This window comes from Candoia aspera, chromosome 1 (assembly GCF_035149785.1).
Source record: "Candoia aspera isolate rCanAsp1 chromosome 1, rCanAsp1.hap2, whole genome shotgun sequence".
Classification (NCBI taxonomy): domain Eukaryota; kingdom Metazoa; phylum Chordata; class Lepidosauria; order Squamata; family Boidae; genus Candoia; species Candoia aspera.
The window spans coordinates 342617615-342688795 of NC_086153.1; the positions used below are offsets into that span (position 1 = coordinate 342617615).

The following is a 71181-nucleotide window of genomic DNA, read 5'->3' on the forward strand; positions in this document are numbered from 1 at the left end:
TGCCAGAAAACAGGTACTGGAGCTGAGCACAGGTGGCCAGAACATGGTACTGGTTTTAAACACCAGGGCCACCTTCCCTGAGAGCGGTCCACCCCTGGTCTCCCACCATACCTCCCCATGCCCATCACCACCATAATGCCCTCTCCTCTCCCCCTCCTGATCCAGCTCACCCCCCCACACCCCTTTTCCCAAGGCAGAGGGATCCATCAGATCCCTCACAAACCAGTCCAAACAGGCTCTGATCAGCTTCCAGCACATCTGTAGCACATTCAGCAGCTCCACCCAAGCAGGCCCTTCATCTCCAACCTTTCACCCAAACCTTTTTACATACAATTCTCCAACCCACAACCAAAACTTCCTCTTCCACCTCCCTGTTCCCACCCAGGCAGTGGGGAAACCGTACAGACAAAGGGGCTATGTGGCAGCACCTCCAGCCCACCCCCATCTCTTCCTTGAGGAGAGCAGGCGGGCCCCACTCCAACCACCAGCCCACATGAAAGATCCCAGTCCATACAGACATTTTAATCCAGGTGCCAGCTGCCCAGATGACCAACAACATGGATCCCAGGCAGCTTCAGTCCAGACACGCAAGAGAAACTGCCAAAATGGCCGCTGTCCCATGTGGCTGGTCAAGCAAGAGCTGCAGGACACAAGGCAGCCCCACCCCCACAGATCTGCTGTCCTGCTCCAGCTCCCACCACCACAGACCACCTGGCCATCTGAGCCCTCCATCCCACTGAGGACTCCAATGCCAGGGCTCCACAGCCACTGCCACTCCTTTGTTCTCTGCCTGTCCAGCCTGTCTCCGTCTTCTCTGCAGTGGCAGATTCACAGTGGAAAACGGAGGGCAAGCCACTAACTCCACTGTACTGCTGCATCCTCTGGAGCCTGTTCCGTGCCCCCCATCAGCTAAGGGAAAACAGATGATCCACGGCACTGCTGAGCTCTGCTGATTGCCAACTACAGAGGAACCTCCACAATGGAGGAACTGCTGCCTGACACAGTCCTACCTGGCTACTGCTCCGGGGGGTGCCAACGGGGCTCTGCTAGTCCTTTCCAGCCACTTGGTCTGCTGCGGCCACACCAGCCACCTGCGCCACTGCTGTGTCTCCCACCAACTCAGGTAACCAGCACTATCCTTGCTCGCCACCCACCGATCTGACCACAACCACAAACCATGCTATGAACCACCTGCAACACCCTAAAATCACCAACAAAGGTGAGCCTGTCAGTCGAGCATCCACCTCAGCACCTTCGTTCATAGATTCATTCATTCATTCATTCATTCATTCATTCATTCATTCATAGGACGTACATGGCCGCCTGTCTCATATGACAACTGACAAGCTCAGGCACCCTGAGTTTGGTGTGGAGCTGCTAAAAACCTGGTCCCTGAATTTGGGAGAGAGATTCACTTTGCAAAGTGGCTTTTTGCCTACCCAAAAACACGAATCACACAGCAATTCAGGCAAAAGCATTTATTGGGGGGGGGGTCAAGTCCACCTTTTAAAAAAGATAATAACGAAGCCTAAAAATTCCAGGTAACCATTGGAGAAAATAAAAAATGTCCAGAAGCTGAAACAGACTTTCCCTTTTTGCCCATCACAGGCCATTTTATACCCCTCCGTTACGTCTTCCTCTCCCGTGGCCGTAATTCCTCCAATCCCTCCTCTGCCTCGGCCTGTCTCCCCCTCTGAGCAGTGCCTTTGGCCTGGTCGCCATTGCTGGGCACAAGAGGCCAATGGGGGACAGCCCGGATGCCCTCCAGGCCAGGACGAAAGAGCCCTGTGGGAGTGGGAGCACCGGCCCTTTAAGCAGCAAGTCAGCCTTCCCTGAGGGCCAAGCAAGGAAAGGGGCTCCATCAGGAGGGGCGCTTGCTCCCTTGGGGGGCTGGCAGGAGTCCCAGGTAAGGGGTTACCTCAGGAAAGTGAGGTGTTGCTTTGTGGGAGCCTAGAATAGTTTTTCTCCTTCTGGGGTATGGTCAGAAGCTCTGGCTAAGTGGGTCCTCTTGCTAAGTGGGTGCAATTATCAGAAAAACAGTCATTGTTATCATATCCCCCGTGGGATGCCTGTAAAAGGCATCTAATATGATACATGTTAAATAAGCTCTGAGCTCTCCCAAGGGTGCCTGGACATGTCAACTTAGCTTGTCGCGGAAGGAAGTAACTGGCCTCAACATTCTCTTTGGTGACAGCTCAAACACAGGTAGGAGAAAGCACCCTTGAGGTATAGGTATAAGTATAGGTATAGGTATAGGTATAGGTATAGGTATAGGTATAGGTATAGGTATAGGTATATGCCCTGAGGCCATCTAGGTGGCTCAGCCTGCTTCTTTTGTGCACAGCCCTGGAGAGCTTTCGTGGGGGCCACCTGCAGTTCAGGTTCTGGAGAAACATTGATTTTTGATCCAGGAGGGAAGGCAAGAAAAATGATTGGGCTGCCTCACCTGCTGCTGCTCCTCTTCTGTCTCCCACCTTCAATGAGGAGATGGAAACCATATGTGTACTGAGGAACCCTCTGCAGACTCTGGAGGAGTATTACAGGCCTGGGGATCTCATTATTGGGAGGAATTTGCCCCTGGGAACATTTTTTGAAGCTACAGTGATAAAATTTGACCAGGAGCCATCACTGATCCAAATTGTAACTGCGTAAGTTTCACCCGGAGGGACTAAAAATTCTCAAGGAAAAAAAAATACAAGCCTGTTCTTTATGTCAATTAATACTGGGACTTACAAAATGGCACAAAACGTTATAACATCAGAAACATTAAAGGAGATCTTTGACAAATGGAGTGATTTGGAAAAGGATGCTTTACTGAATATACAAAAAAAAAAGCGGAAGTTTTAAAAATTAGAAAGAAATACAAATGATAAACCAAGAGAATAAGCTGGAAAATATTTTCTCATTGGATCCACAAGAGAAGCTTGTTAAACCCTTGAAGAAGTCTGTGCAATGGGATAAATAACTTTTTTAATAAGACTTTTATTAATTTTAGAGCAAAGATAGTAAAGGTAAAGGTTTCCCGTGACATTAAGTCCAGTTATGTCCGACTCTAGGGGGCGGTGCTCATCTCTGTTTCAAAGCCGAAGAGCCAGCGTTTGTCCGTAGACACTTCCATGGTCATGTGGCCAGCATGACTATGCGGAATGCCGTTACCTGCCCGCTGAAGCGGTACCTATTAATCTACTCACATTTGCATGTTTTCAAACTGCTAGGTTGGCAGGAGCTGGGACTAGCAACGGGAGCTCACCCCGTCACGCGGATTTGAACCACCAACCTTCCGATCGGCAAGCTCAGCAGCTCAGCAGTTTAACCTGCAGCGCCACCGCATCCCTAGAGCAAAGATAGAAACTACAAAAAAGCAAAAATCTACAAAAAGAAAAAGAACTAAAAAATGTAAAGAAAAAACAAAATGAAAAAAAAAATTAAAGATTACATAAAGAGGTGATTTCCAACTTTTAACAGCAAGAATATACAACAGTTTCCCATGATCAATGAATCCCTTAAACCAAAATCACATTATTATGAATCCCTTAAACCAAAATCACATTATTTCTATAAATCGTTCCTGTGGAGTCCTTGGTGCTCTCTGAGCCTTGTTGTTTTCTTGCAGATGTTTCATTGCCAGACTAGGCAACATCTTCAGTGCAAAGAGGGAGTGGGCCTTGCTCTCAGTTTATATACCGTGGCTTGCCCTGCTTGTGTTGGTGGGGGTGTTGTTCTCTCCCTGGGAGTTCCTTGACTGGGCTGTTGTTCGCAGCTTGGTTGATTGGCTGAGTTAATAGTTCCTTGATTAAGGTATAATGTACTGTTTGATGGTTCCTCTGGTGTTAATCCTAGTGTTAATCTTTGCATATCTGGGTGTTGATTGCTGGCCAGGAGGTGTTCTGGTCTTTTGGCTTTTCTACTGTTGCTTTTGAATGGTATGTAAATGTTGTTCATCTCTATGTGTCTGTTGATGGCTGCTTGGTCTGAATGCCAGGCTTCCAGGAATTCCCTTGCATTTTTGGATTTGGCTTGGTTTAGGATGCACACAATTTCCCAGTTGAAACTATGGTTGAGTCTGTCCATGTGTTGTGAGATTAAGGAGTTTTCGTCATGTCTTCTGACTGACAGTTGGTGTTTGTGGATGCACTCATTCCATTAGCACATTATAAAGATCACTAAATGCAATCGCTCCCTCCCCTTATATTAAAAAGATATATATAAACCACCTAAAACAACCTCCCCCCCAAAAACAACACTTACTTAATTATTTCCTTCCTACCTCTATTCTATTTCTGTCTACTATAATAAAGATCACACTAAAAATGCATATACGTTTCTGCTCTTATAATTAATAATACTACAGTTATTACAATCTTAATCATATTAAACTGAAAACCAAACATTTATTATTTACCTTATTAATCTCAATCCTAATTTAAAGAATAACATCAAACAAGCCTTAAAAGCAATCAAAATAAACATTCTCAAACCAGTTTAAAATAAACCAAACCATTCACACATTTCCAGAATACACACAGGGCATTTTTCACAAAAAGATCAAACAGCCCAGCTGCCCCCCTTAAATGCTCCAACTTCTCAGCAAAAAGCCTCCCATAGATAACAACCCCTTCCTTTCCATAACATTCCATCAGAACAGCAACTTCACTGATTGTTTGCAATTTGATCTGTCCCTTTAAATTCTTAAGGTCAAACATCCAACGGACATCTGGCATTTCAACAAAAGCTTCGATCTCACTGTTTGACATTGTATCGTTAAAATATTCAACTCCTTCCACAACATCCCCAGCCAGATGCCGCATTTCAAAGCTGATATTTTCTGTAACGTTGCAAACATTTTGCATAATAGCTTGACAAGAATTGGAAAGAATCTGAGGTCTCAATGGAGCTCTCAGAAATTCTGGCTGTAGTCTTCCATGTCTCACGGAGTAGGTTATGGTGCCCCTTAAGTACTTAACAAGGGAAAGTAAAAGTGCAATGGAAAACTTCCAAAACTGTTTACATACAGTAAGTAAAAGGCTCATAAGAGACAGTTCCCCAGAGAAAAATAGCAGCAGAAAACTGAAGATTCAAAACAGCAGATTCAACATCTAGGAGAATATTAAAATCTTCAAATTCAGCACAGAAATAATAACAGGGAGATGACATTTACTTTCAATCCTCCTCAATATTTGGATGGAAACAAGCCAAAACTTGAAAAGGTGTTGTTTTTTTTAATTAATCCCAGAAATAACGATAAGCACCAAGACAGCTTGTTTCTTCTTGCCATGAAAAGCCTCTTTGAGTACATAAACTTAAAAAGATAAAAATTGGGTGATTTAGAAATGGGGTGGCTGATCTTAGTGTCCCTTTAAGGCTACAGAGCAGCTTGGAAATGGTGGTGTCCCTGTCTCCCAGGGGTTCTTACCAGATTAGCACGAATGCTGTTTACAATCCTCAGGCTGTGCGTCACCATGCTGGAGAGCAGATGGGGGGATTCCGAGCATTTTCTAGTCTGTGAAAACACTCCTGGGCTTCAGGAAATGCCTGCCTGAGCCTGAAAAAACTGCCACGCTCTCAGTTCTGTCCATGGAGCCAGCGAACACAGCTGTTCAGTGCGCCATGCCCCCCACCAGAAGCCCAGGATAAAGAAGAATTGAAGAGAAATCAAATCCTAAAATAATCTTTGATTGAATTAAAAATTAAGACTGTTAGAAATAAAAGGAAAGGATATAAAGTTGGTTTATTTGATCAAGGTTAAAATAAGACTTTTTTTTATGTTTTATGGATTTGTTTATAGACAGGATATGGGATATGGGATTAAGAGATATCTGTTTTAACCTTACAGGGGGTGAAGAGTTACTAAATTAGTTTATACTTGTTGTGATGAAGGTTGGAGGTCACTTCTTTATATATTTCTTTTCTTTTTCTTTATTACATTCTTTTCCTTCTTTCTTTTTCTTTTTGCTTGCACTTTTGCTTGTTTTTTTTCCTAGTCTCTTCTTTCTCTAAGTTTACTTTGTATTAGTTTTTACTATTGTAAACAAAATTCTTAATAAAAAATACATTTTTTAAAAAAAGAAAAGCTCCCAGAGAATTCAGACCAGTCGCCTTCCCAGCCAACCAGTGGATGCTGGAGATTGGATCTGGGAGCTGGGCATGCAAAGCAAGATCTGTGCCACTGAGCTGCAGCCATTCCAAAAGAAGGTATCATCATGCTCAAAATGAACAGGAATGGTTCCTGCACTTCACTCTTGCCTGTTCTAATGGCACACTGTGTTTCCAGCAGGGGTTTTTCCCAATCCCAACCCTTCTCAGACATGCCACATTGCAGACCCAAATGTGTTACATGGAAAGCACATCTTTCACCACACCGCTGTCATCTTTTCTGATTCAATGCACCTTTTTTTTCCAGTGAGAAGGACATTCTGTACCCTCAGGAGAGAATAAATCTCTCCCTGGATTCAGGACATTTCCTTCCAGCCTACCTTTGTGGCCCAGATGATTGCATCCGAGTTACTGGTGAAATCCTGGCCTGGGGGAGCCCCAGGATCTATTTGCTCAACTTTCACAGGGACAAAAGATTGACTGGGGGGGAAAACCCAGTTGAGTAGATCATAATGAGCAGATCCCAGTCCGTTTTCTGAGTATGAGACTTCACTTCCAGCACTTTTGTTGAACCAGACATTCCTCAAATAAGCAAGAAGTGAAAGAAAAGAGACCCTGAGGAAGTGAGGTAACTGCCTGAAAATCACAAATGAGACATCGTGGCTTCTTTCACTCTGGTGACCATCATCTTAGGAGATAATTGTATGTCTGTAAAGCTAGAGATGTTAGCTTGGTGAACATCTGAGTGACCGAGAGCAGCACGAAATTGTAAGAATTTATCACGGAGCAGAAGAAATTGACCCCAACCCTGCTAAAAGAGTCCCTCCACCTCTGGGCATTTGTGTCATGGCTTCTTCAACTCCAGGTGTACAAGAATGGGGCGAAGATAGAAAGATTTGAAAGCCACACTCCAAATGTCATGGTATGGTGATGCTCTTGAAATTTTAAATGCTAATCTTGGCCCAAGATCTTATCAACGGCAAATGCAATTTTAACAGTGAACAGCCTGGGGAATTTCAGACCAGGAGCCCATCAGGACCCCGTCTTGCCTGCAGTAGCCACTCATGCTGGTTTTCCCCCCGTTGCCACTTGGTTCCCGGTTCCAGGGTCGAACCTCCAGAGCAGGCATTCTACTGCCTCGGGTAGGGCCGACAGTCCTATTCCAGCCTTGCCACTCTGCTCTCCAATCCTGTGGGTAAGTCCCTCATTCTAGGGCCAGGGTTTTCGGCCTTTTCCCCCTCTCTGCTCACCTGCCATGGTGTTTCCAGGGTCTGCAGGTTGCTCAGGATCCACGCTTCACTCAGCACTGTGTGGGGCTTCTAGTTGCCTCAGGGGTTGCTCTGGGTAGGCCGCTGCAATTCTGTCAGCTGGCCTCCCCCGTTCTCCCCGCGGTTGTGATGGTCGGCCTTCCAGGGTGTCTGCAATGTCTCCCCATGTGGTTACCTCATGTGGGTTGTTGTTGGGGCATCCCGTCCCCTCCGGTAAGGTCTCCATATTGGCAGTCGTGGCTTTCTGTGAGGGTTTTGCTTTTAAGGCCTAAAACCCTCACTCGCCTTTTGCCAAGGGTCGGATACGACAATGGACAATTTGATTCAATATATATATATATGTGTCTCTCTGTGTGTGTATTTATACATGTTAACGAAATGAAAAAATAGATGAACAAAGCAGATTTAAAAATTAAAATACCAAAAAGTAAAAAAAAGGAAGAAGAAAAAGACAATAAAAAAGAAATTATAAAAAGAACTATTACATTTCTGGCTTCCCCCTTTTTATACATCTGCTAATTCGCAATATTTGTACACATTTAGGGCCCTTAGAAGCCAAACTATAGCTGATTAAATTTGATAATAATCCCCCTGTTGCTATGGTGGAAGGTTCCTCAAAAGAGGGTTAGAGTTCAGCTACAGAGAGGCTTGGAAGAATGAGGTTCCTGGACCCTTCCCAGCTGGGATTCAGGGCTGGGCATGGGACTAAGCGGTATCGGTCACCCTGATGAATTACCTTTGTTTTGAGCTGGGTGGGGGGAGTGCACTCGTGAGAGACTGTGGGAAAGTGGGAGATTATTTATTTGTTGGTTTGTTTATTTATTTTCTGTCTTGCCTTTATTATTTTTATAAATGAGGTGGGGAACATAGCTAATCCTCCTTCCTCCTCCTCTTTTCCCCACAGCAACCACCCTGTGAGGTGAGACCCTAGTTGTGGGCCTGTCTTGGCTCCCCCAGAATAGCAGTAAAGCCACTTTCCTGAAACTTGTGCTGTCCTTGCGTCCTTGGTCTTAACAGCTATGCAAGGCTTCACAGCCCTTTCTGGTCCTACTGGACCTCTCAGCAGCCTTTGACGCCATCAGTTACGGTATCCTTCTGGATCACCTTTATGGGTTTGAAGTTGGAGTCCCTTTCTGTGTTGTCTCTCCTTCCTCAGTGGACAAGTCCAGTTGGTGACTGTGGGGTGCCACAAGGCTAAGTCCTCTCTCCCCTCCTCTTTAATATCTATATGAAGCCATGGGAAGAAGTCATCTGACAGTTTGGGGTTCGGTATCATGAATATTTCAATAACACCACTTTTGTCACTTTTGAATGGGCGGCACTGCCCTGAAGGAGCAAGTTGGTGACTTGGGTGTCTTCCTGGCCAGATGAATACTTTTGGACAGGCAGATGGAGGCCATGATCAGGGTGCACCAGTTGCAGGCTTACCTCAGCTAGGAGGATCTTCCGAGAGTGACTCAAGCCCTCACTACCACTGGGTTGGAGTAATGAAAAGGGCAAGAATATGTTCTTAACTGTTTTTGATTTTTTTTTAAATCCTTACAACATACCATCAACTATGATTCTACAAAATTTCCAATTTTTTAAATTGTTCCACCATTTCCCCATCCTTATTACACACTGTACCAAGATATGGTAGATCTACCTGCTCTAAATTTTACCATTTATGCAAAATTTACAATTGTTGAGATCAGGTTGGCCCCATATTTTTGGCCTTCCTCTCTGCCAAATATTGCAGTTTGCTAACTAATCCATTTATTCACACCCATCCATCCATCCATCCATCCATCCATCCATCGATCCTCATAACAATCTGACAGGATGAATCATAGTAGGGGCAGGAGAAGATCCCTTAATATTCACATCACATGATCTTTTTTTACCCATTCAGTATGTTTAATAATAATGAAGAGAACACTGTGCATAATTTAAAATTTGCATTAAAAATAAACAATGAGAAATAATTGAGGGAGAGAATAGTAGAGAATTCTGCAAAGTACCAGGAGCCCATGTGCACAATGCACTTTGAAGATTGATCCATATCCAAATCTTCAAGGTCAATCTTCATTTCCACATTGGACAATGGGCCTCACTAGGAAGAGCTGGCATTCATGAAAAATAAAGGGTGGGTGTCTCTTGCAGACTAACAAGGATATTGTGACCAGTCACACCACTTCATCACCCATTACTAAATGGAGAAGCCTCTCCCTCCTTTCATTATTTTTTAGAAATCTCATGAAATACTAAAATGCCCCAAAGTCTAAATAACAGTTCTCAATCCTTGTATTAATCACACATACTTGTTCCTTATCAAATTTTCTCTACAATTCAGATCGGGCCTCAGTAGGATAATGTAGCATTTGGGGGAAAAGATACAAGCCAAGAGACCAGCTCCAGAGGCCAAGATGGAGAAGATCTCCACAGCCACCATGGATTTCCCTTTGGTGCTGAGATAGCTAGGGACGAAGGTGATCCAAACACTGCAAAAGACCAGCATGCTAAAAGTAATGAACTTGGCTTCGTTAAAGCTGTCGGGCAATTTCCTAGCCAAAAAGGCTACTGTGAAACTGAGGAGGGCCAGAAAACCCAGGTAGGCGAGGACAGCATAAAACATTGAAGCTGAGCCTTCCTTACATTCTACGATGGCCTCTCCTACCAAGGAGTGGTAGTTGAAGTGGGGAACCGGGGGAGAGGTTACGAGCCAGGTGGCACAAAGAACTGCTTGGACCAGGGGGCAGGCTAAGACAATGGAGTTGGTCAGTGGCTTTCCTAAGAATTTCCTTGTCCTGTTCCCTGGCTTGGTGGCCATGAAAGCCAGGACTACCATGACAGTTTTTGCTAACACAGATGAAATGGCAATGGAGAAGATGATGCCAAAAGCAGTTTGTTGGAGGAGACAAGTGAGCTTCCCAGGTTGACCAATGAAGAGGAAGGAGCAGAGGAAGCAGAGCAGGAGGGAGACCAGGAGGATATAGGTGAGATCTCTGTTGTTGGCCTTGACGATCGGTGTGTTGCGATGCTTAAGGAATATGACCAGGACTGCAGATGTGATCATGGAGAGAAAAAGAGTGAGAGAAGCTAAAGTGTATCCCAGGGTCTCTTGATAGGAAAGGAAGTGGATCTTCTTGGCCATGCAGTGATCTTTGCCCTTCTTAGGGTACTGGTCTTCTGGGCAGGGGTCACAGCGATCTGCATCTGCAGTCAAGTCTTTGTCTGAGTATTTTGTTGGCATCTGCCATGAGCAAGACCTCTCTTCAACCAGGGATCTCAGGTGTGACTCCTTTCTGCAGGGGCCAACTCAAAAAGAATGTGATAGAAGGGCCCACAGTGTAGCTTATGGGCAAATTGGCCTTGGGGGGGGAGAGAAAAAAGAGACCCAGAGTCGGAAATCTAGACTGTCAGGACAGAACAATTTACTTCCATATCCTGAAGAAAACAGGATATGTGCCAGAATTCAGTGTCTGAAAACACTGAATACTTGAGGCATGTCAAACCTACCAAACAAACAAAACTTACCAAAAATGACAAACAAAATTTAATGTTGTGATTAAATGAACAGCTTCCTTGACTTGGGATTATCTCCAGTGGAAGTGGGCTCCTGACGTGTGCCCTACCTGTCTGATTAGAAATGGTCCCTTCTGGACAACGGTCACATCGGTAGCAGCAGACCTGCTCGCCCTCTGGAACGCTTCTCCTCTTCCCTGCGTGGCACCTCTTCATGGCACACCTGGCAAAGGGCACCTTCTGAGAGAGAAAAGGAGAATGCTTGAGATGGCTGAAGCAATGAGCACACATCATTCATTCATTTCCCCATTCCCATTTGCATCTTTGGAATGTCTCCCGAAGAACTGGTTCACCCTGATCTAACAGCAACCAGGAACAGTGTGCTCTCTCTTTCTCTCTCTCTCTGTATACATATATTAAAATGTTATTAAAAATTTTAAAAAGAAGATAAAAACTAACCAAAACTAAGACAAAGTGAAGAAAGGAAAAACAGAGAAATACAGGAGAAGACAAAAGTGCAAAAAGAAAAGATCAAAAGAAATAGAGAGAAGAAACTTCTGATTTCTTTTGCAGCAAATGCAAGTATGATTACAAAAATTATCTCTTATGCGATGGTTACAAAATAGCTCTCTTTTTTCTACTGTCTCATATTTTCTAATCATCAAAACCACCAATCAAAAGTGCAGTGTTTTTTTCTGTTCCACGCAGAAAGTCCGTAAGGGGTTTCCAGTCAGCAATGAATGAAGAAGTTATCTCTCATCAAAGAAGTCAATTTAGCCATCTGGGCAAGTTCCATCACTTTCACCAACCACTCTGCCATTGTGGGTAGTGCCGAACCTTTCCGCCTTTGAGCATATAATACTCTCACTGCAGTTACCATCTATAGAAAAACAAGGATCCATGACTGTTTTCCAGCTGTTTATCCATTAGTCCCAAAAGAAAAGTCTTTGGTTTCAATTGTACATTAGTGTCATGAGTGCCGTTGAGCTGAAGACATCAGCGCAATGGCACACATGACAATAACAAGGAAACGGGAAGGGGCTCAAGATAAGTAGCCATCAACTTACAAAGACTGAAGGACAAGAGACAATGGCTAAACGGATCGCGAGGCACACCCAAGCTGTTAGCGCTAACGCAATGGAGATCGCCCAGCTGACAGCAATCACCGGAGGAATAGGGAAACCGATGATGGGCGATCCCGGAACGCCAGCGGGGCCTCGCAACCCCTCACCTACCGGCAGGACAACGTGTTGGACAAAGGGGGGGTGACGTAACCGCGAGTGAGGGGGCACTGACCGGCGCGGGGTATTTAAACCCCGCACCGGCGCGCTCCTGTCACTCTCAGCTTTTTTCCTATACTGTACCTACACTGCGAATAAATCAGAGCCTGTTTCACAGAATCAGCGTCTGAGTATTACTCGGAGGTAGGCAGCGCATGACATAAAGCTGAGAGTCATAAACTCAGCCTCGCCGAGCCCCACCGGACGACAACGAGCCGCGGGAGGAGTAGACGGCGAGAAGACCAGGAAGATGAGGCCGGCGCGACGCGGACAAGGGGGGCGAGCCGCACGGCAAGAAGCAGAGGAGGACCGATCGAGGCCAGAGGCACCGCGGACTCCCGGAGCCATGGACGCCCACCCGACCCAACCCGAGCCTCAGCTCCAACCCCAAGGGGAGATGGCAACGGAGGCAACCCGACCACGGGAGGGAGCAACATACCTCCCGAGACCAGCGGAGAACCCCGCGCCCCACATCGCACCCCAGCAACGGGCGTGGAGCGGCAGCCCAACAGCGGCAAGCACGGGGGAGGACGATGAAGCAACCCAGCAGACGGCGGAGGAAGTGGACCAACGGCCGAGAGAGACTGAACCCCACCGGCAACCCACCCCCGCCGACACACTGACGGAACCGGCCCCAGCGGCGGCGCGGATCGCGGACGAGGATGCACAAGCTAGACTCACGGCCATGGAGACCCAACTGAAGGAACTCCGGACCATGCTTCAGTCGCTCATGCCCCCCGCGCCGCCCAACGACGTCCCCGCACAGGTCCACACCCCGAGCGAAGCGCCGAACCCCCACGGGCCAAATGAAGGTCAACAGACGGCCCAGGCGGACGACACCACAGGCCAGGAAGCGAGAGGAAGGGGCGCACAAAACGCCCGGGCCCCAAAGGACTTCCCCATCTTCTTTGATGGGAACCCCGCGAAACTGTCGTTCTTTATCACGAACGCCAGGGAGTTCATGGGGAGGCACGGACACTCCTACGACTCCGAAGCGGACAAGATCGCTGCCATGGCGATCAAACTACAAGACCAGGCGGCGGACTGGTACGTCCAACTGTACGAGTCCAGCTCCCCTGCCCTCGCCAACTTCCCCGCCTTCATCAATGAGATGAAAAATTACTTCGAGGACCCACTAGCCAAAGTGAGGGCGAAAAGCGCACTCCAAAGACTTAAACAGGGCACACGCACTGTCCCAGACTACGCCCTCGAGTTCAAAGCCCTCGCGGGGAAGGTCAACGACTGGTCCGAGACCACCCTGCTGGAAATGTTCAAAAGGGGGCTCAACCGTGACGTACTTCAATGGGCCCTCTACCGCGACGACCCAGAAACTCTGCACGGGTGGATCCACCTCGCGGGGAAAGCAGAACACGCGCACCGCACCTTCCTCATGTCAACTACGGAAGACACGAACAACACCTGCAAAAAGGTACCCGCATCACACGTGGGGACGGCCGGCCCCACATACCCAAAGAAGAAATTTAATCGGAGGCCCTGCGGGAGGTGTGGAAAACTAGGGCACAAGACGGCAGATTGCTTCGCCAACCGACCGCCGACCAGTGTGCCTAAACCCACCCCGAAAACTAGCCCCAAACCACCTAACCCGCCGCCGCCCCCTCACTGCCGAATGACCGGAGCCACAGCGACACCAGAGGAAGGCGGGGACGCCTACTGGGGGGAAGAGGACGACGTAGACCCAGACCAGCCGGCGGGAAACGCTCCCCGCCTGCCCTGAAACGCGTTGCAAGGCAGGCGGTGGGACAGCAGCGCGGACCACCCCGACGGAACGGCGAAAGCTCCGTGATAATGGCGGCAATTAAACTCTCTGCCGGCAACGGAGCCACCACGGCCGTGGCACTAGTGGACTCGGGGTGCTCAAAAAACCTCATCCACCCTGACTTAGTCGCCAAACGCGACCTCCGCTGCTTCCCCCTCCCCACGCCGTTGGCATTCCACCAGCTGGACGGCTCTACAGCGGGAGGGAAACCAGCCACGATGCAAACCAAGCCGGTCACCCTGCAAATGGGCACTCACACCGAACGCACATCATTCGTCATCACCCACATCGGACGACCCATTGCAGTCCTAGGAATGCCATGGCTCGCGACAAACAACCCGCGCATCGACTGGGAGACCCGCACCTTCACATTTGGCGATGGCGAGTATCGGGCACCAGTTCCGGCGGGCAGAACCAACCCCACTGTGGGACGAGCAGAGGCGACTACACAGGACAACGCCGCTACCACAGCAGACCTACCAGAACAATACGCCGACTTCTCCGAGGTCTTCGGAGAGGCGGAAGCTGACCAACTACCCCCCCACCGCAAGACGCACTGCCGGATCGACCTGCTGCCCGACGTCCCCTTACCTAGACCGAAGATCTACTCGATGACCCCGAAGGAGATGGCAACCCTCCGGGAGTTCATCGATAAAAACCTAGAGAGGGGATTCATAGAGCCAGCATGCTCACCGGTCGGAGCCCCCGTCTTATTCCGGGAGAAGAAAGACGGCACCCTACGGCTCTGCACCGACTACCAGGGCCTAAACGCGGCTTCCCTGTCCAACAAATACCCCTTACCCCTGGTGAAAGACATGCTCGCCCATCTGTCTTCTCCAAACTGGACCTTCGTGAGGCGTACTACCGCATCCGAATTAGGGAGGGGGACGAATGGAAGACTGCGTTCAACTGCCCCCTAGGCGCCTTCCAGTACAAAGTGCTGCCGTTCGGACTCGCGGGGGCCCCCGGGGTGTTTATGCAGCTCATCAATGAGGTCCTGCATGAACACCTGTTCAAAGGGGTCCTCGTCTACATAGACGACGTCCTTATCTACACTAAAACGCACAAGGAACATGTGACCCTAGTCAGGCAAGTCCTCGACAAACTCAGAAGGGCGCAGCTCTATGCCAAACCCACAAAGTGCGAATTCCATAAAGCGCACCTAGACTACCTGGGGTACCGAATCTCCGGAGACGGCATAGAAATGGACCCCGCAAAAGTCGAGGCGGTGCTGAACTGGGAACGCCCCCGCAACAGACGCCAACTCCAGAGCTTCCTCGGCTTGGCGAATTTTTACAGGTCATTCGCCCGGGGGTTCGCAGAGATAGCCCTCCCCCTAACGGACCTCCTCAAAACCAAAGGGGTGGGGGACACCCGTCGCGCCAAGAACCCGGGCACAGTACTGAATTGGACTCCCGCGTGCCAGACTGCATTCAACAAGCTGAAAGCGCTGTTCACCACGGAGCCAATCCTCGCGCACCTGGACCCAGAACGGCCGTTCGTGGTCCAAGCCGATGCCTCAGACTTCTCCCTGGGGGCCATCCTACTCCAAAAGGACCCCACAGGACTCCTGAAACCATGCGCCTACCTGTCGAGGAAATTTTCCAAGACAGAAAGGCGATGGCACGTCTGGGAGAAAGAAGCCTTCGCGGTAAAATCGGCGCTAGAAACATGGCGACATCTACTCGAGGGAGCCACCCAACCATTCGAGGTCTGGACCGACCACCGGAACCTCGAGGCCCTCTGAACACCCAGACGCCTCAGCCCAAAACAGGTCTGATGGGCCCAATTCTTCAGCCGCTTCAACTTCCAGCTGAAGTTCATGCCGGGTAAAAAGAACTTCCTGGCCGACGCCCTTTCCCGACTGCCCCAAGACGAAGAACCCGCCCCAGACACCATTGGGACGGTCCTATCCGCCTCGCAACTGGGGATGGCCGTGACCACCCGAAGCGGCGCTCGGAGGCAGCTCGACTCTACGGCGCAACCGACGGCGGGACAACCTGTGACCAGACGACGCCAACCGCAACTACCAGGGGGGATACGCACGGACCTCGCCGCCGCCCTCAAAACCGACCCCTGGTTCCTGGCAAACCCCGACAAGGTAACGATGGCACAGGACCTGGCATGGGGGGAAGGCAGAATCTATGTCCCGGACGCGCAACGCCAAGCGATCTTGCATAGGTCACACGACGCCAAGCAAGCGGGACACTTTGGGTTCCTTAAGACCCTACACCTAACAAGGCGTCAATTCTGGTGGCCCACGTTAAGACGAGACGTGAAAGCATACGTAGCGTCCTGCCCAACGTGCGCTAGGGCCAAACGGGCACCAGGCAAACCCGCGGGGCTTTTACAACAGGTGGCAGAACCCTCCCGCCCATGGGAGGAAATCTCTATGGATTTTATAGTGGACCTCCCACCCAGCCAGAAGAAAACGGCCATTTGGGTGGTGAAGGATTATTTCTCAAAACAGGCCCACTTCATCCCCTGCACGTCGGTCCCGTCCGCACAACAACTAGCCAAACTCTTCCTCATCCACGTGTACAGGTTACACGGATGTCCCGCACGTGTGGTGACCGACAGGGGCACACAGTTCACTTCTAAGTTCTGGCGGGCCTTTCTAAAGCTGACGGGGACCCAACAGGCCCTATCCACTGCCTGGCACCCCCAGACGGACGGAGCCACAGAGGTCCTTAATGCCACCCTAGAGCAATTCATACGCTCATACACCAACTATCATCAAGACGGCTGGGCCGAACTGCTCCCGTTCGCTGAAGTCGCATACAACAACGCCGTCCACACGAGCACGGGGAAAACTCCGTTCGAGGTAGTCTCGGGGTGCGACTTCATCCCCATACCGGAGCTACCACAACCCCCGGAACCCCAGGTGGACGCTAGCGACTGGGGACGGAAGATTGCGGAATCGTGGCCAATAATCACGGCAGCGCTGAAGGATGCACAGGCGGCCTACAAAGAGCAGGCCGACAAGCACCGGCGCCAACAACCGACGTTCCAAGCGGGGGATATGGTCTACCTATCCACCAAATTCCTAAAGTCGCCCCAACCCTCGAAAAAACTGGGGCCTAAGTACATCGGGCCGTTCCGAGTCACGCAGATGGTGAACCCGGTGGCAATACGCTTGGACCTGCCACACAACCTACGGAGACTCCACCCGGTGTTCCACACCAGCCTCCTGAAACCGGCAACCACCTCTCGATGGCACCCAAGCACGCCACTGCCCTCACCGGTGATGATCGACGGGCAACATCACTTTGACGTAAGGGACATACTCGACTCTCGCAGGCAACGGGGGACTTTACACTATTTGGTCAGGTGGAAACACTTCCCCCACCCAGAATGGGTGGCGGCGCACAACGTTAACGCGCCTGACCTGACCCGGGCTTTTCACCGGGCATACCCCGACAAGCCAAAACCAAGGCTAGCAAACCATCACCTGCATAACCCCTCCCCCGCCCCCCCTGCCTACCGTGCCCCAAGGGAAAGGGCCCCCCCAAGCCCGCGACTTGGGTGGACCTCCACCCCCCGGGACTCACCCCCCCCCGCCCCGGGCCCACGAGGCAGTAACAAGCGGTCGCCAGCACCCTCCCCCCGCCCCGGGCCCACGGGGGAGTGGCAAACAAGTCAACAGTGCATCCTGGGGGCAACGCCCAGGAGCACACATAACAAAGGCGACGCACTCAGAATAAAAAATAAGGGCCCTACCTGGAGCTGATAAGCACCCGACCAGCCACGCCTCTCTCCTCGTCGAACTGAGCCAAACAAACAGGGTGTGGCCGGAGCATGCGCACGCCCAGGGTGTGACCTGGGCATGCGCACCAAGAACACACCCTAGAGAGACACGTGGGAGAGGGCGGAACAAAGGGAGGGGCGAAAAACACTCCGGCGGGAAATTTAAAAAAAAAAAAAAAACCATTTTGACAGCTCTCCTGGTAAAAACCAGAAAACCGGGGGGGGGCACTATTCGGACAGGGGGCAGTATGTCATGAGTGCCGTTGAGCTGAAGACATCAGCGCAATGGCACACATGACAATAACAAGGAAACGGGAAGGGGCTCAAGATAAGTAGCCATCAACTTACAAAGACTGAAGGACAAGAGACAATGGCTAAACGGATCGCGAGGCACACCCAAGCTGTTAGCGCTAACGCAACGGAGATCGCCCAGCTGACAGCAATCACCGGAGGAATAGGGAAACCGATGATGGGCGATCCCGGAACGCCAGTGGGGCCTCGCAACCCCTCACCTACCGGCAGGACAACGTGTTGGACAAAGGGGGGGTGACGTAACCGCGAGTGAGGGGGCGCTGACCGGCGCGGGTTATTTAAACCCCGCACCGGCGCGCTCCTGTCACTCTCAGCTTTTTTCCTATACTGTACCTACACTGCGAATAAATCAGAGCCTGTTTCACAGAATCAGCGTCTGAGTATTACTCGGAGGTAGGCAGCACATGACAATTAGTCTTTAAAATCTTCTGAATTAGTGCATGTATTTGAATCCAAAATTTTCTTGCTTTTTTACATATGCACCCAACATGATAAAAGGTCCCTTGTTGTTGTTCACATTTCCAGCATAAATTCAGAGTACCTTTATACATTCTAGATAGTTTCCCTGGTGTCAGATACCAACGGTACATTATTTTATAACAGTTTTCTTTAAGAATGGAGTCTAATGTAGATTTCAAGTCTATTTTCCCGTTGTTCCATTTGTATGTTGTCAACAAAAATTTTATCCCATTTTATCATATGTTCTTTCCCTTGTTGTTCTGTCTCAAATTTCAACAAAGGTTTATACATTTTAGCAATTACTTGTTCATCACTTGTATGCAATTCTATTTCAGACTCAGTCTTACCTTGTTCAAAACCATAAAATCTTTCATCTACTTTGAACCTTTCTGATAGCTGTACATAGGAAAGCCACTGGCAAAGATGTCCTTCTGTTATGGGATCTTCTCTAGATTTTATTTTCATTCCAATTGAAAGAATTCTAGTGTATCACAATAAATTAGCCATTTACTTATCATTTCTCTTCTATATAATGCTTCTTGTGTTGAGAGCCACAAAGGTGTTTTCAGACCTGGATTTGTATTATTTCCTATTCTCAGAGTGGCACGTCCAAGGTAATGATTTTTAATGTCAGCATTAAGCTGAGCTTTATCGTACCACAAATATCCAAGCCACCCAAATCTCAGATTGTGTCATCCGAACTCCTCTAGCCTTCTGTTTCTCAGCAACACCCATGCCTTCATCCAAGCCAAACAACCACATGCAGCAAAGCATAGTTTCCAATCAGGGCGACCCCATCCGCCTCTTTCCTTTACATCCTGTAATACCTTATGCTTAACCTGTGGTTATTTATGGGAAATGTATAAGTTATTTATAACTTATGGGGAGATAAATAAGACTTTTGAGAAAAATATTAAAATTACTCAAGGTACATTACTCAAAGTCTTTTTTGATCTGATGGACAATTGAGGGTTGGTTGATAGATGGAGACAGAAAAATGGCAGTTGAAAAGGGTGTGCTTATCTTTCAGAAAGACATAGATCCTTTTTGACAATAGAGAAATCTTAGAAAACAAAATCTACTGAGGATTACAAAGAAGAAAGACAAATTATGACTGGACTTCTAATGATAAGGCAAGTTTCAGAAGCAATTTAGAAGGGTGAACCAGGAAAAGTGCCTGGACCAGATGAACTATCGACTTTCTATTATAAGAGCTTTGAGGACACACTTTTGCAACCTTTACAAAAGACGATGAATTCCACTCCACAGGGAGGAGAGATGCCAGAGACCTGAAAGAGGCTAACATAACATTAATCCCTAAAGAGGGACAAGATTTGACTTCAGCAAGAACTAGGACAGCTCCTGAGGGATTGAGACTAGTGGCATTCCTGACCCACCAAAGGATGCTGGAGAAGGGGCTGGGACCTCAGCGTTCAGAGAAAGGCCTGGGCCATTGAGTTATAGCCTTTCTAAAAGAAAACATCATAAAGACCTAACTGAACAGGAGTGGTCCATGAAGTTCACTCTTGGCTATTCTACTTGCACCCTGGGTTTCCAGCAGGAGTGTTTCCCAATTCCAACCCTTCTCAGACATGCCATATTTCAGACCTCAAATGTGTTACATGCAAAGCACCACACGGCTCTCAAATTCTCTGATTCAATACACCTTTATTTTCCATTGAGAAGGACATTCTGTATCCCCAGGAGAGAATAAATCTTCCCCTGAATTCAGAACATGTCCTTCCAGCCCACCTTTGTGGCCCAGATGACTGCATCTGAGTTAATGGAGAAATCCTGGCCTGGGGGAGCTCCAGGATCTATCTGGCCAACTTCCACTGGGACAAAAGTCTGACTGGGGAGGAAAACCCAATTCAGAAGATCATAACGAGCTAATCCCAGTCCATTTTCTGAGAAGAAGACTTCATTTCCAGCACTGTTGTTGAACTGGACATTCTTCAAATAGGCCAGAATCTGAAAGAAAAGACACCCTTAGGAATTGGGCTAACTGCAAGTGAGACATTGTGGCTCTATCACTCTCTGGTGGCCCTTATCTTAGGAGATAAGTTGAATGTCTGTACTTGATAAATAGCTTTGTGATCAGGAGCAGCACCAAATCATAGGAATCCATCCTGAAGCATGTGAAATTAATCTCAGCAATGCAAGAAGATTCTATTATTGGATATTTGGATTATGGCTTATTTGATTCCAGTTTTACCAGAAAGATACCAACATACAGAAATCTTAATGCCACACTGCAAACATGACTGTTTGGTTCTACTTCTGAAATCCTTAGCTAGTGCCTGCCCCAGTCTTGATAGGGATCAAGGGAGGTCCAAGATTGAGCCTTTGATGTGGAACAGCCTGACGAATTTCGGTCTAGGAGGCCCGTAGGACCACCTTTGCATGAAATTCCAGCCGTCTGCGCTCACCTTCTCAGAGGCTGCTTTCACACGACAACTGGGACAGTACAAAAAATGGCTAATATCAGAACAGCCTGAGTTCACACAGTATGCTAGGCCATTGAAAAATAAGCAAGGCTAAAATGAGCCAAGCCTAGTGGAGGGCCTGTCCACCATGTGTATTATGGCCACTGGTTTGGTCATCTCTTTTCCTCCCCATGTCCCTTTTTCATCAAAACATCATATTCGATGCATTTTATTCCATACTTTAATAATTCGTACTTTTAGCTTGCTTGCTTGCTTGCTTGCTTGTTTGTTTGTTTGTTTGTTTGTTTATTTATTTATTTATTTATTTATTTATTTATTTTCTATCCCGCCTTTATTAACATATTTCATGCATTTTATTCCATACTTTAATCATTAGTACTTTTAGCTTGCTTGCTTGCTTGCCTGCTTATTTATTTATTTATTTATTTATTGTCTATCCCGCCTTTATTATTTTATAAATAACTCAAGGCAGGGAACATACCAAATACTCCTTCCTCCTCCTCTTTTCCCCACAGCAGCAACCCTGTCAGATGAGTTGGGCTGAGAGAGAGGGACTGGCCCAAGGTCACCCAGCCGGCTTTCATGCCTAAGGCGGGACTCGAACTCACAGTCTCCTGGTTTCTAGCCTGGTGCCTTAACTACTAGACCAAACTGGGAACCTTCCTCACTAACGATCTTTGGAATGGAAAAGACAGAGACATTACCTGCCACGAGTGGACATGGGAGATCTTCTTTCCAAGCCTCATCAAGGCTGGTCGGGCTCCTGATCCATGCATTGCCTGTAGTCCGTGTGCCACAGAGTAAACGGCATTGTAGATGTTGTAACTTTCACCTGTCATGCTCTTTTCAAAAACGTAAGTTGGCAGATTCTGGACATTCTCCTTCCCTGTACATTCTACCCATCCCTCTTGAGGGATTTCACCTGATTTCAGAACCCAGCAGCCAAAGACCCTTTCCCACCATGGAGGGAGAAAGACGTCTCCTTGGGGGTTCAAGGGGTCTAAAGACAGGATGAAATGCCTGAATTCTGATCTATCACCAGAGTGGTCCCTGAAATGCAAAGCACCATGGAACGACTTCATGAATTTCAATATTTGTTGAGACATAATCATGCTAACATCCCAATGGGAAGTCAGGATCAAGATTTTCCCAAATGATGTTGTAATCATTTGTTCAAAATAAACCAGAGACATTGGTAAAATTTGCATTATACTGGAGTCTCCAAACAGAATAATCACTTCAGCTTTAAACCATGATTTGGGAATCTGAACAGGTTTCAACGGTTTATTAGCTTTTCTCAAAATGTTGTCAGGCTCCCACATTTCACTGAAGGCCAGGCAGATCTCCTTCGCCTTGAGCATTGGCACCAGGGAGGAGATGAAACCTGCTCCTCTGTCGTCTTCGGGGGCCAGGAGCCCAACCCAGTTCCACTGGAAGTGCAGGAGCAGCTGGACTAAACCCACATACTGAGGAAGTTCCTTGGGATTAATCCGGAAGAAGGAAGGATAAACAGTTCTGTCTCCCTGAGTGAACTCAAAGCCAACACCAAGCTGGAGAAAGCAAGATGCTTTTTTACAAACCATTTTTTGTAGACAAGGTCAAGTTTTATGATGGCTTTAAGTATATCCATCATATGATTTATTGCCCTACCAGGTGGGCTGAAATAGAGGTAGCTTCACTCTGAGTGACGAGGTTAATCCTCCCACCCAAAGAAGACCCCCCAGTGGCATTTTATACCTGGCTGTCACCGGTGAAAAGCAAGGGAGCAAAACTGTACCCCGAAACCAAGTATAAACTGGATTAAAAGGGGATTACAAAGAATCAGTTAAGAAGGAATTTCTCTGGGAGTATTTCTGAAATATCTCGTTATCTGTCCTTTGGGGTTATAATATTCTGACACACGAAATACGAATATGAATTCAATTGTAGAATGGGGTCTCCAAGTCACGTACTCCTGATGTTGGAGTTGGACTCCGACTGGGCAAGTCCTCATGAGGAAACAGCCTTCTGACCTTATCTGGGCTGAGTTTGACTCTGTTACCCCTGAGAAAGTGGGCAAGATCCTTATGTCTCTTAGTCTAGCCACCTGTTTTTTAGACCCTGCCCCCTCCTGCATTATTAAAGCAGCCTGGAAGGTGACCACAGGGCGGGTTCATGTGGTGGTTTCAGCCTCTTTGAGAGAGGGGGTGATCCCATCAGACTTGGAGGAAGTGGTGGTCTGCCCCCTCCTCAAGAGGTCATTGATGGACCCTTCCCAGTTGTAGAATTATCAGCCACTTTCCAATCTCCCCTTTCTGGGATGGTTGTGGAAAAGGTGGTTGGATGATAGCGACAGAAGACCTTGGAGGACACAAATTATTTGGACCCATTTCAGTCTGGCTTCAGACCAGGGTACAGTAGAGAGAGAGCTTTGGTCCTGCTTACTGATAACCTCTGGCAGAGACAGGATGAGGGTGGTGCCTCCACTCTAGTGCTCCTTGATCTCTCAGTGACTTTTGATACTGTCAACCACAGGACCCTTCTGGACCTCTTTCAGGGGTTAAGAGTGAGAGGGACTGTCCTCCCGTGGTTCACCTCCTTCCTCAGTGGTCGGTTCCAGTCTGGGTTAATGGTGGGGAGGGATCATATCTGAGGCCCCTCATGTGTGGGGTTCCTCAGGGCTCGACGCTCTCCCCTCTCCTGTTCAACATCTACATGAAACCGCTGTGTGAGGTCCTCCACCTGTCCGGGATGCGGTATCATCAGTATGCTGATGATACCCAGCCCTACATCTCCACCCAAAGTGGCACAGGTGGAGCTGCCATGTCTTGACCGAGTGTCTGGAGCCTGTTCATGTCTGGGACCCTTTGGTCCCAGGCCTGGGGTTGTTTGTCATTGTTTAATGGCCCCTGTTTTGTTTTGTTAGCAGAGTATTTCAGCCTGTGCTGCCTTTTGATTTAATGTTTCTTGCTTTTCTTATATTTTCTCTACTTTTGGACATCACCAGAGTTCACTGGAGTTGGGCAGGCAATAACTGAATATAAATAATAATAAATAAATAATGTGCCCCCATAGAACTTGGACTTTGATTGGTCTTTGGTTTCTATGTTCAGTTCTGTTCTGTTTCTGCCCCACCCCAATATCCAATGGAACCCCCTTACCTGTGGGACCTTGAAGATGGTGAAGATGGGGGCCATCTGCCTTGAAGACTTGGAGTCACTGCCACCGATGACAGACAGCAGGGTGTCCTGCCTGTCACATTGATAACCTGGAACCATTTGGCCTCGTGTGGAGAGCAGAGAGATGCTGTTCAAGGAGATCCTCCTCTCAGTCTGGCTATTGTCGTAGATGCGGAAGCCGAGTGTGACATTGGGCAGGAGAACCAGGTCCTTGTTGACCTCTGCAACTGCAAATACCAAGGCCAGGAACTGCTGGTAGTTGTTGGGTGTGACTATACTATGAGAAAGACATCAGGGAACGTTACAGGAAAGGTGATGTGTGCTGATGGAGTTTGTTTTGCCTTTTTCTGATGTTCTCATGGACTTCTGATTTTGTTCTGAGGCTTTGGCCAAAAACATCTGATTAAGAATGTTATCTGGATGATACTCCTTTGAAACAATGGTAGGGACTGAAAAGTACTACGTCTGAAACTCCAAACACTCATTTTCCACCGATGTGGGTAATCTTTCGTCTAAGATATGTGTGTGTGCCTTTGAGTGGGTGCTGACTCCCAGTGACTGCCTGGAAAGCTCCTGCAGTTCTTTTGGCAAGATTTTGGAAGTGGTTTGCCATTGCCCTCTTCCTGGGGCTGAGAGAGGGTGACTGGCCCAAAGTCACCCAGCTGGTTTTGTGTCTAAGGTGGGACTAGAACTCACAGTCTCCCAGTTTCTAGCTCAATGCCTTTAACCACTACCCCACACTGGCTCTCAGGTAGCTGGCTCTAAGGTAGGCTCTTCAAGAGTCAACAAACCCCTGGTTCAGATCCATGGGAATGGGAATCCAAGGTGGTTTCTCAGAGGAGGATCACAGCTGAGCAGTGAAGGCATGTTCTTCACACACAGATGGCCAAGCTTTTGACCTCACAGCTCCTGCACTTGTCAATAGTAAAGCCTCTTTGGGAAGTTGCCTCTGCCATTCAGTGCAAGCAAACGGAGCTGGAGAACAAGCCATGATGAAGGTATGTGATATCATAAGATGGTGAGAAACCATTACAGGTGCATTGAAGCCGGTCTCTCCCCAGGAGCTGGTATTTAGAGCCTGCTGCCTGGGTGCTGCGCTTTTCACACAGTCCATGATATCCATCTCCTCCACAAATCGATCCACCCCCTTAAAAAACCATCCAAACAACACGCTGGGGCAAGTCCCACCACTTAACTGAGCCTGGTTTTTCAAGAAGGGCTTCCTTGTATTGGTTTTGAAACTTCTTGCCTTTAGCCTGGAGGAATTTTTGAGAAAGCAGAGAGACCCTCCTCTTCCTCCTCACCCCCCCCCCCTCTTTCATACCCCTGTACCATCCCCCCCTTCTTCCCTTTGCTCCGGCGGCTGCCTTCTTTCCCAGTCGCTCTGCTGGCCCCCTAATCCCTTTGCTTGTCCCCTCAAGCAGCTTCTTCAGCTCGGATAACCCTCGCTCTTCCCAATATTCCAGCAGGGGCCACAGAATCCGTTTACTGAAGGCTGTTACTAAGGAGCACTACGGATCCCCAAACTGAATTGCCTTTTCTTCCTGCACCTCCACCCTGTAAACAGATTGGCTTTTTCTTTGACTTTACCCCCCCACACACACACATCATTTTCTGTCCAAATTAATGTGAAATCAACTTCTTCACTAGGTCACCCAAGTTTAGGAGCTATTCTGCCTCCTCTCTTTTGAAGCTGTCTATCATCTTCCTGCTGAAGTCCTGAAAAGTGGAACATTCTGAACTATTTTCTGAGCTTGGCTCTTCATCGAGAAAGGCACCAAGGCTCCTGAACTGTGCTGGGACATTGCAAACATCACCAGAACAAGAAACTCTGAAAGCAGGCCCTGAATCCAAAGCAAGGCAGGCAATCCTCTGCCCCTTCCCCCTCCAGCTCAAACTTACAAATATTTGGTGTCCGACAGGAATGGGTCTTTCTGAAAGTCTAGCAACACAAAGTAAAACAAGCTTGTCAGGGGCAAATTGCCCCCGATAATGAGATCGCCAGGCCTGTAGTGGTCCTCCAGAGTCTGCAAAGGGTTCCTCAGTACACATATGGTTTGTGTCATCTTATGAGTCGTTGAGGGCAGGAGCCAGATGAGGAGCAGCAAGTGAGGCAGCCCAATCATTTTTCATTCTCCTCGCCTTCATGCCTCAGTAAAAATCAAGGCTTGTTCAGATCCTCCATAAAAAGAGGCAGGCTGTGCCTCTCACATGCGCTCAAGGCCAATTTATATCAAGCATGCTTCGACTTAGGTGTGTTTGAGCTGACAGCAAAGAGAAAATTGAGTCTGATCCCTCGAAGGAAATCACCTCCTTGCAAGACAAGCTACAGTGACCTGTCCAGCCCCCCTTGGGAGAGCTCAGAGCAGATTTATTTTAAGCAGGTTTTCACTTGGATGTCTTTTCTGGGGAAAAAACCAGAGGGGATACATGAAGAATTACTGTTCTTATGATAAATCCAGGGAGGAGCAATTTTTTACGCACTTAGCAATAGATTTTGTTCACATGCCAGTAGGTTAAAAAACATGTTTGTGTCTCTGGTTGGTGACCCAGGGGGCAGATGGACTGGAGAGCCAGGGAGCAGCCAACTGTTTCTCCGATGGGAAACTGAGCACCTGCAGCCAGGATGGCGTCCGGCCTCTGCCATAGTCTGCTGAGGTGGAGGGAGGGCGAAGGGCCACAAGGGCAGCATGGTAGACAGCTGGGCCCTTGGAAGTGGGAGCAATAATGCTGTGTTTGGATCGAACAAGTGGCTTATTTATACTCCCTTGGTAGGAGATGACCTTGGAAGCTATTTTCTCCTATAGACCAACAACAACAACAACAATAATAATTTATTAAACTTGTATGCCACCTGACTCTCAATGACTCTGGGAAGCTCACAACCATCAAACAAAGAAATTACAATAAAATCAATAAAGCATAAATATCAATGTAAAAATAGAGAGGCAAGGTGGTCACTCAGGTGCAAGGCTAATTTGAACCCTGCTGGAGGGTTCCTGTGAGCCCCATTAGGTGGGTCTGACCAGAAAATCAACTCCATGAGATGACCAGAACTACGCTTCCTTAAGAATGGCTTTAAGAACGGAATCTTTCCAATTGGATTGTGCTGGATCTCCCCTCCTTCTTATGCCCCAAGGAATCTGCCTGATCTGCTCCCGAATATTATCTTGCTTCCCACAACTTAAGGAACGTTTCAGCCCCCTTTGCCTAGCAATGGTTCTTGTGTGCTTCTGTCAAGGTCACCTCCCTTGTTGCCTTCAGGTTTCTAACAACTGTGTGGAGCCAGAGAAGTGAGCCTGCGATACATCCTCAGAACTGCCAGATGGGGAGGAAAGAAAACCGTCAACCATGATGTCCTGGACTGGCTGCAGAGAGTGAGGGTGGAGTGCATGAGGCCACATGGTTCTCCTCCTCTCTCTGAAGCTGGTTTCAGTCAGACGGGAGATGTTGGGTCAGAGCCCCATGATTTTCAGTGTGCCTCAGGCTGGGTGTTCTCTTCCCTCCTGCTTAACACCCACAGGAGGCTGCCAGGAGATCATCAGTTGCCTTGAGGTCAAGTATCATCAGTATACTGATGATGCTCAGTTGTGCATCTCAACCGCCGGCCATCCAAGCAATGCCATCAAGGACATCTTCCGGTGCCTGGGGCTGGATGGGGCAGAAGAGGCTCTAACTCAGTCCTGGACTGTGGGTCCTTCATCCTCCCTGTGCTGGACTTTCCATGGTTGCTCCCAAATGGGGTTCCACAGCCACCCTCGGGACTGGTGCAAAGTCTGAGTTGTTCTTCCTGGACTCTCAGTTGCTGCTTGAAGAGCAGATGGTGTTGCAGAATGCTGGGAAAGCCTTTAGCCCAGGAGAGGTCAAAAAAGTCACACACCAAGCATTTCTATAAAAATAATTTATTTACAGAAAACAAAAACAAAAGCAAAACATTTAAAGGACCTAGCTCCCTTTTTGGAGCAAGCCTTGCTGAGCTACATTTCCAGCAGAGAGAAAAAGAAGAAGTGAAGAACAAGTCCGGGCAGGTCCTCCCCCCAGGCTATTTTGCATGAAGCACGTGAGAGGAGACAATCACTTGCAACCTTTCACCCGGCCAAATGATTAGGTATAATAGTAGCTTAATCTATTAGTAGGAAAACCTCAACACTCCCCTTTTTACACTATAGATTAAGTTGCAAACCAATCTTCTCTGACTTTATATGTCTTTCCATTCACATTACCATTATCTCCCCTTTGGTTTAACAGAAAGTTACCATTTTTCTTCCTGTGTTTTTTTTTTCAAACCTAGGTACTTGGTCACAACTCCAAGGCTTTTTAATATGAAATGGCTTTTCATGCAGGCTTCAAAATCAAGCCTTTGTTTTTCTGTTGATGTGAATAGCAGCAAATCATCAACATAAATGCACAGATACATACAGCCTTGTTTGTCCTTCTTCATATATACACAGGGATCTGCTTTTCCTTTTTCAAAACCAAAACTCTGCAGTTTTTCATCTACTTTTTGGTTCCAGGATCTAGCAGCTTGTTTTAACCCATAGATTGACTTCTGCAGTTCACAGACTAGATTCTCCCCTTTTTCATAGCCAGGGGGTTGCTGCATGTATAATCTGTGGTCTATATCACCATAGAGAAATGCAGTTTGAATGTCATAGTGGTTAACTGACATTCCCTTGAGTGCAGCAACTTTTAACAGTAATCTAATTGATTCACCTTTAGTAACTGGTGCAAAAGTCTTGTCAAAGTCTAAATCTTTCCTTTGAGTGAACCCTTTTGCAACCAACCTTGCTTTATATTTTTGGATTTTGCCATCAGCATCCCTTTTCAGTTTGAAAACCCACCTACAACCCAGACAGCGTTCATTGGGAGGTAGATTTACCAGTTTCCATGTTTTATTTTCTTTCAAGGATGCTAATTCCTGTTGCATGGCAGAATGCCAATTTTGTGCAATCTCAGGTGGTAAAGCATTCACTTGTTCTAAAGACTCAGGTTCTGTAAATATGTGAAAAGCCTTTACTGTTTCAGCCTGAAAACGTGATGGAGGAACGCCTTTATTACTCCTCTGAGATCTGCGAGGTAATACAGGGCTTAAATTTTGACTCCTATCACTTTCCTGAGAAGCATCTATCTCATCAGACAGATCAATTTGCTTTTCTGGTTTAATGTCCTCATCAGGCAAAAGATCACCATCAGCAAGTCCTTGCTGTTCTCTTGTGGTGGTCAGTTCAACTGGAGAGCTAGAATTTAATCTCCCCCAGTTTTGTTCAGCAAAAGAAGCGCTTTTGCTAATTATTAATTTCTCTCCCATTATGAACCTGTAGCTCCTCTGGCTTTGTTCATAGCCAACAAAGATGGCTTTCTTTGTTGTGGGGCCTCCTTTCCTTCTCTGCTGTTTTGGAATGTGAACCCATGCAGTGCTACCAAACACTCTAAGATGGCTTACCTTTGGTTTCACACCATAAAACAAATGGAATGGAGTGTCCTGAATCACAGAGTTATACAACCTGTTCTGTACATAACAAGCAGTCGATAAAGCTTCTCCCCAGAACCTAAAACATAATCGTGAATCTTTTAACATGCATTCCATCGCATTTTGCAAGGTTCTGCCCTTTCTTTCAGCAACACCATTTTGCTGAGGGGTGTACGGGTTAGAAAGAATTTGTTCTATCCCCTTTTCCACTAGGAACCTTCTGAATTTGTGAGAAAGGTATTCTCCTCCTCTATCACATTGGAGTGCAGATACAGGCCTAGGGAATTTTCCATTTGCCCATGTCACAAAACTTTTAAATTTCTCAAATGCCTCATCTTTATGTTTTAAGATGTAGATAAATGTGTATCTTGAGAAATCATCAATGATGGTCATTGCATACCTTGCTTGTCCAAGACTTGGAGCAAAAGGACCAATAATATCAGAGTGTACAATTTCCAAAGGTCTAGTTGTAACTCTGTCACTGTGCTTACTCACAGGAGCTTTTAGTGTTTTGCATTCTTTGCAAACTACACAATCTAAGTATTTATCACAGGGTTTTATCTTTAGGTCAGCACACAGCTGTGGCATTTGTGCTATATACTTGATATTAGCATGACCAAATCTCCTGTGCATCAGGTGTACACATTGGTCATGATATGGTGTGTTGCCAACTGCAGCCTTGCAGCTTGGCTTCCTTGCATTTTGCACAATATACAAGGAGTCTTTTAACATACCAGTAGCACACAATTTCCCATTTTTTCGTATCTCACAACCATTTTTCTTAAATGTTATGATATACCCTGTTGCAGCCAATTGTGCCACAGATAAAAGGTTTGATTGTAAATTTGGCACATACAACACACCTTTTACAGTTTCTCCTAAGCAGGATAAATACAAGTCACCTTGTCCCATAATTTTGGTGACAGACCCATCAGCCAAAGATACACTTTGTCTTTCAGTTTTAGACAGTGACACAAAAGAGCTTTTACAATTACATAAATGACAACTGGCCCCAGAATCTAACACCCATACATCAGAATTACCCTTCTCAGCAACCTGTGCAATTTGGGTTGTCTGAAGAGCCTTCTTCTGTGTTGCCCTTGTGTTCTTCTGCTCTGTCTTTCTACTCTTGGGTCTCATGGCACAGTCTCTTTGCAAATGTCCAGCTGAACCACAAGTGAAGCATCGCTGGCTTGCTAGCGCTGTGGCCTCAGGTTCCTTTCCCTTCTTTTCCCTCATTTTCTGGTCTTGCAGCTTTCCAGAAGAGATGGGGGGGGATCTTTCCTCTCTCTTCTCCCATTCAGCGAGTAAGCGCTGTGTAACATACGATGGGGTGAGGTCTGCTTCAGGCATAGCCTCCAGGGTACAAATCAGCGTGTCCCACGTTTCATTTAGTGAGGACAGGAGGATATAGGATTTTGTGAGAGGTGTAAATTCCATTCCTCTCTCCTGCAACTCAACATACAGCTGCTGAATAAAATGCAGGTGCTCAGGAAGGCTATCTCCTTCTGCAAGGTAGGCTCTGTACAGCTTTTTCGTCAGAGTAACTTTACTCCCTGCTGTTGCCTTTACATATAAGTCTCTCAAAGCGTCCCAAAGTTGCTTTGCAGACTGCATGCCTCGCACGTGGACTAGCTGATTGTCCTCAACTCCCAAGATAATGGTGGCTCTAGCCCGCTCATCCTGTCTCAGCCATTCAGCACTGGGATTTTGGGGGGTTTGCTCACCAATTTGCAGCCAAAGATTCTCTCTGCGAAGATACATCTCCATCTTCAGGGCCCAATTCAAATAGTTGGTCTCTGATAGGCGCTCCAGAGACATCGCTGAGGGCTGGGAGGCAGCCATGGCTTCTTCCTTCTTTTGCAAGTCACCTCAGCTAGCTTCTAAGTCCTGCAGACCGGCAGTTGCTGGAAAATCTCCAGGTGGCTCCAAAGAAAATCTTCACAGGTCTTTGCTACCTGCCTTTAAATTGTGCATGAGGTGTGGAGTTGATCTCTCTTTTCTCTCTGGGTTTTACTGCGTTGTTTACTGGGCACATAACCTGTTGCAGAATGCTGGGAAAGCCTTTAGCCCAGGAGAGGTCAAAAAAGTCACACACCAAGCATTTCTATAAAAATAATTTATTTACAGAAAACAAAAACAAAAGCAAAACATTTAAAGGACCTAGCTCCCTTTTTGGAGCAAGCCTTGCTGAGCTACATTTCCAGCAGAGAGAAAAAGAAGAAGTGAAGAACAAGTCCGGGCAGGTCCTCCCCCCAGGCTATTTTGCATGAAGCACGTGAGAGGAGACAATCACTTGCAACCTTTCACCCGGCCAAATGATTAGGTATAATAGTAGCTTAATCTATTAGTAGGAAAACCTCAACAGATGGCAGCTGTGACCAGAAAGGCCTTTGCACAGGTTCAGCTTGTGAAACAGGTGTGCCTGCCCTGGATCAAGAGGCTCTCCTCACGGTGCCTCCTGCCTTGATCATCTCCCGCTGGATTCTTGCGACGGGCTCTCCGTGGGACTGCCTTTGAAGGGCAGTGCTGTAAGATGGGCAGCCATACAAATCTTGTAATGGAGCCCCAGTGTCAAAGCAATATGATTTGTCCTGCACAACCTGTTTTAACAAACCTGGACAGGTTTCTGGTAATCACCTTCTTCCTTTCTAGGTGCTTGCAAACCCAGCATTTGCTTATATTTTGTAGGATTGCTCCAGGTATTATTTATTTATTGCTCACATTTATATCGCCCCCCGCATCTCACACAAGACACCTCTATAGATAGACCACGTTTATTTTGGCTTTCAAGCAGCCTTACAATTTGAAAACATTTTCAACCAGTGATAAAATGAGAGAAGGCTTGTCCATGTAATAATCGTTTTTCAAGAGTGCCTTTGACCTGCTCTTTTTACTCCGCAGTGAGCCCTTGCACTGTGTGGTGGCAGCAGCTTTGACCTATCATCTTCAGAGACCGATGGCAGTGGAGGTCTTGGCCGCTGCCTGGAATAGGAAAGCGGCCGGGGCCTTGGACAAGGTTGCATCTGTGCGGCCTCTCTTTTCTTATCGAACCCGACATTCCCAGTGGTTCACGGAGGTGCTCAGGGTTCTGAAGAGGGTTAAGAGATGCCTAGAATGCTGCTGGAGGAAGACAAAGACCGAACCTGACTGAACACAAGCTAGAGCAACCTTTAAGTCCTGTGGTGGTAAGAGGGGCAAAAAGCCAGTATTTCTCCACTCCTATTGCATCCGCAGAATGCCACCTGGTGGCCCCGTTTAAGATTACCCGATCCCTTCTAGGGAAAGGGGATCCAGAGATCCACCTACAGGGCCAAGCTGAAGAGTTTTCTGGGCATCTGCAGGAGAAAATCACTCAGATCCGTTGCAAGTTGGACTCTGAGCGTGAGGCAGTGTCTGTGGAGATTACCAGCGAACGCTCTTCCTCCGAGGAGATGACCCTCCTGCTCATCTATGTGGAGTTCCTGCCATCAAGCAGGGTATCCTACGGGACCACCTAGAAGGGTTGGGATTGGAGACCCTTCTGGGCACTGGCTGCATTGGGGATGTTTTCAGTCCATGGTAGGGGAGATGAGAGGTCGGCCAGTGGGCTCTGATATGTGGGGTGCTGCCGGGTCGGCCCTCTGCCCCTCTCAACGTATCTGTAAGCATTCTTGTAAGGACCTGAAACATCCAAGAGACTATCACACAACGTTGTCTTCCTTTCTCTCCGCCCGATACCGAACGGTTTGCTAACAATGCCATTGATTCACACCCATCCATCCATCCATCCATCCAGAATGGATGGGAAGCAGGCAATGGCAAACCGCCTCTGAAGTCTTGCCAAGAAAACTCCAGGCACCTGTCCAGGCACTTGCCAGGAGTCAACGCTGACTGGAAGGCACAAAAAACAAAAGAAAACAAAACAAAACAAAACAAAACAGGGGAATAGCTCCATAGGGAGTCACAATTGTGATAAACAGCGATTAAGACTCTTTATGGGGCACAAACAGGCATGTATCTGAAGAAGCAGCTGCAGGATTCTGTGGAAACAAACCTTTTGCGATCAAGTTTAGCCTCTCCCAATGGAACTCCAAATGCCCAGTCAAGACTCGAGACAAGAATGCCATCAATTCAGGTCAGGGCATGGAAGATGATAGCAATATACCGGCTTAAAATACAATTCTTCCCAGTCACACTGACTCCCTTAGTTTTAAAAGATAATTTTGTTTCTCCCTGGAAACAGGCAATGGAACATAGGTTGGTTTCATATGGGCTCTCTCTGTAGGTAGTCTTCACTTAACAACCATTCATTCAGCGACCATTTGAAATTAGGACAGCACTGAAAAACGGCCTTATGACCTATGCCTGAAATTTTGACTGCTGCAGCACCCCCTGTTCCCTGGCTTGGTGATCATGAAGGCCAGAACCACCATGACAGTTTTTGCCAACACAGAAGAAACAGCAATGGAAAAGAGAATGGCAAAGGCAGTTTTTGGAAGAGACAGGTGAGCTTCCCAGGTTGACCAATGAAGAGGAAAGAGCAGAGGAAGGAGAGGAGGAGGGAGACCAGGAGGATGTAGGTGAGATCTCGGTTGTTGGCCTTGACGATTGGTGTGTCTCGATGCTTAAGGAAAATCGCCAGGACTGCAGAGGTGATCACAGAGAGAGAAAGAGCGAGAGAAGCTAAAGCGTATTCCAGGGTCTCTTGATAGGAAAGGAAGTGGATCTTCTTGGCAATGCAGTGGTCATTGTCCTTGTTGGGGTACTGATCCTCTTGGCAAGCATCACAGTGAGCTGCATCTGAAATCAAGAATCTTTGTCTTAGTTTTCCAGGTGCATCTGCAGTGCACAAGGTCTCTCCCCCTCCCAGTGTCTCAGGAATTACATGGAAGTTCCCCTTCTTCAATGGCCAACTCAAAAAGAAAGTGATGGAAGGAAGGGGGCCCTTCCCCTTCCCAGGGAAGAAGATTCTGCAGCCCAGAAAAAGGCAATTCATCATTAGTTCAGGACGACCCTGAGGATGAGTTGGTCAGAGACAGGGATATTTGAGCTCCAACTGGCTTGACAACTCTGATGTTTTGCCTTTGCTGTGAGACATGTTGTCACTTGGGTATTTCACTTTATTCAGGAACCCCAAGAATATATAAAGATGTGTCAGCCAGGAATCCTGCTATTTGCTGGTTGGGTAAGTAATCTGTTGGTGTCTCCTGAGAAGGTCATAACGTGAAAGAGATACATATACAGATGAGGAATGGGAAGAAGGAGAAAGAAGGGAGTCTTAGCCTAAACAAAAGTGATTCATGGGGTAATTGGCTTCAGGAGGGAGAAAGGTAAGATAGATTTGGAGCTACAAAGGACTTAAGGCCCTTAGGTTCTCTGCTTTGGGAGTTAGACTGTGGGAATGGGGCAGTTTAGGTCCATGCATGGAAGCTTCTCTCTGAAAACAAAGAATACTTTGATGCACCTCAAATCTATCAGAAATGTAAGACAAAACTTCATATTATCAACTGAATGGCTTCCTTGATCCTGGAAGCTCTGCTATGGAAGGGGTTCCCCAGGTTTGCCCTACCTGTCTGATTAGAAATGGTCCCTCCTGGACAAGGGTCACATTGGTAGCAGCAGACCTGCTGGCCCTTTGGAACCCTTCTCCTCTCCCCTGCATGGCACCTCTTCATGCCACACCTGGCAAAGGGCACCTTCTAAATTCGAAAAGAAAAAAGAGGATGTTTGAGATGACCTATACAATGAACACGAGACCATGAGTTCTAGTGCTGCCTTAGGAACAAAGCCAGCGATGTTGGTGATTTGGGGCCAGTCATTCTCTCATCACGAAGAATGCAATGGGAAGCCCCTTCCAAAAATCTTGCCGAGAGAACTATGGGAACTTGTCGCCAGGAATCAAGACTATCTTGAAGGCACAGAACCACCCACCCACCCCAGTAAAATACATTATGTCTTTCCATATTCCAATTTCCATTTCCTGAACTTCTTCAGAAGCACTGGTTCACCAAGAGGAACCAGGAACAGCTCCCAGGGATTCAAACCAGTAGCATTCCTGACCCACCAATGGATGCTGGAAGTTGGAACTGTGGAAGACTTGACTCTGAATCTGAGTCCGAAATTAAAACTTATCCTGAGTCTGAAGGGGAAAAGCAAACTTATTGGGGAATTGAAACCAGGAGTGACTTAGCAGAGGGGGAGAATTCGGAAGCGCTGATTGGGCAGTATCCTGAACGTGGTTTGAATCCTCTAATCAGTGCTCGAGAGAGGATAACAGAGAAATGCACCAAGCAAAAAGCAACCTGATTGGCTACAGAGGAGAAATGGCGCAAAAAGGATCATATTAAAAGGCAGCAGTGCAACGAGCAATCTGCCAGAGACAACTGATCCTTCAAGTTCACAGCTTCTGCGGAAAAGTCCTTGCCAGAAACCGGAGCCTTGCCTGTAGCCAACACAAAATCAGAGCCAGCAACTGCTGTCAATCTTGGTCTACCTTCCCTGCACTCCGCTCCAGCTGAATCCAGCCTTGCATCCAGTTCCAAGCTCCGTCTGGCCATTCCAGCCGAGTCCTGCCTTACTTCCTGTTCCGAGTCCTTTCTTACCTCTCCAGTCAAGTCCAGCCCTGCCTCCAGCTCCAAGCCTCGTAAAGTCATCCCAGCCACATTCAGCCTTGCCTCAAGTTCCAAGCCTCGTCAAGCCGTTCCAGTCATGCTCAGCCTTGTCTCTAGTTCCAAGCCTCACCTTCTCAGTTCAACAGAGTCCAGCCTTGTCTCCAATCCTAAGCCAAGTATCGCAGTTCCAGTTGAGACCTGCCTCATATCCAGAACCTCATCTTGTCTGGTCATGCCAGCCGAGTGTTGCCTAGCCTCCATCTCCAAGCCTAGCCTCACCTCCGTGCCGCACCCTGCAGCCGAGCCTCAAGCTTCATTCATTGGTCTTGCTTCTTCATTGAGAGGGTTAGCTGAAGTCTGTCTTGCTGTGCTGCCATGAGCTCCTTCTGCTCCTGATCTTGCATCCTTTCCTGGCCTTCCTTCACTGCCTGGGTGGAATTGACTCATCTATAATGTCTAATCCATTCTAAGGACTCTCAATGGTTGTAAATATTTTATTGTAAATAAAGGACTTAATTGTAATTCTGCCTGGCCATCTCTTAGTCAGAATAGGACAAACTGGGACCTCTTCATACAAAGCAAGGCCTGCTCAACTGAGCCTTTCTAAAATGAAGAGTCATAAAGATCCAACTGAATAGGAATGGTGCCTACTCTTCATTGTACCTTGGGTTTCCAGCAGGAATCTTTTCAATCCCAACCATTCTGGGACATGCCATAGATCAGACCTCTAATGTGTAACATTCACACTATATTTTTCCCCACAGGGCTACCATCTTTTCTGATTCAACAACCCTTTTTCTCACTGAGAAGGACATTCTGCATCCCCAGGAAAGGATGCATCTTTCCCTGAATTCAGAACATTTCCTTCTACCTTACCTTTGTGGCCCAGATGATTGCATCTGACTTAATGGTGAAATCCTGGCCTGGGGGAGCCCCAGGATCTATTCGGCTGACTTTCTTGGGGACAAAAGATTGGTTGTGGAGTAAAACCCAGTTCAGAAGATCATAACGAGCAGATCCGAGTCCATTTTCTGAGAAGGAGACTTGGGTTCCAGCACTGTTATTGAACTGGACATTCCTCAAATAGGCAAGAATCTGAAGGAGGAATTGGGGTTATTAGCTTAAAACTACAATGTGAAATCATAGTTCTATTATTCTGCGATGGCCATCAATGTAAGAAAGAGTTGCATGTCTGTGAAGCAAGAGAAGTTAGATTTGTAGGTATCTTAGGGATCAGGGGCAGCACCACATCAGAGCAATCCATCCCACAGCATGTGAAATTGATCCCAATTCTGCAATTCTGTATCATGGCTTCTTCTCCTCCAGTTTTAGAAATGTCACTCCAGATGTCATTGTTTGTTTTTGCTTCTACAATTTTTTAAATTGTTTACCTTGGCCCAAGATCTTGTAAGTGACACATGCAATTTTAGGAATTAGTAAATAATTTCTACAGGGACACTATACGACTTCACACATCTTTCCCAATTCTCTAGCAGATGGTCCAAGAGTGCTGAATGTGGCAGCCATGTCTGGCCAGCTGTTGGGTGGGTTCCTGGCTTGCATATGATGGTCTCTGTTGAAAGCAACTGCCTGCCCTGGTATGCCACATCACTGTCAAGAGCGGTCCAAAGTTTAGCCTTCCATGTAGAAGGCCCTGAGGAATTGTGGAGCAGGAGGCCAGTAGGAGCATCTCTGCACTGGAGCCCTGTTGTCTGTGTTGAGGCTGCTTTCACACAACAAGCTGAACAGTAAACAAATAGGCTGGGTTCACACAGTATGCTGAGCCTTAGAAACATAACCCAAGATGGAAGTGAACCAAGCTTTGTATCTTCTTTAAAGGTTGGATTCAGGTCACAAGCTAAGGGAAACTTAACTTGTGCAAATGTGTTCACTAGGATTTGCACTGATCTTGCTCTGGGCTGACATCCCTTCCCTGAAACTCAGGGACCTGATAAACACCCTCCAGGAACTTAGAGGAGATCAAATGATGGAGAACTGGTTTGGTCTCCCCTCATTACCTCCCCCACCGTTTTTTAGTGAAAATGTTACATTTAATTCATCTTATTGTATTTTAGAAGTTGCTGTTTTTAATCTGTTTTGAGATGCTGTTATATGGGTAGCATGCAGATATTTAATAAGTAATTCAAGAAATGTTCATGGGACGCTTACTCTAAAAGGATCTGATTTGTGCAATCAGAGAAAAGCCGCAAAGATTACCTGCCATGACTGGACATTGGAGATCCTCTTTCCAAGCCTCATCATGGTTGGTTGTGCTCCTGATCCATACATTGCTTGTAATGCATGTGCCACAGAATAAACAGCATTGTAGATGTTGTAACTTTCACCCGTCATGCTCATTTCAAAGACATAAGCAGGCAGATTCTGTAAATTCTCCTTTCCTGTACATGTTTTTTTCCTCTCTGGAGGGATTTCACCTGATTTTGGGAATCTGCAGCTAAAGACCCTTTCCCACCAAGGAGGGAGGAAGACATCTCCTTGGGGGTTCAAGGGGTCTAAAGACAGGAGGAAATGGCTGAATTCTGAGACATCACCGGTGTGGTCCCTAAAATGCAAAGAACCATGGAAGGGCCTTAGTAGTGGCGAACTGTGTTCAACACCAAACAACCCAGGTTCCCACTGGGAAGTCAGGATCCAAAGTTTCCCAAATGAAGTCTTACTGTGTCGTTCATGAAAATTCACACTCATGTCTAAAGTTTTAATAATACTTGAATCCCCCAATAGAATAATCACTTCAGCTTTAAACCACGTTTTCGGCACAATAAGAAACTGAAACTTGCCATTGAGCTGTTTATCAGAATCCAACATTTCAGTGAAGGCCAGGCAGAGCTCCTTCTCCTTGAGCATTGGCATCAGGGATGAGATGAAATCTGCTCCTCTGTCATCTTCAGGGGCCATGAGCCCAACCCAGTTCCACTGGAAATGCAGGAGCAGCCGGACTAAACCGGCATACTGAGGATATTCACTGGGATTAATCCAGAAGAAGGGAGGATAAACAGTTCTGTTTTCCCTAGTAAACTTGAAGCCGAAACCCAGCTATAGAAAGTGAAATTCTTCTGTTACAAAGACATTTCTGGAGACAAATTGTAATGGTTGCCTATCCCAAACACTCAGACTCACAAGAGGTTACTTAAATGAAATCTGATTTATTAGGGAAATTATGACAGGTACAAAGAAAGCTGAGAATGACTAAAAGCGCGCCAAATACAAACTAAAAACCCTCAGCTCCAAACATAATCCCTCCCCTCGCCCGGCCATAGCAACCACCCCCCTCCCAGGTGCTGGTAACCGTTTTCCACACATCCTGGGAAAGCAACCTTGAAGACATGAGATAACCCAAACACATTCCAACCCAGCAGCCAACAGATAAGAAGTCTCTGAAGAGGAATCTTCCTCCCTTCTGAGATCCAACACGTATCAGGCAAATGACATGCGAACCGTTACGATGTACCAAGCACATTGAAACGGTGAACATGACACAAATGAAGTTTTATGGTGACTTTACGGGTGAATTATTACCTTGAGGATTAGGTACCACACAGCCACCAATGATGGACAGCAGGGTGTCCTGCCTGTCACTTTTATAACCTGGAACCATTCGGCCTCATTGGAGAGCAGAGAGAGGCTGTTCAAGGAGATCCTCCTGTCAATCTGGCTATTGTCATAGATGCGGAAGCCAAGCGTGATGTTGGGGAGGAGAACCAGGTCCTTGTTGACCTCTGTGACTGCAAATACCAAGGCCAGGAACTGCTGGTAGTTCTTGGGTATCATTCTATAACGAGAAAACATTGGGAAACATTACAGGGAAGTCTGTGTGTGCTGGACTTTGCCTTGCCTTTTTTTGGTGAATCCATTTTGTTCTGAGCCTTTGGATTGATTAACCTTGATTAAGAGTGTTATGTGAAGCCAGTCTGGTCTAGTGGTTAAGGCACCAGGCTAGAAACCTGGGCTCTGTGAGTTCTAGTCCCACCTTAGGCATGAACGCCGGCTGGGTATAATGATTGCCTACTCCAAAATACTCAGTCTCACAAGCCAGAGCTTAAAGATAACTGATTTATTATAAGAATAGTGTGCAAATACAGAGAAAGCTGAGAATGAGCAAAAGCACGCCAAATACAAACTAAAAACCCTTGCTTCCAAACCAATCCTGCCCCTATCCCCTCTTAGCAACCACCCCCTCCCAGGTGCTAGCAACCGTTACCCACATCGGCCTGAGAAAGTAACCTTGAACAGAGTTACAAACCCAAACATACATTCCTAAGCAGCAAGATAAGAAACAAAGAGAAACAGAAAAATACCAGCAAGCCTGCAAGCCTGCAATACACGGCTCAGAGCTGTGACATGTGAAATGTTACGATGTTAACAGAACGTTGAAATGGTGAACATGACATATCGCCCCCCTGAAAAAGAAAAAAAAAATGCTAAGGGGCCGGCTTGGCCAGATAGGCAGCATGAAATCTAGCAACTAGGTCAGGAGATCGGACATCGTGAGCGGCGACCCATTCAGGATGGGAGAAATGCTTCCAACGAATGAGATATTGCAAGGTAGAGTGCCGGCGGCGGGAATCAAGCACCTCTTTGACTTCAAAGTGTTGTTAGCTATCAATCATAATGGGCGGGGGTGGTGATGGTTGGGGATGCCATAGGTCGGATCGGAGAAACGGCTTGAGTAAGTTGCAATGAAAAACAGGATGCAAACGTTTAAGATAATGTGGCAGATCCAATTTGAAAGTCACAGGATTTATTTGTGCAACAATGGGAAAAGGACTGACAAATTTGGGACCAAGCTTCTTGGACAGTTGTGGTGATTTGATGAACTTCGTGGAGAGATAGACTCTATCCCCCACCGTAAATGTAGGCTGCGGGGAGCGCTTTGCATCCGCATGTTTTTTATAAGAGGCTTGGGCATGGTGCAGGGCTTGTTGAATTTTCTGCCAAGAGTCCGTTAGATTTTGGGCCCAATCAGTGAGAGAGGAAGGCAGAGATTGTGGGTGCGGGAGTTCCGGTATCGGGATGAAATCACGGCCAAAAACAGTCTTAAAAGGAACTTGGCCAGTGCTTTGATGTACCGCGTTGTTATAAGCAACCTCAGCAAAGGGAAGAAGATCCACCCAGTTGTCTTGTTGATAATTAACAAAAGCACGTAAATATTGTTCCAATGTGGAATTAACAGCCTCAGTAGATCCATCCGTCTCAGGATGCCACGCCGTAGAGAGGGCTTGTTTGGTACCAACCAATTTCATAAATGCCCGCCAAAATTGTGATGTAAATTGTGAGCCCCTGTCACTCACCAAGCGGGAGGGGCTCCCGTGGAGACGGTACACGTGTACTAGAAATAGGCGAGCTAACTGTTGTGCGGTGGGAATGGAAGCGCAGGGGATGAAATGCGCTTGTTTAGAGAAAAAGTCTTTCACCACCCAAATCACCGTTTTACGTTGACTGGGTGGTAGGTCAACTATAAAGTCCATGGAGATTTCTTGCCAAGGATAGGAAGGGTTAGCCACAGGTTGCAGAAAGCCTTGGGGTTTTCCTGCCTTGCGCTTGGTCGCCGCACAAACAGGACAAGCAGCCACATAAGCTTTTATATCCCTCATGAGAGCTGGATTTTCTTCATCAGGTGACTTCTGCTGTTCAGATCTGGCCTCAGTACTATAACGTACCACTTGGGGAGAAAGATGCAACCCAGGAGACCAGCCGCAGAGGCCAAGATGGAGAAGATCTCCACGGCCACCATGAATTTTCCTTTGGTGCTCAGATACGTTGGGAGGAAGGAGACCCAAACACTGCAAAAGACCAGCATGCTAAAAGTGATGAACTTGGCTTCATTAAAGCTGTCAGGCAGTTTCCTAGCCAGAAAGGCCACCATAAAGCTGATGAGACTTAGGAGGCCCATGTAGCCCAGGACAGCATAAAACATGGTGGCTGACCCTTCATTGCATTCCAGCACAATTTCTCCCATCACAGAATGAAAGTCCAAATTAGCAAACGGGGGGGAGGTTGCCAGCCAGGAGGTGCAAAGAGCTGCTTGCACAAGGGGACAGGCCAAGACAACAGAGTTGATCACCTGCTTTTCCAAGAGTTTTCTGGCCCTGTTTCCTGGCTTAGTAGCCATGAAGGCCAGAATGACCATCAGAGTTTTTGCCAACACGGATGAAATGGCAATGGAGAAGATGATGCCAAAAGCAGCTTGTTGGAGGAGACAGGTGAGGTTCCTGGGCTGACCGATGAAGAGGAAGGAGCAGAGGAAGCAGAGCAGGAGGGAGACCAGGAGGATGTAGGTGAGATCTCGATTGTTGGCCTTGACAATTGGTGTGTTGCGATGTTTAATGAAGGCTGCCAACACAAGGATTGTGATCAAGGAGAAGAAAAGAGCCAGACAAACTAAAATGAAGCCAAGAGTATCCTCATATGAGAGAAAGTTCATGGCCTTGGAAATACACTGGACTTGGTCCCTGCTTGGGTGTTGGTCTTCTGGGCAGTGGATGCACTGAGCTGCATCTGCAAAAGAGCAGGTGCCAGCTTATATCAGACAGTCCAAGGGTTATCTTTGAGGGGAGTTGGTTTCCCAGTGAAAGAGGTAGAATGCCCCATACTCCCCAGCTCTCTACTTCTTCTGCACATAACACAGAAGTAACTGGTGGAATCCATCTCACAGGATGTGATAGCAGTTACTAATCTCTGAAGGGGGATTGGCAAAATCTTTGGCAAACAAGGGTTATCAGTCTTGATGACTTAGTGTCATGTGTGAGTTGTGAACCGCATGCCTGTGCATGGCAGTTGCAGGAGAAGAGAGCAATGGGGAGTGAGGGGTGTGTTTCTCTCTCCTGCTTGTGGTAAATGCAGAGGCATCTGGTTGGGCACCCTGAAAGGCAACGCTGGAATAAGATGGCCTTGGTCTGATCCAAGGCTATTCCAGAGGCAAATTCTAAGCCTATCCTTTCAAAAACATGTTTTAGTGACTGCAAAATTGTCATACATGCAGGGCTACTTTAGGAAGATGGGCTAAGGCTGGTCTTTCCCACTGTCCTAAAAGACTGGAGAAGCCACCCCCATAATCTTGAAGAACTGCTGCCAATTGCTTAAAACTGCTGCCTCCAGGGGACCACTCTTAAAGTTCTGAATGATTTTCACCATATTGATTTGCTCAGCTGGTTTGCTACATCCTGTTCTCTTTCACTCCTTCCCCTGCAGCCATGCCAGACCCCTCATTCCTGCTTGAGGATCTTCCTGAGCAACTTGCCTGTTTGACTAGAAATTGTCCCTTCTGGGCAAGAAATACATCCGTAGCAACAGGTGGGATTCCCCTCCACAACTTTCCTGGCTTGTCCTGGAAGGCAGTGCTTCACACACCGGGAGAAAGGCTTTGTCTGAAACGAGAGAGGATAGCTTGGAAAGGAAGAGATTAGCAACATTCAGCTTGGTTACAGGCTCTGTATAAAATGAGCCCACGTTGCTCCTTCCTCCACATTCTGATGGGAGTTTTCAGCACAACAGCCTCTTCCCTCCTCTCAGTTTTCCTTAACCCTGGAAGCAGCATCCGGTCCCCACCTGGTTTGCCCACACAATGGCATCAGGGTCAATGCGGAAACCTGCAGGTGAAGGAGCCTCCGGATCAACCCATCCGACTTTCTGTCGAGCGATCGTCTGATTTGCAAAGACGGCCCAGTTCAGAATATCAAATCCTGCATATTTCATCCCACTTTCTGAAAAGGAAACTTCATCCCCAGCGGTGTTATTAAAGTGGATGTTTCTCAAGAAGGTGTGGATCTGAAATTGCAAAACAAGCAAGCAAAGGAACAGAAAGTCCATCAAAATGAAAAGAGTCGATATAAAGAGATTTTAAATTGCAAAATGCGGAATCAATGTTTTTCTGAATAACTGGGATGAGACAGAGATGAGGCTGTCCATTTTTAAAGTTGAACAACCCAGCATTTCCCCAAGAGGCTTTTTACATGCAATCTGTTTATTCCTCTTAGTTTATTATACACTGCTGCAGAACTACAAAAGCAAGTGTGCTGTTAGTTGGTGGAGAGAATAATCTTTGATGAATAAATGGGCAGACATACTTCGTATTAAGGGGAAAAAAGGAATTAATTTTCCCCACAAATGGAAGTTTGAAGGGAGAGAAATATCCCTCTACTGAAATGCGATTTCATTCAGTTTCTAAAATATGATATGTTGTTATACCAGAGTCATAACTGAGCTGTAAACTGAGGCAAAGATCCATTTCTGGAGCTGCTAGAAATTCCGCTTCAAGCGCTGGAGCTACAAATCACTGCAAGGGAAAGAGAGGCGCTTGGAAAACTCAGCTTAATAAAACTCCTGTGCCAGGCAACTTCTCTGCAAAATCTTACTGGTTAAGCTGTCAACCCAAGTAATGAATGAGATACATCAATGTTGCATGTTGCTGCAATCTTGGCAGGTGGAGCTCATATCCTTCACTGCTACAGAAGGTCCCGTCTCATTGTTGACAGTGGATTTTTAGGAAATCATAGCCAAGAGATTAGGTGAGAGAAGAGCAGTTCTGATTCACTGAGATCAGTCCAAATGTGTTCCCAGAAGGGAAAGGAAAGAGCACCAAGGGCGGTGGGTGGTAAGAAAGCACCTCTGATCTTTTTGATGCCGAGAAGGCTTTTGACTGGTGGAATGGCCTTATTGCGTCAGAGGGTCCAGCTGTTCCCATGGCCTTCAAGTTCGGGGGGGGGGGAGAAAAAAAGAAGGACCCTTGCAGCAGTCACTGTGGGTCCGTCTTGTTTTCTTCCCCCACCCCCACGAAATTGAAGGCTGTGGGAACAGCTGGACCATCCTGTGCTGCAACCATAACCAGAGGGTCCCGCTACTTTAGCACCTGGGGGAGGTCACATTCGTGTCTGGGGCAGCAGGAGAACAGCAGGCAGCTGATGAGAGATGGGGAACTGCCAGAAGAGAGGTGACTCAGTGCAGTGTTTAGGGAGCAAGTGATGGGGCAGGAAAATCAGACCCAGAAGCAGCCAAAAGCAGGGTGGCAGGACTCAGCAGCCATGCCAGCTCCTCCAGAAATGCCAATACCCACCCAGAAGGTGAATGGTGAACCTCATTTCTCATCAGAAAAGAAGCCAAAAATACGGTTAAGTGGCTTTCACTCTAAGCAATGTGGCATGAAAGGAAAGGGGTTGGACAGAGCTCTCCCCTTTCTCATTTATGATTAAGTGAGGCATTAGAACTACTGGCAGATGCAGTTTGCCATGAGGAAAAAATGTGGGTGTAAAAATGGCTGCTGGGGAACCAGTTTAAATTGTAGGCTGATGAAACAGTTGAAAAAGTTGCTGATTATTTAAATATCATCTTTTTCCTTAGTCAGCCTAGAGACTCAGTTAAAAAAGTGATTGATTGAACTAAAAAGTATGGAGCAAATTTCCAGATTTGCAACTTCTGACAAATCTTTAAATAATACAGCAGTGGGAATTTCAGTGGAAAAGTCAATCAAGTCTACAGCAACCGGCATCGTTAGAGAAAAACAGGATAAGACTCTGTTCAGCTATGATGGCTAGAATGGAAATGCAATAAAGAAGCGGGAATGCTTCAACATTTCTGGTGGCAACACCAAGAAGCTCCATGATATTGGAAATTGATACATCCAAAACTGCAACAAATTCTAGTTTTGCTGTAAATACTCACCATCCCATAAAACCTTATTTATTTATTTATCAATCATATTTTTATCACCGTCCATCTCCCCACATGTTATTGACTAACAATAGTTTGTGGATAAACATGGTTTGTTCTCCCAGTGCCAAAAGACGAACCTGCCAAATACTGGAAACGTCCCAGTTCAGCTTCCCCAGAAGACGGGCAGCTGAAATTAGGGGAGGGGGCTTCCATCTCTAGAACCACAACCTAGAGCAGTAGAGTTGGGGGCCCCCGTTGAGTAGGACAGATGACTTTTCTCCCACATTCAAATGATGGCTTTATTTCATATTCTCATTATGTACCTTGTTACTCACTCTTGTTTACTCGGTTGTTTCCCCTATGAAATTTCTGTTGACAAGCAGAGAAAACTCTGTAAATCTCAAGATGGGTATCAGATTTAAATAAAGGGGAAAAAACCGTAGTTAGGGAAAAGGCAAGACAGTGGATATCACAGGAACGGGGTTATGAATCCTAAAACAGCATCAAGTGAATGTAACCCAAGAGGAAGAAGAATTCCTTGGCCAGAGAGGGAGATCTGAGGGTGAGGGATACCTGCCGGGGCTTCCTCCAGCGTAGGTGTGGCTTCTTTCTGTCCCTCTTCAATCCCCGTTGTGATTCCCACGTATCCGCAGCATGTAATGCGTGTGCAACAGAATAGACAGCGTTGTAGATGCTGTAGCTGAAACCGGTCATCTTCTCATCAAAGACGGAGGCCGGTAGGGCGTCCAGGTTCTCCTCCCCTGTGCAAATCCTTCTGCCCTCAGGTGAGGCCAGACCTGCCTTCAAAACCTCACAGTCAAATGCGACTTCCCACCAGCGGGGGAGAAAGACGTCTCCACGTGGCCCGTGTGGATTCAGAGCCCAGAGATAATTCCTGAATCCTGGCACCAGCTTTGTGTGGACTGTGAAGGACAAAGCTCCATGGAGGGACTTCAGTTTCCACCACTCGTAGTGATAGCCAACAGCGGAAAATTCCCACTGCGTAGTCAGGATCCAAACCTTTCCAGAAGGAGTGTGGTTCTCTTCTTCATAAAAGGAGAGGGATGCTATCAGGCTTTGCAGCGTATTTGAGTCCCCCGAGACAATCACAACCTGAGCATCACTGTTCATAATTGTCCAAAGCACATCTATTTGATCACCTTGCAATTCACTGAACATTGAGATTCGGGACAAGATCTGCTTCACAAAATGTATGCAAATGTCATTCTGGGCAAGACTGACTTTCAAAATCTGGATGAAATGTTCGCTGCTCTCCGATTTCTGCACAACAATCCCAATCCAGTTCCATTGGAAATATAGAAGCAGCTGGACAATTGCTGCATTCTGTAGCTGATACTGAGGATCGATCTGGTAGAAGGTGGGGAACCGGCTCTTATCGCTCAAAACCGGGTCAGCGAAGCGGTAACCTAGCTGAAGGGAGGGTAGGGATGGAGGAGAGGGGAAGAACGAAGTGAGGCAAAAGGAACCCGCAATTTCTGTGACTGACCTCCGACCACCCAGCCCTGCACAGCGTCCTATCCTAGAGCCCCCATCGTGGCACCTCCATGATGTGTTCCCTCCCGGTCACAGAATTGGCTCTGGGGCATGTTGGCAGTAAAGGGCAGAACTTACAACATTACGTCTGCATTCCCCCTTTCATCCGGTTATGTGCCCAAGTACCTGAGGAATCTTGAAATTGCCAAAGATGGCTGCCATCTGGTAGGAGATCCTGGAGTTGAGACCCCCAAGGACAGAGAGCAGGTTCTCCCGTGCGTCACACTGATAGTTGGGAAATGCTTTTCCCCGGCTGGAGAGCAGAGACAGGCCGACGTCTGGGGCCATGCTGGCATACTGGTTCTCTTCGTAGATGCGGAAGCCCAGCGTGATGTTGGGGAGGAGCCGTGGATCTTTGTTGACCTCCTGGACGGCAAATGCCAAGGCCAGGATGTGCTGGTAGTTCTTGGGAATAGGTCTTTGTTGCAAGGGTTAGAGGACAAAAATTGGACAGGAGCAGGAGGGAGGATTTTATTTGGTTAAGAAAGCATTACCAAAATTCAAGGAGTTAATCATAAAGCAGATAAAATACAAATTAGTTGGTTTATGTTACTGCTGCCAAAAACAGTGTTCCTGTCAATCAGTTGATCATGTTACTGTTGTCAACTGTGTATGACAAAGCCTCCCCTCCCTTTTCTCAGCAGCACATTTCTGTGAGCTGAAGCCCAAGTTACAGTTTACAGCATGAACCCAGTTCAGGTCAGTATTGATTTTTCAAAGGTGAACCTTTCAATCCGGTTAAGGAAAGGTGGCTGTTATCTTGATAAAGCTATGCACTTTATTACATCCAGTCAGGGAAGTCTTTGCATGCCGACAAGTCCTGCCCTACATTCTCAAGCAAATTTCCCAACCTGGCACCCTTCACCTATCATGCCATCAGAGCCATTTTGAATTAGGAGGCTTTATAAATCCAATAAATTAGATTTCAGTGAATTACAGTGAGCTAAACTGAATGCCTGGCCAGCTTGACTTTTGCTGGCTGGCAGTGATTAAGCTGACACATCTGGATGGCCCCAGTTAGAAAGCGCACTGAGCTGGCCTGGGGATTGTCACAGAAGTTCACTCCCCTTACACAGAAGTACCCAGGACTGATAGGAGATTGGTGGCGAGCCAGACTCAGTGGGACAAAAGAGAGACCTTCTCTACGTGGAATGTAATGAGACCCTGAAGCACGGTCTTACAAGCCAAAGGAATATTGAGATGGGAAGATGAATTTAGCCCAGCTGTAAGAGAGAGGACCCTAGCATTATTGCCCCCCAAATTCAGCCAAAATTGGCTTCTCCGCAGCATGTACCCTGCCTTGAGGAACACGGAGAAAAGGCTGACTTTTTGTGACAAGCTGTTCTTCCCCAGGGAAGAGCCAGAGGACTTGAGGAGGGGATTAGAGGATCACCAAGGAGAATCAATGGCTCCTAATCAGGAAGGGTGTAGATCAACAGAGGCTGGGTGGGGTTTACGTCTGCCCCATCTTCAAGCCTGCCCTTTCCACGTTGCCCTGAGAGAAAAGACAGTCAAGGACACACTTACAGCGAAAGGACGTCCCAGTCCAGGGGAGGCTCACGTAAAGGAAGCTGCAGGACCACAGTAATGGATAGAGGGAGGTTGCCACCAAGAATGAGATCTCCAGGCCTGTAATAGTCTTCTTGCACTTGGAAAGGTCTCCTCCACAAGCAGTTTGGCCTCAGGTCCATCTCGACGGCTACAGGCAAGGTCCAAAGCAAGGCCAACAGCCACATCATTGGCCAGAGAAAGAGACCTTCTTCCTCGAGCAAGCCGACAGAGGGTGTTGCGGGGAACGTGGTGCTCTGGTGACCTCAGAGGGCTCAACTGGGGCTTTAAGTCTTCAGGATAAGCATTCCTCCAAGCTCCAACTCTAAAGGGATCCAGCTCTGTTATTCAGAGTGTGCTAGATAAACATGTTTTGCCTGGTCCCGAACGTCTTTATGGATAGGGAGGGTTGATCTCTGGAAATCCACCCAGGAGAAGTAAGGCTTGCTAGTCTTTTATTAATAATCCCAGCAGACCAAAATGTCCACATTATCCCCATAACTCTGGCGTCCGGGGCCTTTTGGCAAGAGGAAAACTTATTTGGGAAGCCACACTTGTATCTCTCTCTCTGTGAATTGAGCAACTGTGATTGGAGAGTCGTGCAGCTTTAGAGTTGGAAGAGAACTTGGGGGTCACCTAGCCCAGTCCCCTTAATATGGGATATACATGGGACCCACTCTTTTAGCTCTCCGAGGATCTCATTCTGACTGTTGGATGATTTCCTAAGGCTGGGATCCAGAGCTTTTCTCGGATGCACCGTTCTGCCCGACGCAATGCTTCAGTCCCCTCCCTCTGGGATTTGAGCCAGGAGGGGCTACCTTTCCTTGAGTGACAATTCTCATACCCTCTCATCACACTACCAGACCAAATCCGGCACTTGCAGTGGCCCTCATAGATGATGATGATCCCCAATTGTACATTTTATTTATTTATTAAACATATATAAGGCCACCCAACTCACGTGTGGTGATTCCAGGAAGCTTACAAAATTAAAAACCATAAAAACACAATAGACACCCTCCGGCGGCGGCAAACACATTTGTATCAGTCATGTGATTGGCTCCAAAGCAGCCTGGGGTCCCCAGGCCCACTGACAGAACTGTTAATGTTTTCTACTACAGATTAAGGTTACTATGCTAACTCATCATTTTGGCCGGGTGAAGAGGTTGGATTTAATTGTCCCCTTTTTGGATGTTAATTTTTGCACCTGGGGGGAAGAACTTGCCTGGACTTGTTTTAGTTTCTGTTTCCCTTCTGTGTAGGCATGTAGAGAGTTAAGCAGCTCTCACTGAGAGCCTGTAAGAATGCAGAAGTTTTTAAATATGTTTTGCTTTCTGTAAATAAAATTATTTTTATAGAACTGCCTGGTGTGTGACTTTTCTGATCTCTCCTGGGGCAAAGGCTTTCCTAGCAATCTGCCAACAAGAACCAGGTCTTCAGGGCCTTCTGGAAAAGGAGCAAGGAGGGAGCCAACCTTATATCTGGGGGAATGATGCTCCAAAGGGAGGGAGCCACCACAGAGAAGGCCCTTTTCCTTGGCCCCACTAGATGTACCTCCCTAACTGAAGGGACCCACAACATGCCCTGCCTCCCCGCTTTGGTGGGCCGGGTGGATGTAACTGGGAAAAGGTGGTCCTGCAAATAACCTGGCCCAGGCCATGCAGGGCCTTACAGGTGATAACCAGCACCTTGGATTGGACCTGGAAGCAAATCAGCAAACAATGCAGCTCCCACAGAAGAGGTGACACATGCGCAAGTCTAGGCTTGTGCAAAACTATGTGGGCCACTGCATTTTAAACCAACTGAAGCTTCCAGATACTTTTCAAGGGAGCCCCATGTAGAGCGCATTACAATAGTCCAAACAGGAGAGGACTGGGGTGTGGGTGACTGTTGGAAGGGCATGTTGGTCCAGGAATGGGAATAGCTGGCACATAACACACCATTGTACAAAGGCTCTCCAGGCTACAGCTGCCATCTGCTCTTCAAGCAGGAGTCGTGAGTCCAGGAGAACTTGCAGGTTATACACAGGGTCTGTCTGGGGCAGTGCAACCCCATCCAAGACCAAAGATGGTAATTCTCGGGAAACCAAAGAGCCCTGAACCCACTGCCATTCCATCTTGCCAGGGTTCAACTTCAACCTGTTGCTCCCCATCCAGATCGCAACAGCCTCCAGGCACCGGGAGAGGGCGGTCGTGGCATCGCTTAACTCACCATGGCCAGAGATGTACAACTGAGTATCATCAGCATACTGATGATAACTCATGCCATGGTGATGGATGATCTCACCCAGCGTCTTCATGTAGACGTTAAACAGGAGCAGAGAGAGCCCCACCCCCTGTGGCACCCCATAAAGCAGGGGCTGAGGGTGGGACCTCTCGCCCCCACTTGTCACCGACTCGAACAAGCCCCAGAGGAAGAAGGTAGACCAGGACAACACAGTGCCCCCCACCCACATCTCCCAAAGCTGCTCCAGAAGGATACAATGGCTGATGGTATTGAAAGCCGCAGAGAGGTCAAGTAGAGCCAGGATGGTCGTATACCATTCATCCCACTCCCACCAGAGGTCACGAAAAGCATGACCAATGCCATTTCCATCCCATATCCAGGCCTGAATCCTGACTGAATGGGGTCTAGATAATTTATTTTTATTTATTTATTCATCAAATTTTGCCACAGCCCATCTCCCCCCAGAGGAGGGACTCTGGGTGGTTTACAATAAGGTAAAAGATTTAAAATACAATAAAACCATATATAATGCATAAAATATAAATATAAATATAAATGCAAGGTAAAATATGAAATAGAATAAAATCCAGATGGCAATGCAAGCTCTAATTCAGTCTGTGAGTATACGAGGGCCATTTCAGGGCACCAGCCATGCCCAAGAATGACTACTCCCCTTCCCGCCCCAAGCGAGATGGCAGAGCCAGGTCTTCAGCTTTTCACGAAAGGTCAGGAGAGATGGGGCTTGCCTCACCTCCGGCATCCAAGTTGTGGCATCCAACCTGGCCTCTCTCTGAAATGTGCTGCATAGGTTGAAGCGGCTGGGCTTGGGTACACACATTGTGGGGCACTCCGAAGGGGGCACCTCTTGAGAAAAGATGGAGGAGAGGAGAACGATCGCTCCTGTGGGGGTGTGGGGGTGAGGAGCAACAGAGTCCTCCGTGAGGAGGAGAAGATCAAGAAGTGCAGCCACAGGGAGGCCGTCCCTGGGGCTCTGGGACTGGTCAGAGTGGCACAGTTCTGATTGGCCGACTGCCCTCCACCAATCACAACAGCCAGTTTGGGTAGCAACAAGGGAGAGAGAGAGATTTTGGCGGGAAAGATGAGCTTGAGGAGAGGCCAGGCAAGGGAGCTTGAGGTGGAGCTGGAAAAAGAAGAGACACTGTGGGCGGGGCCTAGACTCAACTCAGGCTTCTTGGTTCTGATTGGCAGGCATCCCTCCACCAATCAGAATGGCTGCTCTGGGTAGCCACAAGGGAAAAGGAGAGATTTTGGCGGGAAAGACAAACTTGAGGGCAGGGAAGGCGAAAAGACGGAGCAAGAGGGGGTCCAGGGAGGAGTGTGAGGGGAAGGGATCGTATTCAGGGTTTTCTGGCCAATTACTTTGAGGTGGAGACAAAAACAAAGCCCTGAAGAAGAGGGGAACTGTGGTCAGAGGACATAGTGTTTTGAACAGAGAGACCTGTGGGATGGAGCTTTGCTACTGAAAGTGAGGAGGGAGCAGCTTGAGGAGGGCTTTCTTGGGTCACGCTAATCCACTTGTTTCAGGTTGCTGTTTAAGAGGATGATCCACATTATAATTAAGGGGGGATCCTCCCCAGTGATTTTTTTTCCGGGGAGTAGATCCCCCAGCCTTGCTTGCCTCTTTGTGTCAGGTGGAGGTGTTGCCAATGAAACTCTTGGGCAAGGGAGAAGTTGTGAAGGCCTCCCATAGGTGGAGGCCAAGGAAGTGGATGAGGTGCTCTGTAGTACGAGCTCAGTCGTCTGCAGTCTGGATCCCTGCTCCTCTTGAGCCCTTCAGCCAGCTAAGTGGGGGGTGGGGGTTAGTGGCAGTCAGTGCTTTGATGCTTCTTTGAGAGAGGTGTGACACAGCCTACGGTGGGGGATGAAGATGGTGTGCATGTTCCTGAAGAAGCCCTTGCTGGATCTGGCTGTTGTTGACTGCTCAGAATCCAACCTTCCTTCTTGAGGGAAAGTTGTTGAGAAGGTCATGGTGATCCAGCTGCAGAGGAACCTACAATAGTGTGAAGATTGTGGGTTCAGATATCCCAATAGTAAGAAATCTCTCTGGAACCAATCAGGTCTCAGTAAAGTATTTCTTTATTGTAAGATACAGTTCCATCTCCATCTAAAGTCTCAAGTGAACAAGATGCCCAGTTCCCTCCTTTTACATGCCCCGGTTTCACCTTCGTTGGAAACTGAATATTTACAACTGCTATTGGCTTTACAACATGATTCCCAGCAGCATTCTTCACTGTCCATTTGCTGATAAGAAGTTAGCCACAACACTCTGGCATCAGCTTGCTGGGTCAGTCAGTGATGTCTCCATTTCTCACATAGCAATCAATCCTCCTACTCCCTCCTTTACAGCCCATGACAGAGGAGAAGGACCAGAAGAGGTTTTTTATGGCTTCTGGGCCAAACCTCTGACATGGATTGTCTGGACCCCTGACCCTTATAATTCAAGCCATCATGGGATGGAGGCAAAATTGGTCCTCTGGTTGGTGACCTTTATCAGCACCTAGCTGGGGAATTGGCCCTATGACATTCTTGGTGGCATTCATGATGTCCTTTTGAACTGACAATAAGCTGAGACTTGGTGTCAATAGTTCCACTCCTGAGTGGGTAGTTCATCTGTAATTGGGTGTGTGTGTGTGTGTGTGTGTTGAATATCACTTAACTCTTGCAGGATTTCTCAGGGCTTGGTCCTTTCTCCCACACAATTCAAAATCTACTGCAGGAGGTCATCTGTCTGGGACGAGCCATATGTCAGCCCCACAGGCTGAGCCAGAAATGCCACAGAAAGCCTAAAGTGGGGGCTGGAAGCTGTTAGGGACCAGATGAGCAAACTGAGCTTAAATTAAATCCTTCCAAGATGAAGTTGCTATTTATCAATAAACATCCAAGCAAGTTCTTCATTACCAAAGCAACAACCTGTCATGAGTGCCGTTGAGCTGAAGACATCAGCGCAATGGCACACATGACAATAACGAGGAAACAGGGGAAGGGGCTCAAGATAAGCATCCATCAACTCACAAAGAAGAAAGAAGAAGATACAATGGCTAAGCGGATCGCGAGGCACACCCAAGCTGTTAGCGCTAGCGCAACGGAGATCGCCCAGCTGACAGCAATCACCGGATGAATAAGGAAACCGATGATGGGCGATCCCGGAGCGCCAGCGGGGCCTCGCAACCCCTCACCTACCGGCAAGACAGCATGTTGGACAAAGGGGGGGTGACGTAACCCTGAGTGAGGGGGCGCTGACCGGCGCGGGGTATTTAAACCCCGCACCGGCGCGCTCCTGTCACTCTCAGCTTTTTTCTACAACTGGCACTACGCTATGAATAAACCAGAGCCTGCTTCAACTGAACCAGTGTCTGTGTATTACTCGGCGGTAGGCAGTGCATGACATAAAGCTGAGAGTCACAAACTCAGCCTCGCCGAGCCCCACCGGACGACAACGAGCCGCGGGAGGAGTAGACGGCGAGAAGACCAGGAACGATGAGGCCGGCGCGACGCGGACAAAGGGGGGCGAGCCGCACGGCAAGAAGCAGAGGAGGACCGATCGAGGCCAGAGGCACCGCGGACTCCCGGAGCCATGGACACCCACCCGGCCCAACCCGAGCCTCAGCTCCAACCCCAAGGGGAGATGGCGATGGAGGCAACCCGGCCACGGGAGGGAGCAACATACCTCCCGAGACCAGCGAACCCCGCGCCCCACATCGCACCCCAGCCACGGGCGTGGAGTGACAGCCCAACGGAGGTAAGCACGGGGGAGGACGAAGAAGCAACCCAGCCGACGGCGGAGGAAGCGGGCCAATGGACGGGAGTGCCTGAACCCCACCGGCGACCCACCCCCGCCGACACACCGATGGAACCGGCCCCAGCGGCGGCGCGGATCGCGGACGGGGACGCACAAGCTAGACTCGCGGCCATGGAGACCCAACTGAAGGAACTCTGGACCATGCTTCAATCGTTGATGTCCCCTGCACCGCCCAATGACGTCCCCGCAAAGGTCCACACCCCGAGCGAGGCGCCGCACTCCCACGGGCGAGATGATGGTCAACAAATGGCCCAGGCGGACGACGCCACAGGCCGGGAAGTGAGAGGAGGGGGCTCACAAAACGCCCGGGCCCCAAAGGACTTCCCCATCTTCTTTGATGGGAACCCCGCGAAACTGTCGTTCTTCATTACGAACGCCAGGGAGTTCATGGGGAGGCACGGACACTCCTATGACTCCGAAGCGGACAAGATCGCAGCCGTGGCGATCAAACTACAAGACCTGGCGGCGGACTGGTACGTCCAACTGTACGAGTCCAGCTCCCCCGCCCTCGCCAACTTCCACGCCTTCATCACCGAGATGAAGAGCTACTTTGAGGACCCACTAGCCAAAGTGAGGGTGAAAAGCGCACTCCAAAGACTCAAACAGGGCGCACGCACTGTCCCGGACTACGCCCTCGAGTTCAAAGCCCTCGCAGGGAAGATCAACGACTGGTCCGAGACCACCCTGCTGGAAATGTTCAAAAGGGGGCTCAACCGTGACGTACTCCAATGGGCCCTCTACCGGGACGACCCGGAGACTCTACACGGTTGGATCCACCTCGCGGGGAAAGCAGAACACACGCACCGCACCTTCCTCATGGCAACGACGGAAGACACGACCAACACCTGCCCAAAGGTACCCGCGCCACACGTGGGGACGGCCGGTCCCACATACCCAAGGAAGAAATTTAATCGCGGGCCCTGCGGGAGGTGTGGAAAACTGGGGCACAAGACGGCAGATTGCTTCGCCAACCGACCGCCGGCTAGTGTGCCCAAACCCGCCCCGAAAACTAGCCTCAAACCACCTAACCCACCGCCGCCACCCCCCCACCGCCGAATGACCGGAGCCACAGCGACACCAGACGAAGGCTGGGACGCCTACTGGGGGGGAGAAGACGCCGTAGACCCAGACCAGCTGGCAGGAAACACTCCCCGCCTGCCCTGAAACGCGTTGCGAGGCAGGCGGTGGGACAGCAGCGCGGACCACCTCGACAGAACGGCGAAAGCTCCGTTATAATGGCGGCAATCAAACTCTCTGCCGGCAACGGAGTCACCATGGCCGCGGCACTAGTGGACTCGGGGTGCTCGAAAAACCTGATCCACCCCGACTTAGTTGCCAAACTCGACCTCCGCTGCTCCCCCCTCCCCACGCCGCTGGCATTCCACCAGCTGGACGGCTCAACAGCGGGAGGGAAACCAGCCACGATGCAGACCGAGCCGGTCACCCTGCAAATGGGCACTCACACCGAACGCACATCGTTCGTAGTCACCCACATCGGATGACCCATTGCAGTCTTGGGAATGCCATGGCTCGCAACAAACAACCCACGCATCGACTGGGAGACCCGCACCTTCCTATTCGGCGATGGCGAGTACCGGGCGCCAGTTCCGGCGGGCAGAACCAACCCCACTGTGGGACGAGCAGAGGCGGCTACACAGGACAACGCAGCTACCACAGCAGACCTACCGGAACAATACGCTGACTTCTTCGAGGTCTTCGGAGAGGCAGAAGCTGATCAACTACCCCCCCACCACAAGACGGACTGTCGGATTGACCTGCTGCCCGACGTCCCCTTACCTAGACCGAAGATCTACTCGATGACCCCGAAGGAGATGGCAACCCTCCGGGAGTTCATCGATAAAAACCTAGAGAGGGGATTCATAGAGCCAGCATGCTCACTGGTCGGAGCCCCCGTCTTATTCCGGGAGAAGAAAGACGGCACCCTACGGCTCTGCACCGACTACCGGGGCCTAAACGCGGCTTCCCTGTCCAATAAATACCCCTTACCCCTGGTAAAAGATATGCTCGCCCACCTGTCCACGGGCAAGGTCTTCTCCAAGCTGGACCTTCGCGAGGCGTACTACCGCATCCGAATCAGGGAGGGGGACGAATGGAAAACTGCGTTCAACTGCCCCCTAGGTGCCTTCCAGTACAAAGTGCTGCCGTTCGGACTCGCGGGGGCCCCGGGGGTGTTTATGCAGCTCATCAATGAGGTCCTGCATGAACACCTGTTCAAAGGGGTCCTCGTCTACATAGACGACGTCCTTATCTACACCAAAACGCACGAGGAACATGTGACCCTAGTCAGACAAGTCCTCGATAAGCTAAGAAGGGCGAAACTCTATGCCAAACCCGCAAAGTGCGAATTCCATAAAGCGCACCTAGACTACCTGGGGTACCGAATCTCTGGAGACGGCATAGAAATGGACCCCGCAAAAGTCGAGGCGGTGGTGAACTGGGAACGCCCCCGCAACAGACGCCAACTCCAGAGCTTCCTCGGCTTCGCGAATTTTTACAGGTCATTCGCCCGGGGGTTCGCGGAGATAGCCCTCCCCCTAATGGACCTCCTCAAAACCAAAGGGGTGGGGGACACCCGACGCGCCAAGAACCCGGGCACAGTATTGAATTGGACTCCCGTGTGCCAGACCGCATTCAATAAGTTGAAAGCGCTGTTCACCACAGAGCCAATCCTCGTGCACCCGGACCCAGAACGGCCGTTCGTGGTCCAAGCCGACGCCTCAGACTTCTCCCTGGGGGCCATCCTACTCCAAAAGGACCCCACAGGACTCCTGAAACCATGCGCCTACTTGTCGAGGAAATTCTCCGAGACAGAAAGGCGATGGCACGTCTGGGAGAAGGAAGCCTTCGCGGTAAAATCGGCGCTGGAAACATGGAGACACCTACTCGAAGGAGCCGCCCAACCATTCGAGGTCTGGACCGACCACCGGAACCTCGAGGCCCTCCGAACGCCCAGACGCCTCAGCCCAAAACAGGTCCGATGGGCCCAATTCTTCAGCCGCTTCAACTTCCAGCTGAAGTTCATGCCGGGTAAAAAGAACTTCCTGGCTGACGCCCTTTCCCGACTGCCCCAAGATGAAGAGCCCACCCCAGACACGATTGGGACGGTCCTATCCGCTTCCCAACTGGGGATGGCTGTGACCACCCGGAGCGGCGCTAGGAGGCAGCACGACTCTACGGCGCAACCGACGGCGGGACAACCAGTGACCAGACGACGGCAACCGCAACTACCAGGGGGGATACGCACGGACCTCACCGCCGCCCTCAAAACCGACCCCTGGTTCCTGGCAAACCCCGACAAGGTAACGATGGCACAGGACCTGGCATGGGGGGAAGGCAGAATCTATGTCCCGGACTCGCAACGCCAAGCGATCTTGCATAGATCCCACGACACCAAGCAAGCGGGACACTTTGGGTTCCTTAAGACCCTGCACCTAACAAGGCGTCAATTCTGGTGGCCCGCGCTAAGACGGGACGTGAAAGCCTACGTAGCGTCCTGCCCAACGTGCGCCAGAGCCAAACGGGCACCAGGCAAGCCCTCGGGACTTTTACAACAGGTGGCGGAACCCTCCCGCCCATGGGAGGAAATCTCCATGGATTTTATAGTAGACCTCCCACCCAGCCAGAAGAAAACGGCCATTTGGGTGGTGAAAGACTACTTTTCGAAACAGGCCCACTTCATCCCCTGCACATCGGTCCCGTCCGCACAACAACTAGCCAAACTCTTCCTCATCCACGTGTACAGGTTACACGGATGTCCCGCACATGTGGTGACCGACAGGGGCACACAATTCACTTCTAAATTCTGGCGGGCCTTCCTAAAGCTGACGGGGACCCAACAGGCCCTATCCACTGCCTGGCACCCCCAGACGGACGGAGCCACAGAGGTCCTCAATGCCACCCTAGAACAATTCATACGCTCATACACCAACTACCATCAAGACGACTGGGCCGAACTGCTCCCGTTCGCCGAAGTCGCATACAACAACGCCGTCCACACGAGCACGGGGAAAACTCCGTTCGAGGTAGTCTCGGGGCGTGACTTGGTCCCCATACCGGAGCTACCACAACCCCCGGGACCCCAGGTGGACGCTAGTGACTGGGGACGGAAGATTGCGGAATCGTGGCCAATAATCACGGCAGCGCTGAAGGAAGCACAGGCGGCCTACAAAGAGCAGGCCGACAAGCACCGGCGCCAACAACCGACGTTCCAGGCTGGGGATATGGTCTACCTATCCACCAAATTCCTAAAGTCGCCCCAACCCTCGAAAAAACTGGGGCCTAAGTACATCGGGCCGTTCCGAGTCACACAGATAGTGAACCCGGTGGCAATACGCTTGGACCTGCCACACAACCTATGGAGACTCCACCCGGTATTCCACACCAGCCTCCTGAAACCTGCAACTACCTCTCGATGGCACCCAAGCACGCCACTGCCCTCACCGGTGATGATCGACGGCCAACATCACTTCGAAGTAAGGGACATACTCGACTCCCGCAGGCAACGGGGAACTTTACACTATTTGGTCAGGTGGAAACACTTCCCCCACCCAGAATGGGTGGTGGCGCACAACGTTAACGCGCCTGACCTGACCCGGGCTTTTCACCGGGTGTACCCCGACAAGCCTAAGGCGAGACAAGCAAACCGGCACCTGCATACCCCCTCCCCCGCGGGCCCCCCCGCCTACCGTGCCCCAAGGGAAAGGGCCCCCCCAAGCCCGTGACTTGGGTGGACCTCCCCCCCCCCGGGACTCACCCCCCCCTGCCCCGGGCCCACGAGGGAGTGACAAGTGGTCGCCAGCACCCTCCCCCCGCCCCGGGCCCACGGGGGAGTGGCAATCAAGTCAACAGTGCATACCTGGGGGCAACGCCCAGGAGCACACATAACAAAGGCGACGCACTTAGAATAAAAAATAAGGGCCCTACCTGGAGCTGATAAGCACCCGACCAGCCACGCCTCTCTCCTCGCCGAACTGAGCCAAACAAGCAGGGTGTGGCCAGAGCATGCGCACGCCCAGGGTGTGACCGGGGCATGCGCACTGGGAACACACCCTAGATGGACACGTGGTAGAGGGCGGAACAAAGGGAGGGGCGAAAACACTCCGGCGGGAAATTCAAAAAAAAAACAAAAAACCATTTTGACAGCTCTCCTGGTAAAAAACCGGAAAGCCGGGGGGGGGGCACTATTCGGACAGGGGGCAGTATGTCATGAGTGCCGTTGAGCTGAAGACATCAGTGCAATGGCACACATGACAATAACGAGGAAACAGGGGAAGGGGCTCAAGATAAGCAGCCATCAACTCACAAAGAAGAAAGAAGAAGATACAATGGCTAAGCGGATCGCGAGGCACACCCAAGCTGTTAGCGCTAGCGCAACGGAGATCGCCCAGCTGACAGCAATCACTGGATGAATAAGGAAACCGATGATGGGCGATCCCGGAGCGCCAGCGGGGCCTCGCAACCCCTCACCTACCGGCAAGACAGCATGTTGGACAAAGGGGGGGTGATGTAACCCTGAGTGAGGGGGCGCTGACCGGCGCGGGGTATTTAAACCCCGCACCGGCGCGCTCCTGTCACTCTCAGCTTTTTTCTACAACTGGCACTACGCTATGAATAAACCAGAGCCTGCTTCAACTGAACCAGTGTCTGTGTATTACTCGGCGGTAGGCAGTGCATGACACAACCCAACCTCCCACAAGAGAAGCTGTATAAGAACATTATTCAGACAAGCATTAATGCACTGCAGCAACTCAGAACACCAGAAAAAGGAAACAGACCACCTAAACAGCATCTTCCAGCAAAATGGATATCCCCCAACTTTATCAAAAAGTGCCTCACCACCCAACCCACTACAACCCAACCAATGGAAACTATGAAAAGGATAACACTGCCATACATCAGAAACATCTCAGAAACCACCAAAGACTGTTACAACCACATGGCATCACCATAGCACATAAACCAGCTAAAACTCTGCAAAATACATTAAGCAACCCAAAAGACCCAGCAGCCCAAGAAGAAAAAACAGGAGTTATCTACCACATACGGTGCAAAGACTATAACAGCCACTATGTAGGACAGACGGGCAGAAGACTAGCAGAGCGCATCCACGAACACCAACTAGCAGTCAGAAGACATGATGAGAACTCCCTAATCTCACAGCACATGGACAGACTCAACCACACTTTCAACTGGGAAACGGTGAGCATCCTAAACCAAGCCAAATCCAAAAATGCCAGAGAATTCCTGGAAGCCTGGCACTCAGACCAAGCAGCCATCAACAGACACATAGAGGTAAACAACATTTACATACCATTCAAAAGGGACAATAGAAAAGCCAAAAGACCAGTACACTCCCTCGCCAGCAATCAACACCCAGATATGCAAAGATAAACACCAAGATTGACACTAGATGAACCATCAAACAGCACAAGACACCCTAATCAAGGAACTATTCTCAGGCAATCAACCAAGCAGCAAACAGCCCAATCAAAGAACTCCCAAGGAGAGAACAACACCCCCACCAACACAAGCAGGGCAAGCCACGGTGTATAAACTGAGAGCAAGGCCCACTCCCTCCTCGCACTGAAGACGTTGCCTAGTCTGGCAATGAAACGTCTGCAAGAAAACAACAAGGCTCAGAGAGCACCAAGGACTCCGCAGTTCATCCCTGAGCTGCAAATATTCTCTTAGATTGGTAACATCTGAAGGGAGTCATGCTTTCCCTGAAGGACTTGGTTTGTGACTTGGGTATTCTCTGGAACTTTCAGTTCCTGCTTAAATGACAGGTGGCAACCATAGACATGGTGTTCCAGTTTGGGATACCAATTTGGCTGGTGTTCCAGTTACAACCCTACATAGACCAGGATGACGTGGAAACTCACACATTGATCACCAGGCAGGTGGACAAATGCAATGCTTTCTCTGCCTTTGAAAATGACCCGCAAACTACAACTGATTCAGAAACAAGCTGGGGAGGCAACCCCATCTGTGCAAGATAACAACTCAAAGTGTGGATTATCACCTATGGCAGAGAATTGCAGAGTTCAGAGTTGGTGAAGGAATGCAGGAAGGGTTGTGGGAAGCATTAGCAGAACCATTAAGAGATAATAAAGGAGAAAGTAAACAACAGCTCATTCTTGAGAAAGGAGGGCATGTGAGAAAGAGGCTCAAGATAACCTCACCTTGATTCTATTTGGAACACGAGGGGACAGATGAAAACTCTGGCAGGCTTTCAAGACTATTATTATACCCTACAACAGTGTTTCTCAAGCTCAGCAACTTTAAGATGTGTGGACTTCAACTCCCAGAATTCCCCAGGCACATCTTAAAGTTGCTGAGCTTGAGAAACACTGCCCTACAACAGAGTTCCAATTCTTGTGGTATCTGTTTCCCCACCTGGCCTACCCTAAAATTACATTACATTACATTTTAACCATTCAGTCATGTCTGGCTCTTGGCAACTTTATGGACGAGAGCTCTCCAAGCAGCCCTATCAAGCACGGCTTCTTTTACTTGCTGGATGTTCATCCTGGTACCTGTTTTGATGGTGTCAAGCCAGCGTATTCTCGGCCTGCCCCTTCTTCTTGTTCCGCTAATGATTCCCAGCATCACCGACTTCTCTAGTGAGTTTGCACGTATGACACGGCCAAAGTCAGCCAGCCGCAGTCTTACAATTTTGGCTTCTAATGATGCATCTGGTTTTATACGGTCTAGCACCTCTCTGTTGGTTACTCTGACTGTCCATGGTAAACATAACGATCTACGCCAGCACAATTCAAATGTGTCAATTCTTCTTCAGTTGTCCATTCTTATTGTCCAACTCTCACACCCATACATCACTATGGGAAAGACCATTGCTCTGACGAGTCTGCCTGTTGTATTCTGGGTGGTATCTTTGCTCTTCCAGATCTTATTCATGCTGACCATGGCAATGTGGCCTAAAGTTATCCTGCATTTGATTTCAGGTGTGGATCTGTCATCGTGGACAATTTTCGATCAAAGAAAGATGAAATCCTGGACTGATTCAATTTCCTCGTTAATTTTAAACGTCACTTGTCCACCTGCTGCTGTTGTCATTATCTTTGTTTTCCTGATGTTGAGGTTCAGTCCCAGTTTTTCACTTTCTTCCTTGATTTTCAGAATCATTTTTTCCAGGTCTTCCTTATTTTCAGCCAGTAATGCTGTGTCATCTGCATACCTCAAATTGTTTATGGTTCTTCCACCAGTCTTCACTCCAATATCAAGCAACTCTAGGTCTAATTTCTGCATGATCACTTCAGCATAGAGGTTGAAAAGGAGTGGGGATAAAGTGCATCCCTGTCTAACACCCGTGCTGATCCTGAACCAATCTGTGTCACCGTAGAGTGTTCTCACTGTTACTTCCTGGTCAGTGTACAGTGATCTGACAAGTCTGGTCAGGTGGGGAGGGACACCAAGATCATGCAGAGCCGCCCATAGCTTGTTGTGTTCTACACAGTCAAAAGCTTTGCTGTAATCGATAAAACGCATATATAGATCCTTTTGGTATTCAGGGGCCTTTTCCATAATCCATCTGAAGTTGGCAATGTGATCTTGAGTGCCACGCCCCTTTCTAAAGCCAGCTTGAACATCAGGTGGCTCCTGATTGGTGACACTCTGTAGCCACTGTTGTATAATCTTTAGTAGAATCTTGCTTGCATGAGAAATCAATGCCAATTGTGCAATAATTGGAGCAATCTCTGGCACCACTTTCCTTTGCTAATGGGATAAAAACTGATCTTTTCCAGTCCCGAGGCCATTTGCAAGTAGACCATATCTCTTGACACAAGGCAGTGATGATCTTGGCTGGCACCGGTCTTAGTAGTTCTGCAGGTATTTTATCAAAACCTGGGGCTTTCTTGTTTGGCAATTTTGCCATCGCCCATTCTACTTCTTCCAAAATGTCTGGTTCTTTGTCCATTGGGCCATCATCATTATCATCTTGGTGGTAAGTCGAGCTGGCATATAGCTCTTCTGGGTATTCTTTCCACCTGTGCTTGATCTTCTGCTGGTCAGCTAGTACATTTCTGTTGCCATCCTTGACTGTTCCTTTTCGTGCAGAGAAGCTAGATCGCATCATTTTCACTTCAGCAAACATGGCTCTGGTGTACCCCTTTAAGTTAGCTTCTTCTAGATGTTGACACTGCTCCTCAAGTTGCCTATTTTTGTCCTTCCTAGCTTCATGTTGAAAAGCTGCATTCAGCTTTTTGACTTCATCCTTGTTGCCTTTGGCTTTGGCCACCCTTTTCTGATCAGCTATTTTGATGGTGTTGTCAGATGACAAGTGGCTTGTAGGCTACCATCCAGCCTGGAGGGTCCACTGTTGGTATCCATATCTGCATCATGTTGAGCTCCTGCCACGTTCTTGCCATGTTCACTGTGTTCTGGTGAAATTTGCTGTGGGGTAGTTCACCATTGCTTTCCCTGCCCCTCCCCATTTATCTGGGCTTGGGACCGGCATACAGCTATGCAAATCAGCTATATGGCTGGGTTTACCTTAAAATGCTGATGCCTATAAAGTTCTACACAGCGCAGCAACCCCAGGACACATCAGGGATCACCTGGCCCAAATCAAATCTGCCTGTCCGGCTGGTCATCTAGAAGACCTCTGATGGGGGCCCCTCCCCACCAGAAGTACATGGAGTTTGGGTGCCAAAAAAGGCCTTCTTTGTGGTGGTCCCCATGTTTTGGAATGTGCTTCTTGAGTTTTGCAGGTACTTTTCCACCATGCCCAAACTGATTACGTGCATTCATGTTAGATATACAAGGGGATTATTAGCTTTTGTTGCTGTTCACGTTTAGTTTCGCTTTGTATATTTAATTTATTTACCAATCAAAGTTTATTTAGTTTCACTTTATAAATATGAGTGGATGGATGGGGGGGTGGATGAATTAATGAGCTTGGCCCTCAAAGGGAAAACAATCCAACCCATAATTTTGAAAATCTCAAAGCCAAGCCAGGCCTAAATCAAACACCACCACACATAATCCTGCCCTGGAAGGGTTTATGGCTGGCAAAATATCTGATCCGGAGCATGCGGTTGTGGGAGCACCGGCCACCTTCAGTCCGTTGCTCAATATTCTTAAGCAACCAAAGCTGAAAGCTCACTGATCCACACCAGACACTGAGATCAAGCCCCAAACCTGGCTTTAAATGGGGACGGGTAGATGTCTGATGCTCAGGCCAAAAACTCCAAGTAAAAACAATCTGCTGAAGCTGTGGTTTTGGTCTGGGCTTTTCAAGCAAATTCCATTTCAGTTAGCAGGGAGGCGTTTTTGGCCGAACAAATTCAGACCTCCAGAGCATGTCAGCTAAGTCACATCACAGAAAAAGAAGAAGCCAAACAGAGGACACAGGAAGGAAGGCGAGAGAAGCTCTCGCAGGGGGGTGGAAGGATGAATGGCGGGATTGTTGTCCCCAGCAAGAAAGGGCTTTTGACAAATGCAGGGATGTGATCGGGGTCTCTTCTTCCATTCCCCAAATGGAGCAACTGCTTTCTTCTGGCAGGGCTTCCTGGCTCCGAGAGAGAAAGGCGGTTTTATTGTGGCGAAGCGTCTGTTCTTTCCTCCTCGGCCCGAAAGGCCAAAGGGATGCTGTGACTGGGATGAGCAGAGCCTCCTGTTTGCCCCCCACCCACCCACCACACTCCCCAGCAATTGGGCAATGCAAGGGGAAGGGTGCTGGGCACGGGCACAGCCGGGCTCCTTCAGGTCAGCAAGAGGAAAGGTGGAAGTCTGAAAGGTGGCGCCTCAACTCCTGGGTACTGCAAGGATGTGGCCACATCAGGAGGGGGTGGCTGCTGCCTCCCCAAGATTTTTTCTTTTTTACTTCCCAGTCTAGCCTACAGTCCCAAGATTTCCTAGCGGTCCTCCATCCAAGGATGACCCGGGTCTGGCCCTACTTCGGTTTTTTATCCCAGCCAAGGGTGGGAATGAATAAAAGCCGTACTTTGGTTCCGCCTGGTTTTGCCCCCTTTGAAGGAGACGTGGATGGTGCTCTCAAGGAGGCATGAAGTGATAGTGGCAGGTATTGCTGTAATTCTGGCAGTTTGGCCAGAAATGCCTGATGTGTCTTGTTGACAATTTCCTTGTGGGCATGGAGGAAGGCAGAAGACAATCATCTTTCTGTAATGACGTGATACCAAGCAGCTTAGAAGACTGGGTTAGGGTAAGGGGCTTGCACATAAGTTGTTTGCATGACTCCTGGATTGATTCTGCACCCCTGTGTCCTCACATTGTTGTCTGAACTGATTTATTCCAAAGCTGGTTTTCCATGGCAACTTCTGGAGCTCTACAGAGCTGGTGGGAAGGGTGAGGCCATTTCCCCATTGAATAGAACTCCTGTCTCACTCTGTCCAAGATTCTGAGCTTCAGCCACTCTGCTGAGGAGCCTGTAAGTAGAATGCTGGCTTGGCAGCTTTGCATCTTCCACTCAATAGATTTTTTAATGGTATGGCATAGCGGTTGGGTGTTTGTGCTGCTTTTTTTTTTCTTGCTGGGAAATCCCTGTGAGGTCCAGCAGCCAGATGTGTAGACTCTTTAGCTGTGACAAGTCACGTTGCCCGGCGTGCACCATGAGGAGGGTAGTCTACATTGCACCGAGTTGGGCTGAGAGAAAGTGACTGGCCCAGGGTCACCCAGCCGGCTTTCATGCCCGAGGCGGGACTGGAACTCACAGACTCCTGGTTTCTAGCCCAGCACCTTAGCCACTAGACCAAGCTGGCTCTCGCTCAATAGATCAATAGGACAAACACCCAGGTGTTTCCAATAGAAGAGAATCTCTGTAGCTCAGGGTGGAGCTGTGGAGTCCTGGGTGCTCTCTGACTTGGCTTGTTTGCTTGCAGACGTTTCGTTGCCCAACTAGGGAACATCGTCAGTGCGAGTGATGGCGATGCTGCACGATACTGAGGAGGTCACCCAGGACAGCTGCAAGCAAACAGCCCAGCTCAGAGGACACCAAGACCGCCAGCTGCGGGTTTCGTGGGTGTCTTTCCCTTTTGTGCAGGGAGGAGAAGGTGGGACTTTGGTTTCTGCAGGCTCTCTCACCTCTATCCCACTCTAAAGGAAAGAAGAGAAAATGATTTCAACTAAACAAAGGCTTTGATGAAATCAAAATAAATTAAGCCCACACTGTTCCTCTCTTCCACTAAGAAAACTACCTAGGAAAAAGAGAGAAAGAGAAGGGTAATCCGCAAGACAACCCAGACCGGTGTTTCTCAACCTTGGCAGCTTTCAGGTGTGTGGACTTCAGCTCCCAGATGGCTGGCTGGGGAATTCTGGAAGTGGAAGCCCATCCATCCTCAAGCGGCCAAGGTCGAAAAACACTGTCCTGCGCGGTGGAGACCCCGGTTCAGCCTCCAAAAGGTCTCCGGGCAGGAGCTGGGCGGGTCCCGAGACCCGCCAACCGCAGAGCCCCGGAGGAGCCCGGGTCCCGCGCTGCGAAGCTGTTCCCGGGGCTCCGCGCTCGGCTTCGCGGGGCGGTTCGGAGATGAGCGGAAAAGAAACGCGGCTCCGCCCCGCGCGCCCGCCAGATGTTTTGCCGGCAGCGGCCCAGCTGCTCCGGCGTCGGGCGAAGAGCAGCAGGTGGCCGCCCGGGCGGGCCTCGATCCGCGGGACCGGCGGGCAGTTGAGCCGAGCTGCCCCGCGGCCGGATTCGGGGATCGCCGCGGGCCGCTCGCGGGGCTTGCGTGCAAAGCGGCCGCGGATCGCGAGGGGAGCGCCGGGAGGCAGCCCAGCCCAGCCCAGCCCAGCCCACGCCTGCCTGCCTGCCTGCCTGGGAGTAAGCCCTGGATTCGGCCGGGGGTGCCCGAGGATCAAGCCGCAGGTCTGTGACGATCCAGGTAGCTGGTTCTTGCGGGCAGCCCGCTTAAGTCCCTGGGCCCCGCTTGGGTGTAAACGCGCACCGAGACTCGCCTCGGTTTCGGCGCAACTTTCGTGGGAAGCAGAGCGACTGCAGAGGAGCTTACTCCTGAGTAATGCAGCAAGCAGTGAATATTAGGCTATTGAGCTGAAGGGTTTGATTTACTCGGGAGTAAGTCTTCGTGAAGGCTTTCTTTCCGGGGGAAGGAGCTATGAGTTCTCCCTGGGGGACTTCAGGGACTTCCCCCACTTCTCAGCTTCACCTACCTCACAGGGTTGTTGTTCGAGGAAAACTAGATGGGGGAGAGACAGACAGACAGACAGAGACATTGAGTGTGCTGGGAGGGAAGGCACGCTGCCTGCAGACTTTCAGATCCGTTCATGGGAATCTCGAGGTCAAAAGCGGTGCCTGGTTGGGCAGCTGAGCAGAAAAGGCCCGAAAAGGGAGATTTGGGGTGCCCCGTGATCCCAATGACAGCCAAAGGTGAAGGGCTGTGCCACTTGACCGACACCCAGTGGCACTCTAGCTGTCGGCAGCCCTGATCCGATCCGATAACCCAGACTGACCTGCAGCTATTTCCCACGCTGTTCCCTACCTTACCCTTACTGGCCACGTATTTTGGTTGGATGGTTCAGCTTCTTGTTGATTCAGGGACCAGAAATCAATGTGGCATCGCTAGAGGGGTGGGGAGAGGGCCCAGGCCAGTCCCTAGCAAACTCAGGTTGGGGGTCACCCTCCCCAGGCCAGGCCCTCTTTATGAAAGAATCGCCTCTTCTGGGCCAGACTCCGAAGGCTCCTCGGGTATGGCCCTTTGCATGGAACAGTGGTCTGATGCTGCTTCTGAGGTGCCACAAGGGGGCAAAGGCAGCAGACTCTCCCTTGTTGGTCTCTGGCCTGCTGCAGTCAGAGATAGGCTGCACCAGAACCTGGAGGTTTCACTGTGCCTCCCAACTCTGTCCTCCCCAGTGTTGGAGCCAATGGTTGTCACTGCATATTGTGGAAGGGAGTTTCAGACATGAAGGGGGGGGGTGTGCATGAAGAGCTATCAGGAAATTGGAGTGACACGGAAGCAAAATGCTCCAGTGACTGTTCCACGTGGTTTTCCCTTAGATTCTCTGTCTGCAACCTGGTACTTGGTCTCTCTGCCATCTTGTCCAACATTCCTGCAAAATAAGTTGTCAGAAAACTGAGGGAGAGCAAAAGAAAGAATGTTATTATGGGGGAGGGTGGGAAAAGCCACCCCCCACACGCGTTAAGGACACACGATGGAAATCATTTGGTTGTGCCTCCATCACCCTTTCGGCCAATCCATGCCATCCTCCCAGCCCTATTTGTACCCCCAAAAACCACACTCACTTTCTAGGGTGGGACTGGGACTGGAGCAACCCCTCCCTAGCACCTTGGGGAGAGTCTGGATGGAGCAAACCGAAACACGAATCTTCAAGGCTGAAGAGGCTTTGAAATAAAAGGAGTTAGTAAGAACCTGCCGTGCACATCTCAGAAAGAGATACGGGCAGGCTAATCCGGGTTTCTCCTGGTTTTATTTTTTTCATTTTAGTCTGTGGGGACAGAAACGAGCCCCGCTTTTATCTCCCCTGCCCCCCCCCCCACCAGCCCTTTGGAGCGGGTGAGTCTGAGACCGGAACCCTTTGGTGTCCTGTCATTTGCACCCCTGCTGTTTGTGGGATGCATTTCTGAAGGGGCTTTGCCCTGCTTGGCTGAGGATCATGGGAATAAGAGTCAAACCCCTCCGGACATCACCACCTTGAGGAGAGGTGCCCAGGTGTTACATGCATCTCGACACAACCTCCTTATCATAGCTGTCATTCCTGGGAGTTTGAGCTGGGCCCCTGCTGGGATTTGCAGGGATTTGGGGAGGCTCTTCCTGCCCCTCCCCCCCAGGGTAGCCCTGGGAGAAAAGTAAAGTCAACCAGTTCTGGAAACGGGCACATAAGTTATCCTCCCTTGCAATCCCCACTCTGATTGTACGTTCAGCGCAGAAGGAATGTGTGGCCTTGAGCAGCCAAGCCAAACTACTGATTGAGTGGGAATCTCCGGGTGTTTGTGTGTTGCTGTTGTTTTAAAGGCAGGTCCTGTTTTCCCTTTCTTTCCCAGGGCACCAGACGGTTAACTGCCTTGGCAGAGTTTTGGTCTCCCTGCTAGGAAAGGAAGTGGAGATTTCCCTTCTCCCCTGGATGAGCCCCAGAAGCTGATATAAATCAGTGCCTCTAACTTTGGGAAAGGCGTGAGGGCAGTGAGCAGAACAAGTTGCCCCAAACAACATCTGTCTTTGTCTGGCTGTCAGCTTTATGGGCCTCAGTTTCTCACGCTCTTTGTGACACACCCAGATTAGCACCAAAATGTGCGGGCCCCAGATCGTCAGCTTTCAGGAGGCAGAAAAGGAACGATTGGAACTTGTGAATCAAATGCTAGTTTTGTAAGATTGGAAGCTCTGCCTTAGTTGCAGGAGCCAGCAGTGAGCCCTCTGCAGTGGGTCCCCTTTGTATCGTCTAATGGGCAAAATGTTTCAGAGTGGCAGAATTTGGGACTGAAAAGTACCGCAAGGTCATCCATCCCACCCCAGGGTCCATGCAGGGTCTCACAAAGTTGCATCTCTGATTGAAGGTGTCCAGCCAATGCTTGAGCTCCCCAAGGACAAGAAAGACCCCTCCAGCAGCCAGGATACATCGCGGAACAGTTTGCACACTTGAGCTGGTGTGGCTGACGTAGGTTGGCTCATTTGTGGCTCAGCATCTTGCAGGAATCCAGCCGTTTCAGTATGTAGTGGGAATCGGGCCCATTGCCTGGTCTGTTGGTTTGGCATTGCATGCAGTGGCTGGATTTAGCTCTTCGCTGACCCCCCTTCCACATGAGGCTTTCTCGTTCTGCAGGAGCAGAAGGGAATACAGAACTCTCTCTCTGAGTCCCTGTTCAGGGCCAAAAGGGAGCCCGGGAGTGGATCAGAGCTTGTGAGTGGTTGAGGGCTTGGGTTGCCCCCTTCCCAATCATCCAGATGCCCATGGGATGCAGGGCAGTGGGGCTTCCCCTGGGCACCTCCCTGTGCAAGTGGACCTGTGGGGCTGTCCTGAGGATACCGTAAGGAATCTGCCCTGGATGGAGGTTGAAGCAGCTGTCGGTTGGCCAGGTTCACAGCAAGGTCAAAAGACTGAACCGCTGGATCTCTGTTACCCTTTTCCAACGTGGGGCCCTCCGTTTCCATCACCCTCTTTTTCTGGGAACTTTGAAGGGCAGCTCTCAGCCTGACCTTTGCACAGGGAACAGCCGATTGGGACATGTCCCACTTCAGGCGTAAAATGAACCTCTGTCTTTGGGAAGAGGGCCTGCCCCTTGGCTCTGGAAC

At 48.9% G+C, this 71181-nt stretch overlaps 2 protein-coding genes across 2 annotated transcripts; both read right to left on the reverse strand.

Moving 5' to 3' along the window:
* Positions 1-9651: 9651 nt before the first annotated feature.
* Positions 9652-41035, reverse strand: LOC134487652 (vomeronasal type-2 receptor 26-like). Its single transcript, XM_063289581.1, has 9 exons — positions 40974-41035; positions 39715-39898; positions 38933-39042; positions 24028-24322; positions 22208-22437; positions 20870-20897; positions 20193-20411; positions 10976-11105; positions 9652-10556 (listed from the first exon to the last, which is right to left on the reverse strand). Exons 1-9 carry the CDS (start codon positions 41033-41035, stop codon positions 9652-9654), a joined length of 2163 nt encoding a protein of 720 aa, XP_063145651.1.
* A 681-nt stretch (positions 41036-41716) lies between these two features.
* On the reverse strand, positions 41717-49019 carry LOC134487660 (vomeronasal type-2 receptor 26-like). The gene is made up of 6 exons (XM_063289594.1): positions 48856-49019; positions 47455-47746; positions 46348-47205; positions 43675-43893; positions 43367-43493; positions 41717-42624 (listed from the first exon to the last, which is right to left on the reverse strand). Exons 1-6 carry the CDS (start codon positions 49017-49019, stop codon positions 41717-41719), a joined length of 2568 nt encoding a protein of 855 aa, XP_063145664.1.
* Positions 49020-71181: the final 22162 nt, after the last annotated feature.

Excerpts from the sequence above, each read along its gene's own strand:
- LOC134487660 (XM_063289594.1), bottom strand. The coding sequence starts at position 49,019 with ATGGACCTGAGGCCAAACTGCTTGTGGAGGAGACCTTTCCAAGTGCAA. Across the intron at positions 47,206-47,454 it reads GCAATTTCAAGATTCCTCAG|CTAGGTTACCGCTTCGCTGA; the intron begins GTACTTGGGCAC and ends CCCTCCCTTCAG. Across the intron at positions 43,894-46,347 it reads GCTGGAGGAAGCCCCGGCAG|ATCCACACCTTCTTGAGAAA; the intron begins GTATCCCTCACC and ends TTGCAATTTCAG.
- LOC134487652 (XM_063289581.1), bottom strand. The coding sequence starts at position 41,035 with ATGCCCAAGCCTCTTATAAAAAACATGCGGATGCAAAGCGCTCCCCGC. Across the intron at positions 39,043-39,714 it reads ATGAGGCCGAATGGTTCCAG|TGGAACTGGGTTGGGCTCAT; the intron begins GTTATAAAAGTG and ends CTGCATTTCCAG. Across the intron at positions 10,557-10,975 it reads GACCATTTCTAATCAGACAG|ATGCAGATCGCTGTGACCCC; the intron begins GTAGGGCACACG and ends ACTTGACTGCAG.